Source organism: Rattus norvegicus, chromosome 19 (assembly GCF_021556685.1).
Source record: "Rattus norvegicus strain SHRSP/BbbUtx chromosome 19, alternate assembly SHRSP_T2T, whole genome shotgun sequence".
Lineage (NCBI taxonomy): Eukaryota > Metazoa > Chordata > Mammalia > Rodentia > Muridae > Rattus > Rattus norvegicus.
Window position 1 is genome coordinate 36,406,762 of NC_141552.1, and position 71,520 is coordinate 36,478,281.

At 43.3% G+C, this 71,520-nt stretch overlaps 2 protein-coding genes, 1 long non-coding RNA gene and 2 pseudogenes across 4 annotated transcripts; 3 read left to right on the forward strand and 2 right to left on the reverse strand.

Moving 5' to 3' along the window:
• Positions 1-5,103: 5,103 nt before the first annotated feature.
• On the forward strand, positions 5,104-11,745 carry LOC134478873 (serine/threonine-protein phosphatase PP1-beta catalytic subunit-like; annotated as a pseudogene). The gene is made up of 5 exons (XR_015643986.1): positions 5,104-6,291; positions 8,205-8,364; positions 9,593-9,736; positions 10,373-10,554; positions 11,230-11,745. The product of XR_015643986.1 is annotated as a serine/threonine-protein phosphatase PP1-beta catalytic subunit-like (transcript).
• Positions 11,746-24,377: 12,632 nt separating this feature from the next.
• Positions 24,378-48,658, reverse strand: LOC147999376 (uncharacterized). Its single transcript, XR_015643987.1, has 4 exons — positions 48,023-48,658; positions 29,694-29,823; positions 28,504-28,617; positions 24,378-27,330 (listed from the first exon to the last, which is right to left on the reverse strand). It is a non-coding gene; the product is annotated as an uncharacterized LOC147999376 (long non-coding RNA).
• LOC134483312 (uncharacterized) lies at positions 24,751-29,472 on the forward strand. The gene is made up of 6 exons (XM_087596618.1): positions 24,751-24,907; positions 25,952-26,111; positions 27,297-27,440; positions 28,076-28,242; positions 28,965-29,070; positions 29,194-29,472. The coding sequence occupies exons 1-5, from the start codon at positions 24,781-24,783 to the stop codon at positions 29,027-29,029; spliced, it is 663 nt and encodes a 220-aa protein (XP_087452744.1). The 5' UTR covers positions 24,751-24,780; the 3' UTR covers positions 29,030-29,070; positions 29,194-29,472.
• On the reverse strand, positions 35,176-36,459 carry LOC134483304 (zinc finger CCCH-type antiviral protein 1-like; annotated as a pseudogene).
• Positions 48,659-55,098: 6,440 nt separating the features above from the next.
• LOC134483308 (disks large homolog 5-like) lies at positions 55,099-59,772 on the forward strand. Its single transcript, XM_087596619.1, has 6 exons — positions 55,099-55,255; positions 56,287-56,446; positions 57,605-57,748; positions 58,383-58,549; positions 59,268-59,373; positions 59,496-59,772. Exons 1-5 carry the CDS (start codon positions 55,129-55,131, stop codon positions 59,330-59,332), a joined length of 663 nt encoding a protein of 220 aa, XP_087452745.1. The 5' UTR covers positions 55,099-55,128; the 3' UTR covers positions 59,333-59,373; positions 59,496-59,772.
• The last annotated feature ends 11,748 nt before the right edge of the window (positions 59,773-71,520 follow it).

Below are 71,520 nucleotides of genomic sequence, written 5' to 3' on the forward strand. Positions count from 1 at the left end.
CCAATTTCCCTTATGAATATCGACGCAAAAATACTCAATAAAATTCTGGCAAACCGAATCCAAGAGCACATCAAAACAATCATCCACCATGATCAAGTAGGCTTCATCCCAGGCATACAGGGATGGTTTAATATACGGAAAACCATCAACGTGATCCATTATATAAACAAACTGAAAGAACAAAACCACATGATCATTTCATTAGATGCTGAGAAAGCATTTGACAAAATTCAACACCCCTTCATGATAAAAGTCCTGGAAAGAATAGGAATTCAAGGCCCATACCTAAACATAGGAAAAGCCACATACGGCAAACCACTTGCTAACATTAAACTGAATGGAGAGAAACTTGAAGCAATCCCACTAAAATCAGGGACTAGACAAGGCTGCCCACTCTCTCCCTACTTATTCAATATAGTTCTTGAAGTTCTAGCCAGAGCAATCAGACAACAAAAGGAGGTCAAGGGGATACAGATCGGAAAAAAAGAAGTCAAAATACCACTATTTGCAGATGATATGATAGTATATTTAAGTGATCCCAAAAGTTCCACCAGAGAACTACTAAAGCTGATGAACAACTTCAGCAACGTGGCTGGGTATAAAATTAACTCAAATAAATCAGTAGCCTTCCTCTACACAAAAGAGAAACAAGCCGAGAAAGAAATTAGGGAAACGACACCCTTCATAATAGACCCAAATAATATAAAGTACTTTGGTGTGACTTTAACCAAGCAAGTAAAAGATGTGTACAATAAGAACTTCAAGACTCTGAAGAAAGAAATTGAAGAAGACCTCAGAAGATGGAAAGATCTCCCATGCTCATGGATTGGCAGGATTAATATAATAAAAATGGCCATTTTACCAAAAGCGATCTACAGATTCAATGCAATCCCCATCAAAATACCAATCCAATTCTTCAAAGAGTTAGACAGAATAATTTGGAAATTTATCTGGAATAACAAAAAATCCAGGACAGCTAAAACTATCCTCAACAATAAAAGGACTTCAGGGGGAATCAGTATCCCTGAACTCAAGCAGTATTACAGAGCAATAGTGATAAAAACTGCATGGTATTGGTACAGAGACAGACAGATAGACCAATGGAACAGAATTGAAGACCCAGAAATGAAGCCACATACCTATGGGCACTTGATTTTTGACAAAGGATCCAAAACCATCCAATGGAAAAAAGATAGCATTTTCAGCAAATGGTGCTGGTTCAGCTGGAGGTCAACATGTAGAAGAATGCAGATCGATCCATGCTTATCACCCTGTACAAAGCTTAAGTCCAAGTGGATCAAGGACCTCCACATCAAACCAGATACACTCAAACTAATAGAAGAAAAACTAGGGAAGCATCTGGAACACATGGGCACTGGAAAAAATTTCCTGAACAAAACACCAATGGCTTATGCTCTAAGATCAAGAATCGACAAATGGGATCTCATAAAACTGCAAAGCTTCTGTAAGGCAAAGGACACTGTGGTTAGGACAAAACGGCAACCAACAGATTGGGAAAAGATCTTTACCAATCCTACAACAGATAGAGGCCTTATATCCAAAATATACAAAGAACTCAAGAAGTTAGACCGCAGGGAGACAAATAACCCTATTAAAAAATGGGGTTCAGAGCTAACAGAGAATTCACAGCTGAGGAATGCCGAATGGCTGAGAAACACCTAAAGAAATGTTCAACATCTTTAGTCATAAGGGCAATGCAAATCAAAACAACCCTGAGATTTCACCTCACACCAGTGCGAATGGTTAAGATCAAAAACTCAGGTGACAGCAGATGCTGGTGAGGATGTGGAGAAAGAGGAACACTCCTCCATTGTTGGTGGGATTGCAGACTGGTACAACCATTCTGAAAATCAGTCTGGAGGTTCCTCAGAAAATTGGACATTGAACTGCCTGAGGATCCAGCTATACCTCTCTTGGGCATATACCCAAAAGATGCCCCAACATATAACAGAGACACATGCTCCACTATGTTCATCGCAGCCTTATTTATAATAGCCAGAAGCTGGAAAGAACCCAAATGCCCTTCAACAGAGGAATGCCCTTCAACAGTGGTACATCTACACAATGGAATATTACTCAGCTATCAAAAACAATGACTTTATGAAATTCATAGGCAAATGGTTGGAACTGGAAAATATCATCCTGAGTGAGGTAACCCAATCACAGAAAAACACACATGGTATGCACTCATTGATAAGTGGCTATTAGCCCAAATGCTTGAATTACCCTAGATGCCTAGAACAAATGAAACTCAAGACAGATGATCAAAATGTGAAGGCTTCAATCCTTCTTTAAATGGGGAATAAGAATACCCTTGGCAGGGAATAGAGAGGCAAAGATTAAAACAGACACAGAAGGAACGCCCATTCAGAGCCTGCCCCACATGTGGCCCATACATATACAGCCACCCAATTAGACAAGATGGAGGAAGCAAAGAAGTGCAGGCCGACAGGAGCCGGATGTAGATCACTCCTGAGAGACACAGCCAGAATACAGGAAATGCAGAGGCGAATGCCAGCAGCAAACCACTGAACTGAGAATAGGACCCCCGTTGAAGGAATCAGAGAAAGAACTGGAAGAGCTTGAAGGGGCTCGAGACCCCAAAAGTACAACAATGTCAAGCAACCAGAGCTTCCAGGGACTAAGCCACTACCCAAAGACTATACATGGACTGACCCTGGACTCTGACCTCATAGGTAGCAATGAATATCCTAGTAAGAGCACCAGTGGAAGGGGAAGCCCTGGGTCCTGCTAAGACTGAACCCCCAGTGAACTAGATTGTTGGGGGGAGGGCGGCAATGGGGGGAGGATGGGGAGGGGAACACGCATAAAGAAGGGGAGGGGGGAGGGTGATGTTTGCCCGGAATCCGGGAAAGGGAATAACACTCGAAATGTATATAAGAAATACTCAAGTTAATAAAAAAAAAAAAGGTTTTCTCCCTATGATTTCTCTGCACTCTGTTCTCAAAAAAATCTCTTAAGACTGTGCTGTAAAGTCTATCTCAGAATTTGTAAGTTCACTGGGTATAGTTTAAAAAAATCTATAATAAAATGTGGTTTTAAATTTATAATTAAAAATCTATACATAGGTAATCTAATCTTCTGTAGAATATTACATATAATTCAACTCTTGTTCAGAAAGTGTGTTTGTGTAACTTTGATTCAACTTTATATGTGTATATATATATATGTATAGATAGCATGGATTCAACTCTCTGTGTCTATGTGTATGTAACTTGGATTTGACTCTCATTTTTAAAAGCTGAGCTCTTCTAGGAAAAGAAATGTAAATAGCAACCCCGTGACTCTCCTCCATCTTGGCCGGTCATCTCATCAGGATGGAAGCAAGCACATGACTGGCAGCCGTCTTTACTAAGAGTACATGTCATGTGATTTAACCAGCATCGTAAGATAACCACATGGCAGCTAGGTATAGTGACAGACGCCTTTAATCCCAGCACTCAGGAGGCAGAAGAAGGTGGATATCTGAGTTTGAGACCAGCCAGGTCTACAGAACAAGTTCCAGGACAGCCAGGGCTTCATAGAGAAACACTATCTTAAAAGAACAAAAACCACGTGGCATAGAACAAGTCATAAAACTCAGTCCTCTGTTTAACATAGAATCTATTTTTAGAATAAGGAACAGCAAGTCTCCAAAACACTTTGGATTGGTATGGATGTCTGCATGATAATATTAATTTAGGGTTATGTTTGCCACAATATACTATGTGTGCTTCCCTATGCTGTATATGATGATAAAAATTTGAGGTTATAAAGGTCTACTCAGATAAACAAAAGCCAATTTAGAGATTTACACAGAACTACCTAAGTCTTTGCTAACTGCTCAACATCAGACTTCTAAAAAGTTTACATAAGTAACATGTTTAATAAATAAGTTATATTTGACAAATACCATTTTTAAATTCCTAAGGGCTACTGAGATTCACAGTAATATTTGTCTGTCTCCTTTGTCTTTTCTTACTTCATTAAGCTTTATTTATTAGGATAAACTAAGTCATACCAGACGGAAACTAATATTCTACAATGATGCACTATGACTAAAACTTTTATTTTGGCACTAAAAGAGCTTCAATTAAATGATTATTATTTCTTAAGGCTCAAACTTAAAAAAGAGAAAGCTGTAAAAGTCCTAATCTTATAAAAGCTACTAATTTATTGTATGACTCTGGTTCATCCAGTCTTTCAGATGGTTCCAGTCAGGACTTCAGTTGAGGCTTGAACTTTCTCAGCTTGCAGATACTGGACAACAAATGCTACAGCTAGCTTTAAGAGTAACCATTTCTCTAAGTTTCTTGTGTTCCCCAAAAGGAAATTCTTTGCCCCAATTCAGCAGGAAGCAATTATAATAACACCATGATCACTGTTTCTTAAGATGGTTGAGGTGGATGGTTTTGGTCATTTCATAAATTATACATATGTTGTCATTTTAAGGGGTACTTTACAAATAATTATAATTTTGGACAGGGAGAAACTAAATATGGTACTTCAAAATTTCCATGATTACATATTATCTATTTAATTCCCTCCACAATAGCAAGAAATGGACATTATTATTTATGCGATATTACAGATACATAAACAGAGAAAATAATTGGCTGGCCTGCTTTTCTGAGCTTCCTTAAAGATATAGTTAATTGACAGAGCTGTGCTTTAAAATTAGGGTCCATATTCTTCTGTTTTAAATGTGTGACACTTTTTTCTTTTTTTCTCCATCTTTATTAAATGGGTATTTCTTATTTACTTTTCAATTGTTATTAGCTTTCAGTGTTTCCATGCAAACATCCCCCTAGCCCCTCCCCCTCCCCTTCTCTATCGGTGTTCCCCTCCCCATCCTCCTCCCATTACCACCCTCCCCCCAAAAATCCCCTTCACTGGGGGTTCAGTCTTGGCAGGACCAAGGGCTTCCCCTTTTATTTCTAGTGGGTGCAGCTGGCGGCTGGCGGCTGGCATGTGCACATGCTCTCCCTGCTCGGCAAGAGTGGTTGGGGGGAGGGCCCGCGCCTGGGGTGAGTTGGAACTGGGGTAGAAAGGCATAGGGACTCCTAGGTGAGAATGCCAAGCTGCCTGCTGCTGCCTTGCAGTTCACTCAGAAAAGTCCTTGTTCCTGCTGCAGGGAGGAGAGTCTGGTGCCCACAAGATGGCTGAAGGGGAGCTGAACGCAGACAGTTTCACCACCTGCCTGCTGGAGGTACTAGGATATCATCCGGGAAAAATTGTGCAGATGACTGAAACAGAAGTCTCAGGACTGTGTATCACGTCTCCTGAAGTCTTGCTTAGACAGCCTATTCTTGGAATTGGAAGCTTCACCGAAGATTTGTGGAGATATTCATGGACAGTATACAGATTTACTGAGATTATTTGAATATGGAGGTTTTCCACCAGAAGTCAACTATCTTTTCGAAGCAGATTATGTGGACAGAGGAAAGCAGTCTTTGGAAACCATCTGTTTGCCATTGGCTTACAAAATCAAATACCTGGACATCTTCTTTCTTCCAAGAGGAAACCATGAGTGTGCTAGCATCAGCGGCATTTATGGATTCTATGATGAGTGCAAACGAAGTTTTAATATTAAATTGTGGAAGACATTCACTGATTGTTTTAACTGTCTGCATATAGCTGCCATTGTTGATGAGAAAATCCTCTGTTGTCGTGGAGGACTGTCACCAGACCCACAGTCTATGGAACAGATTCGGAGAATTATGAGACCCACTGGTGTACCTGATACAGGTTTGCTGTGTGATTTACTGTGCTCCGACCCAGATAAGGATGTACAAGGCTGGGGAGAAAATGACCGTGGTGTTTCTTTTACTTTTGGAGCTGATGTAGTCAGTAAATTTCTGAATCGTCATGATTTAGACTTGATTTGTCGAGCCCATCAGGTGGTAGGAGACGGATATGAATTTTTTGCTAAAAGACAATTGGTAACTTTATTTTCTACCCCAAATTCCTGTGGCGAGTTTGACAATGCTGGTGGTATGATGAGTGTGGATGAAACTTTGATGTGTTCATTCCAGATATTGAAACCATCTGAAAAGAAAGCTAAGTACCAGGATGGTGGGCTGGATTCTGGACGTCCTGTCACTCTACCTCGAACAGCTAAACCACCGAAGAAAAGGTGAAGACAGGAATTCCGGAAAGAGAAACCATCAGATTTGTTAAGGACATACTTCATAATATATGTGTGCACTGTAAAAACATCCAGCCATTGGACACCCTTTATGATGTCACACCTTTAACTTAAGGAGACAGGTAAAGGCTCTAAATTTTTTTTTCTAAAAGAAAGACGTGCTACACTGTATTGTAATAAGTATACTCTGTTACAATATTCAACAAAGTAAAATTCAAATTCAAAAGTATCCATTAACGTTCTATCTTCTCATATCACAGTTTTTAAAGTTGAAAGCATCCCAGTTAAACTAGCTGCGTTAGTTACCCAGATGAGAGCATGAAGATCCATCTGTGTCAAGTGGCTTTAGTGTTGCTTGGTTGTTTCTTTATTTTGGGCTTGTTTTGTTTAGTTGTTTTTGCTAGAATAATGGCATCTACTTTTCCTGTTCTTCCCTAATCATTTTAAAGAGTGAAAATGGGAAGAGCTTTAAAGACGTTCACTGACTATTACTTTCCTTCACTCATCTACTTAAGTAACTGTTGGATCTTACTAAGAAAACTGACGCCTCATAATAAAAAGGATATTTAGAGGTCGATAGGTTTTAAAAAGATACAAACTATTTGATCCAGTGATTTTAATCAAACAGTTTGACTGGGCAAACTTTGCAGCTGATAATGACGATTTTGCTTTTTACAAATTGCCAATGATTTGAATTTGTGCACTCTAACCTTTAATTTATTGATGCTCTATTGTGCAGTAGATTTCATTTAAGATAAGGCTCATATAGTACTATCCAAAACTAGTTGGTGATGTGATTATGTGGTACCTTGGCTTTAGGTTTTAATTCAAAGGAGACCCCTTTTGGCATGCTTAACTTTCTGGTATTACCCTCTCCTGCATTGGTTTTGTTTTTTTTTTGGGTTTTTGTTGTTGTTTGTTTTTTTTTTTGTTTGTTTGTTTTTAGATCCACAGAACATGAGAATTCTTTGTGAGGAGCCTTGGAAAGCTGGCTCTTCTTTCTCTCTCTCTGTGAAGGATGTGTTTAAATGAACGCTGGTCAGTGGGGCATTTTCAGCTCGGAGCACTGGGTGCGTCACTGGCTAATAATTGCCATGTGAATGTTGTTTTTGTCTGTAAGGCTATGTCACTAAGGATTTTTACTCTGAGCTTTCATAATCAAAGCTCATGTGTATAGACATGATTTGTAGTGAAGTACAGTAGAAATAATTTCTGCACATTAAAAAAATAAAGTGGATTTGTTATGTTACATTGGTATAATAAATCCATCAGGAGTCATGGAGAGTCCAACTTTTCTGAATTTAGACAGGGCAGCAATGTATTTCACTCTCATTGCTTCTTTAAATACAGTGGATATCTGACAGTAGTAACAGGGAGAGAATTGTGCTCCCTGGCAATGACCTTAGGTTCTTAGACCTCCTCTGATTTCTTCTAACTGTCAGTGTCATCCTTAGCTTTATACATTAGAGGTTGTGTGTTACAAACATTTTTCTACAATACCAAAACTGTTTGGAGCACGTAGACCAAGATTCAGCCTGTAACCTAATGGCACTTCTGGGGCGTTTGGTATTTCAGTTAGGGGAATTGATAAGTCTGTTGAACATGTCCTTCCTGGAAATGCGTTTTAAATCCAAAGTTGTTGGCCTAGAGTATCAGGGTAGGACATCTGAGTGTCTCCAATCACTCAAGTCTTGTGGATGGTGAATTTATCATCTGAGTTCTGAAACCACAGCGGTGAGGGGCCTGAAACCAAGCTGTACCCTGTTCAGCTGATAATAATCCTGGAGAAGCCATCTCCATGGTACATGTAAGCATGTGATGTCAGGCATAGGGAACACCTGGCTGCTTACATCTCTTGGTCTCTATAGAGTAGTGGGAGAACTGAGATCCCCTGAGGAGGCCTCTTAAGCATAGATCAAACTCCTTGCAGTGACACTGGGTTCCAGGCTTGTTCCCCTGTGCAGTCCTCACTGTGGTCTATGTATACTCTATGCATTCTCCCCATGCAGGTTCACTTGTATTCTTCTACCTACAGAGGCTGGTAGAGAAACATCATCCCCTGGAACTGACCTAAGCAAGAAGCAGGCCAAGAAGGAAAAGGAGAGGCTGATTAAAGAGCTGCAGCTCATTACCGAGAAGAGAAATGACCTCAGAGATCGCCTGAGGTTTCTGACAGAGAGATCCAAGAACAACAGGTATGAATTGCTCCAAATGCTCTTGTTTCATTCCTGGATCTGCAAGGTCACCTTCATCTTATCCTATTAAGGTTTTGGGTTCTAGAAAGCTGTGCCTCCCTAACCACTCTGTGCTAAACCTCACCTCCCATATAGAGGAGATTCAGAACCTGACCCTTCCTGAGGAGGGAGATGGAAAATGGACTCATCTGCTTCCATTTATTGAAAAGCAGAACTTGTGGTCTGAATGAAGAATTCAGGGATAAAGGCAGAGGAGAGTGAGTTCTCAGTGTGCATTTGGAAAGCCCTTGACAGCTGGTGGCTGTGCAAGATTGTAATTGCAGTGAGTTTATGGTGAGTCTCTGTACTTGCTAGGCAGGTGACTGAGTGCTGGAAGATCCAGGCAGCAGCCTGAGGGGCCTGGTCCCAAACTGTTCATCTCAAGCTTGTCTAGAAGTTCTCAGGCTCAGGCCTGTTTGTTATTGACTGTGTGTCTTACCCTCTGATACAGTAATGGTGCATGCATTTCTCCTGATTTTCACAGTGTTCTCTGTTTCCATATTTCTCTTTCTCTTTCTCTGACTCTGTTTACTTTTCTCTTTTTTTGTGGGTGTGTCTCAGTCTGTGTGTGGGCATCTGCATATATCCAAATGCATATGCCCATTTACATGTTTATATTTCCCTCCAAATTTGAGTCTAGGGGGTCTATGTCTTGGCCTAAGTATTTACCTGTGTAACACTTTCATGGTCATGTGAGTGCTTTTTTTGGGAGCCACACTGTCAACAGCACAATTCTTTGACTGTGTGGTCACATTTGTCTGTACAGTTGTATCCATTGGGCAGTTTATTGTTTTGTGGCCAGATCTGATCTCAACTCCATAATTATGTGTAGTGTCTGTCTCTACACTATGTTATTCAGAATGAAGAATTCCTGTTGTCAAAACAGGAAAAATCAAATCACATTTTCTGGGTGTGTAGGGGGGTGCCCGGAAGAGCTGTGGCTGAGGCTTTTGATAGGATAACTGACTTGACTCCAGGTCCAGTCCTCTGTATTGAACAAAGGGAGCCAGGGAGCCATCCATCTGGATGCTGAGCTTCCGGTGTCCTGGCCCCAGAAAAACAAGTTTCTGAAGCTGAAGAAGATCCCAATATATAGAATTCAGAAAGTGTCCTTCCAGTGCTGGGACCCACCCTGAGTTCATATATTCCTAAAAGCCGATGTTCATTGGATTCTATCATTTGGGGTCAGGCCCTACTTCAGGCCAAATCCATTATATGAAACACTGGAGAGAAAGGAGAAGGAGGTCATGTCAATTCTGCACAACATAGAGATGGAGAACACTGAGGTCCATGACAACATCCAGGAGCTGAAGAAGAAGATTACCTTCTCTAGGTAAGTACTAGTCAGAAAGGCTATCACTTGTGGAATGGCCATTTCTGACTTTCTTTGTTCTGGATTGGACGGTCTTCAGCTATGATTCTATCTCTTGTGCTGTTTACACATCAGTGTGCCAGGGCCATTAGGATTCAGTTTTCAGTTCCATAAAAGAGTGTTACTCATCCCAGGATTGTCTAGGCATCTTCAGAAGGCTCTAGATAGAACAGCAGTGATTGAAGTCAGCAGAAGGTTATTAGGCTGACCTGGACCTATGGTGTCACACCAGGTTTTACAACACTCAGTGCGTGGACCACATAGTTAGTTAGCATGACCTTCCCTTGGTTCTACTGACCTCCTTTGAGGGTGTTTCCCTTCTAATAATTGATGTTACTCCCATGCTTTGGGATTACATGGATAGTTGTAGAACCCTTGTTCTTTTTGAGAGATTTGGACCCTATTTGATACTTGGGTCACAGAAAAAATTTCTTCTTCCCTGAATTGGCTGTTTCCTGTTTCTGCAGAAGCCTTATATGTATCAAGATGTATTCTACGTCTTCATGGGTATCTGGGTTCTAGGGTTGTTAGTGGGACTTGGAAGTAGGAATGGGAGAAAGGGGCAGCATGATCTTACTATGCAGAATGTATTTCCAGTATCCTGCTCAGCCAGCTCCTGACGCAGAACACATGTATGAAGAACTTTGTCACATCTATGCAGGAGAGCAAGGTGGTACAGACTGATTGTGCACTGATACAGAAATATTTGATTGAATTGAACAAGAACGATAAATATTAACAGGAGAAGACCAGCAACTGCCAGACCCCAACAATATCTGGTAGGAATAAGCAGCTGTGTGAGCTTAACAATATCTGATACCATTTTCCAATTTCATACTTCTTTGCTTTCCCCTATAATCTTTCTAATTTACACTCCCAACCATCCAACCATGTCCTGTAATGGAATTGTTCATTGCTCTGCCTATGCACAAATATTCTGGGAAGTTAACCACTTTTCAGAAACTGAACTATTGGCAAGTATATTTTGCTTCTGTTTTTGAAGCTGCAGTCCACATGGCATGTCTGTGCGATATGCTATGTAGAGTTTTGAACAAGTTCTTGGTCCTGTGACAAATGACATTTTGTGGTCATGTGACCTCCTAGGTAGGAAGCACCTTTGTGGGATAAGAACCAATTGCAAATGGCAAATTCATCCTTGTCATTGACTTTTATCTTGGTGACGTATGGACATCTCCTTTCTTCCTGCAACCCAATGAGGTCTCTTCCCATTGCCTTGTTCTTGCTTTGGTATAAGTCTGAGCCCAGATTGGCAGCCCACATTACTGTGAGGCTTGCTGGAGATTTTGCCCTGCCCACACAGTTAGCAACAATGATAGCAGTTAAAAGGTCCATGTACTGTCCAATAGAACTGAGGTGGTAGAAGGCAGCATTCTGACAGCTGACTTGCATTTCCCCACCAAATCAGTGTCTGAATAACTGCCTTCCTCTCCCAGGTCTCAGAAAGTGCAAGAGAGCTGGAATTGGACACACACCAGTAAGAGAGCTTCCTGAAGAATAAGTTGCTTTCTCAGGAGTCCCCGGTTGACTGCCATCCTGACTATTAACATTTTTTGGATGAGTATTCTTCCTCATAGTTAATTTGTCATTGCTTAGAGACACTAAATTTATATATCACAAAGCCAGCCTGACTGATTGAGGTCTTACTCACTTTCTTCTTTAGAAAACACCACTTGAGAGACAACTTGTGGGACTGCCTTTCATTATGTGTGCTAGAGGAGAAACAGCAATGCATCTGTGCTTCTAAATGTTCATTAAGAATATGCTGTTTAGAAATATTTTGTTATGATTTTCATTGAAGTTTTCTGTTTGTTGTTTCATATTTATATGTTCTTGTTACTATTTTCATTTTTAAAATACTTTTAAATAATTATATTACTTCATTTTAATCCTTTTTTGTTGTAAATTGTATTTCTTATCAATAAAAATTGATTTTAATCTCTTGACTCTTAAAACTATCATTCTTATTCAAGGGTTCTTTCCCCTCCTGTGGACTTAGAACTGACAGCTAGAGATGGATCTCTGCATGTTCCAGGGAGCCTGGGCTAAATAGTGAATTCAAAGCCAGCAATGGGTACCCAGTGTGATAGTGTCATTTGTGTGGAAGGTGTGGCTTTTTCTCATATGCACACTTTACTATGTAATCACTGCCATACTTTACCCATGCTGTCATGTGTTCTGCTTATCTTAACATATAACAGTCTACAGCTCACATTCATTTTTGACCCTGTGCCCCACATATTGAGTAATATACACTCATAGCTGTACAGCTGCAGAAAAATTGACAACATTCTCAAAGGAATACAGAAGTAATCCTAATGGAGAACCATTTGCTTCAGCTTTTCTTACAATACAGCATCGATATTAACCCCAGAGATTATGACCTTCAATGTCATGCTGGGAAACAGGTTTTGACAGATGCTCTTGTCCTTGACCATAAGTATGCTGTGTTTTTATTGGTGTAGATTAGACTTAGTTTTATCATTTATGTCAATGGGTCTTTTTTTCTACTGTCTGTCTGTGGCCTGTCCTGGGTGAATTTCCCTCATAGTCCAAAGGAAGGAATCCCATTCCCCGTTGTATATTATTGTTAGGGACCATGTGGTTCCTCTGAGAGAACAGCCGATGCTCTAACCTGTGAGTCGTCACCACAGCTTCTTCAGGTGGCTTTTGTCTTTCCAGGGCAGGTGCTGTATTAGGTAGACACGATCACCTCCAATTAAATAGAGAGATCTCAGGAGATGTGTATTCACAGGGAACTTACTGAGCTGTGCATGCTCAATGTGTTAGGTTGTGTTACAGGGCTCTGGTGTCCCCACTGCTCATTGTGGGTCAGGGTCATCCTCCAGCATCACTTAGTTTCCATATTAGAGCAGATCTTTCAGCTGTTGTCAATGATGACAATATGTATTATGCACATCTGACAAAATACAGAATAGAAACTAGCTTCCTGTAGCCCAGCTTGGCATAAGGAGTTCTTTTGATTGTTAGCAAGAAAATTATCTTAATCTAAGCAGTTTAGGGAGGAACCTCAAGGGCACCCATAGTGAATGTAGCCAGCAGCTGTGAACACAGGTTTCTTTTGGAGAGCAGGCCTTTGCAAGCCCAGAACCTAGGTGGGACAGTTCAAGCTACCCTTTTCCACGGCCAATCTGGGATCATATGGAGAATGTATTTTTTCCAGGTGACAGATTTCCAATTTATGGAATTGAACTAACTTACTGAGAGTGGAGGTGACTCAGAGAGTTAAAGTACAGAAGGAATAATCCAGATGTCCACAAAAGCTTGCTGTCACCCCAGGGCTTTTAAAAGCTCAGCAGCTAGAGAATCAATGTAGTCTTTGGTTATTCTCAAGCTTAGGTCTTCTAGCCATTATAAGCTGACCATGACACAAGAAGAGTCATCCGTATCAGAATAGAAAATAGTAGCTAGATTTACTCCACACTATCACATTACTACTGTATTTGAGGTTCTCAGTTACTATGGAAGAACCTGGAAGAGGCCTGGGTCTTACTACACATAATTTATGTCCACATTGTCAGCTGAGAGTCTTCATACAGCCTGCTCAGCAATTTTGTAGAAGATCAATAGTGTTCCAGCAAGCACAATGTGATTAGGAAATCGGGGGATCCCAGGAGCCTCTCTGACTTTTAGCCCTCCATGCACTGTCAGATGCAGCCAAAGGACAAGGGGCTATTGGTTCCAGGACTCTCCACATCCCTGTTGGGGTGCCATGCCCAGCCTGGAGAATGAGGGTCGGCTCTGCTGCCCCCAGTCCCTCATGCCCAGAGCCTATCCACTGGCTGGCTGGGCTTGGCTTTCCTCTGCCTGGCTCTCCTTTGCCCTACCCTGCCCTGCCTTGGCTTACCCTGTTGGCTCTCACTACTTAGTACAAAGAATTTGAGATTTGGGCTCCATGGCCCTGCACTCATAGCCTCTGGGAAGCAAGGGGAACCAAAGGGACAGACCCCAGGCCTGGCCCTGGAGACTTGTGTCTCCCCCTACCCAGAGGTGGATTCCACAGTTCTCCACTCCAAGTTTAGTTTTCAGGGACCCCAGCAGGTGGCACTCTTTGCTGAGCCTCACATGTGAGCCTGGGATAGTGGTGGGATGTAAAGTTGCTGGAAGTCTTTCAGAAAGATTCAGGCCTTTCTCAAACTCTCTGACCATCCAGTGCCCTCCCTGGTTCACCCGCCCTGGGGAAGGTGGGAATCCACTTTTCCCTGTCCTGTGTGACTTTCCCTGCAGACTGGGCTCTCCTGCAGGAGATACTTTCACATGCTTCTTTAAAAGCACCTGTTCCTCAGATCTAGATCAGCTGTGAAAACAGGCTTCTTCAAGTCAGTCAAGAGCTCCCCCTCCCAGCTCAGAGCTGCAACAACATAGGTTCCTCCAGCCCCAGTGCTGGGTGGGTCCCCCAAAGGACTTAGAGCAAAGCGCCCCTTCTGAGAAGTGGCTTAGAACAGAAGGTTTAGAAGTGAGAGCCAACCCCAAGTGCTTCTTCCAGGAGAAAGCAACTAGCTCTCCCTTTGAAACAGTGGTGGCTCCCACATGATCCAGTTGTGTGACTAAAGAAGATTTTCTGGTACTTAGTTGCCCAGTCAGAGTGGGGCTACATTCTTGATCCATGCTCATTCCTACAAGGAAAGTTCCTCCTCCCCACCCAGGCTTTGAGTTGAACCCAGGTACTTAAAGGATCAACAGACCAGAGAGAACAGAATGCATCCCAGGGGAGAGGAGAGGCCAGAATGATTTTAAACTGGAGAAAACCCCCATATCCGCCATCTAACAACTTTAGGGTTTGTGCATGTGTGGACTTCAGAATCTTAAGGTCACATTTTCTGATAACACTGTTAGGAGAAGCAGAAGTCTACTGTGGGTGGGATTGTCCCAGGCAGGGAGGGCATCTGAGTCTTCAGGCCTGGCCACCCTCTGTGTTCTCCTGAAAATAATTGTTGGTCTGCTGTAAATATGAAGTGAGAATTGTTTTTTGTCAACTCAAACGGATGACATTTCAAGTCTCACACACTATGTGACTTTACACACAGGGGACTTGAACTTACTTCTAGAGAAGTGACTGTGGGACATCAGAGGGAAACCATTCTTGACTTTAGCATTCTGTCTGTATCAGAGACTACAGGGACTGGCTTCCTGGACAGACATGTCCAAGCAGACTCACATTGTTATGGGGAAAACCTAAGGCAAGAAATGTCCTGGGGACAGTGATTTCAGATTGTCCCTTAAGCCAGGAATATCTCTTGTCATTAAGGCTGCTAAAAGATGTAACTAGTTCAGGGCATCTCTACTCTGACAACTGTTCCAGGTTCTCCTGAGAAGGCCTTACTTTAAAAGTATTTCACAGAGCAATGTTTCTCAACCTGTGCGTCTCGACCCCTTCCCAGGCCCTTTTTTTCTGATACTTTGCCTATCAGATACCTTGCATATTATGTCTTATAAGAACAGCAATATTAGTTACAAAGTCGAAAAGAAATAATTTTATGGTGGGGGTCACCTCAGCATGAAGAGCTGTATTAAAGTTTTGCTGATCTACCAGTGTTGAGAACCACTGCCATAGGAGCTCACACATGGGAGCAGACTCCTCAGAGGAGTAGAGACCCATGGCAAGGGATCCTGTGTCCCACCCTAGGACCAAGAGGCAGAATCTATCCCAGGAGTCTGTGGGTTCACCTTGTCTTAAATTCTCCCAGGTTGAAGAATAGCATTGATCATCTCAGCAGAGTCAGCTTGCACATCCCACATCAGGCCCATTGATTCCCTGTACAGAGAAGGATGTGGGTCTAAGTGACAGCCAGTGAGACTGAGGGGACCCTGATACTCATTTGCTTTGAGCTGTGGTTTCTTCACCTGTAAAATGGAGGTGTTTCTGCTGAATTGGGTTGTTGTGGAGATTAACAGAACATACAACCTGCTCAGTGTCTGCCTGGCATGGACACCTGTTGGTTAGATGGAAGATGTCGATGGTGACGAAGTTAAAAGTAGAATCTCTAGCCCGATAGTGTTAGACGCCGGGCGCCATACAGGTGTAAGCATTTTGTGAATCTAAGACCACCTCAAATTAAATCGAAGACTCTTGTTTTAAATTAAAAAAAAAAGAATCAAGTATAAATTACTAATATGAAATAATCATAATCAGAATTGAGCTAATTCCTGTGAAGACATTTAGTTTTTTCATTCCTCTCTCCTTGAGGACTTCTTATGTATCTTTCCAAAATGTATTGGTCACACAAATGGTTCCCAGCGGGTGTGATCTCTCTCTGTCCATGGGCCTTCCCAAAAGCAGCAGAGCTGATGTGTTCTTTTACAAAACAAAATTCCAGACATTAAGTTTACCAGTGAAGTCTCAGGAGTCAGATGCTGAATTCAAGTAAAGCTTCCAACTGTCCTTCCTAATTCACTGTTCCCCCAGAAGAAGACCATTGTAGCTCCCTCTGCACACTTTCTTAAAAATCCTTCAACTCAAAGACTTTCCATTGCCTTAGTCATCTTCATTGCCTTTCAAGATATGCCTTGATCTCCTCTGGACCTAAGTGCACTTTTTACCTTTGCAATGAAGGTGTGTGGTAGGTGAGTCGTACGGTAATAAAGTCCATGTTTGCAGTAAACAAACAACTTTTGCTTTAAATGTCTGTGCCTTGGCGATGCTATACCACACACTAGTTTTTCATTAAATAATACATTCATAGAGATCACTGTGTGATCTAATATTTTGTGACATAACTTAGGAATGTTCTCTTTATTATAGAAATCAAGTTCTCTCATGTGTATTCAGGTCTTTTTCTGTCATGTCTGAGTACATCATCATGGGAATCCCAAGGGACATCAAACCTGGGCTTTTGAAACTGTTGCATGTGGCCAACCAGGAACACAAAAACACCCAGGAGACTACTGATAATTGACACATGTAAATTAACCTACCTATTTTCATATAGTTTATGGGAAGAGGTCACCATTTCTGAACAAGTCTCATTACCAATGGTATAATAAATGGAAAAGTTGGGGTCAAGGAGGTCACCCCACTAAGCACAAAACACCCATCTCAGATAAACATGTATGGTTTACTGAAGCCAAAACATCCATGAATTTCAGGACACAATTAAATGTTGAAACCTAAGGATAATAGATATAGAAGAGAATTAAGATTTCCAGTTCATAAACACCAGTAAACACCTTCAAAAAATCATAGCAGAAAACTTCCATAAGGTAAACAAAGAAAAGGCCATAAAGGTACAACAAGCCTACAGAACACCAACCTAATTGTACCAGAAAAAATTCCTCCATTCGCACAATAACTAGAACACTAAATGCACAGATCAAGGAAAGAATATTAAAAGGGTAAGGTATAAACATCCAGTAACAAAAAAAATTCAGACCTATCTGAATTACACCAGAGTTCTCAACAGAGACTCTAAAGGTCAGAAAATCTTGGGCAGATGTAATGCAGACCCAGGCTCCTATATCCAGCATAATCCTCAATCACCATAAATGGAGAAACCAAGATATTTCTTGTCAAAACCAAATTTAATGAATAAATCTTTTTTCTTTTTTCCGGAGCTGAGGACCGAGCCTAGGGCCTTGAGCTTGCCAGGCAAGCGCTCTACCACTGAGCTAAATCCCCAACCCTACAAAACCAAATTTAAACAATACTTTTCTCTAAGAAAGCACAACAGAGGATAATAGGAGTAAAACCCCGAGACAATGAGCTAAACTATACCCAAGAAAAACCAAGAAATTAATCTTCTCTCAATAATTTCAAAAAAGAGAAGCACACAAACATAACTTCACCTATAACCAGAAAAAGAAGAGAAAGCAGCAATCATTGGCTTTAATATCTGACCAGATCCTCTTTCTCTAATCCGCAAGCTCCTAGGGACCAAACTGCCAGCCAAAGTGTATGCAAGGATGGCTCTATGGTTCTAGGTGAGGCCTGTTGCCCCACCAAAGGGAGATCCTAGAGGTGTGAGGTGGGAATGGATATGTGTGGGTGGGGAGCACTGTCATATAGGCAAAGCTGAGCAGGAATGGGATGTAAGGTTTGATGAGGGGAGTGTGGAAAGCAGGACAATACTTGAAATGTAAATAAATAAAACAACCAATTAATAAAAAATAGCCAAAAATAAAATAGCCAAAGTAAAAAGGTAAATGGAAATTAAACCAAACCAACCAACCAACCAAACAAACAAAAAATCCCTGTGGTGGATTGGCCTAATTTTGCTTGTATTTTAATGCTAATTTGTTGAACTCAAGACTGGTTAACCCTGAAAAACTGACCCTGCTCCCAGTTAACTGTGTTTATAAAGAAGCCAACAGCCAACAGCTGCACAGCAGAGAGATGGGGGAAGGGAGTTTCTGAGGGCTTTGCTAGAGAGGATCATGAGGAGGGAAGAAGGAAGAAGAAGCTGCCAAAGAATAAAGGAAGAACATGTGTGATGGAGAGGAGAGAGGAAGAGGACAGCAGCCATGGTTAAGGGAGAGGAGAGCCTGGTCCTGAGGGCTGTCCAAGTGCAACAAAGAGCAGCCAAGATGCTACACAGTCAGTAAGAGCAGCTCTTAGGGGAGCAGAGATCAGCAGAGACCCCAGACCAACAAGCTACGCAAGCCAAGCTCAGCCTCCACCCAAACTCCCTCTCAATATCCCGTGTCCTCCATGGGCCTGGCCTCAGCGTGTGTCCTGCGTCAGCACATGTGTCTGTCTCAGCTGACATCACTCTGCCCATCAGCCCGAGCCCAAGGAAACATCGAGAAACTACACAGCCCACCAAAAGGGTTTTTGCTGTGGTTCTATGAAGTCCCAACAAATGCAGCTCAACTACAGAATGCAAGGCAGACCAATGCATGTGTGTCCTTAGTGCAGAACCCTTTATCACGTGTCCTTTCACATGCGTGCTTTAGCAGAACATCCTTTTACCTGTGTCTGCTTCAGTGAAACGTTCCTTCACACATCTGCCTTAGCCTTTCACCTGTGTCCACTTCAGGGAACCACTCCTTCAGGTGTAGAATTTCACAAGATTAGCAAACCGCATACAGAACATTGAGAACAAAACGGTGTGTGGTCAGCATGTCCTTGAGCCAAGTCCCTTCTCCTCGTCAGTGACAGCAGGCGTGTTACAGCAACAATATGAAATGGCTGGCAGACATGGAATAAAATGGCAAAGGTATTCTGGGGGATGTCCCACCGTACCAGTCACCCGCTCAGCTGAATTTTTAAGTTGTGATGTTACAAGTGAAAATACTCGACCTTCAAACGCTGAGAGAGCCCATTATAATATGAACTATATAAACTAGGCCAAGACCGCCTCTAGGGCAAAGGCCCTCAGCCTGGGGGTCGTGACCCACACAGGGTCTCCTATCAGATAGTTTACACTACAATAAAGATTCATTACAGTAGCAAATTTACAGTTGAGAAGTAGCAACAAAATAATTTTGTAGTTGGGGTCACCACAGCATGAGGAACTGTTCTAAAGGGTGGAAGCGATAGGAAGGTTGAGAAACACTGCTCTAGGAATTTATGTTTTCTTTCTCTTTCATATTTTTCAGACAGAATCTCAAACTGTATCCGAGATTGGCTTGGCTTGGAACACGTGTGTAGTTCATGCTGGTATCAGACTTATGGCAATTCTCCTGCTTCAGCCTCCTACTCAGGAGCCTACCAGGGTGAGATCACAACCAGGGATAATGTGATTGCTATTCTTGGCTGTCAACTTGACTGTACCTGGAATTAACTAATGCCAAATGGCTTGATGCGCTGTGAGGGGGATCTCTATCTCTCTCTCTCTCTCTGTCTCCTTCCTTCTTTCTTTTTTCCTCTCTTCAACCCCCGCCTCTTGGTCCTCCTCCTCTTCTTTGTTTTTTTTGAGACAGGGTTTCCCTGTGTAGCTCTGGTTGTCCTGGAATTCATTTTGTAGACCAGGCTGGCCTTGAACTCAGAGATCCACCTGCCTCTGCCTCCTGGGTGCTGAAGCTAAAGGCATGAGCACCATTGGATATTTTTCTTAATTAAATTATTTGAAGCAAGAAGACCTACTTCTGATCCAAATCTTTGAGATGAGAAGATAAATCTTTAATTCAGATCTTTTGAGATGGAAAGGCCCACCTCTAATCTGGACCACACCTTCTTTTTAAATTTTTTTCATCTTTATTAACTTGAGTATTTCTTATTTACATTTCGATTGTTATTCCCTTTTCCGGTTTCCAGGCCAACATCCTCCAACCCCTTCCCCTCCCCTTCTATATGGGTGTTCCCCTCTCCATCCTCCCCCCATTACCGCCCTCCCCCCAACAATCATGTTCACTGGGGGTTCAGTCTTGGCGGGACCAAGGGCTTCCCCTTCCACTGGTGCCCTTACTAGGATATTCATTGCTACCTATGAGGTTAGAGTCCAGGGTCAGTCCATGTATAGTCTTTAGGTAGTGGCTTAGTCCCTGGAAGCTCTGGTTGGTTTGCATTGTTGTTCATATGGGGTCTTGAGCCCCTTCAAGCTCTTTCAGTCCTTTCTCTGATTCCTTCAACGGGGGTCCTGTTCTCAGTTCAGTGGTTTGCTGCTGGCATTTGCCTATGTATTTGCTGTATTCTGACTGTGTCTCTCAGGAGAGATCTACATCTGGTTCCTGTTGGCCTGCACTTCTTTGCTTCATCCATCTTATCTAGTTTGGTGGCTGTATATGTATGGGCCAAATGTGGTACAGGCTATGAATGGGTGTTCCTTCTGCCTCTGTTCTAAACTTTGCCTCCCTATTCCCTCCCAAGGGTATTCTTGTTCCCCTTTTAAAGAAGGATTGAAGCATCTGCATTTTGGTCATTCTTCTTGATTTTCATGTGTTCTGTGCATCTAGGGTAATTTGAGCATTTGGGCTAATATCCACTTATCAATGAGTGCATACCATGTGTGTTTTTCTGTGATTGGGTTACCTCACTCAGGATGATATTTTCCAGTTCCATCCATTTGCCTATGAATTTCATAAAGTCATTGTTTTTGATAGCTGAGTAATATTCCATTGTGTAGATGTACCACATTTTCTGTACCCATTCCTCTGTTGAAGGGCATCTGGGTTCTTTCCAGCTTTTGGCTATTATAAATAAGGCTGCTATGAACATAGTGGAGCATGTGTCTTTGTTATATGTTGGGGCATCTTTTGGGTATATGCCCAAGAGAGGTATAGCTGGATCCTCAGGTAGTTCAATGTCCAATTTTCTGAGGAACCTCCAGACTGATTTCCAGAATGGTTGTACTAGTCTGCAATCCCACCAACAATGGAGGAGTGTTCCTCTTTCTCCACATCCTCGCCAGCATTTGCTGTCACCTGAGTGTTTGATCTTAGCCATTCTGACTGGTGTGAGGTGAAATCTCAGGGTTGGTTTGATTTGCATTTCCCTTATGACTAAAGATGTTGAACATTTCTTTAGGTGTTTCTCAGCCATTCGGCATTCCTCAGCTGTGAATTCTTTGTTTAGCTCTAAGCCCCATTTTTTTTAATAGGGTTATTTGTCTCCCTGTGGTCTAACTTCTTGAGTTCTGTGTATATTTTGGATATAAGCCCTCTATCTGTGGTAGGATTGGTAAAGATCTTTACCTAATCTGTTGGTTGTTGTTTGCACCACACTTTCTGCTGGCAGCTCATATCAAGGACATGGAAGAAGGAAGTTTGCTTTATTAATTTGCCTACTTCTTCAGGATTCCTGCATGTACTGAAGACCAGCTGAAATATCCAGCCTTATGGACAAAACCGTTGGGGTCCAGGAGTTGCCCCATAAACCATACAATCTCTGACCTCACTTACACAGGGATGGTTTATTGAATGCCCACCCTAAGACTGATCATCAGAGTCCTAGCTGAGAATTTGTCAGGCTATGACCCTGGACATTTTTCTATGTCAGTTTATAAAGACGAGAACTGTGAGCTCATAGGCAGGTGCTGGAAGGGCTGTCTGGTTGTCAGCCCTGACTCAAGCCATTTTAGACAACAAAGGTTCATACTGACTTTTTATCTGTTTAAAGATTTATTTATTTATATATAAATACACTGTAGCTGTCTTCAGACACACCAGAAGAGGGCATCAGGTCTCATTACAAATGGTTGTGAGCCACCATGTGGTTGCTGGGATTTGAACTCAGGACCTCTGGAAGAGCAGTCAGTGCTCTTAACCATGGAGCCATCTCTGCAGCCCTCATATTGACCTTTAATTTTATGAGTCCTACATGAAGCTTATACTTAAGAAATTTAAGATTAAGAAACCTCACAACATAAAGAACTTCCTCCCGGTGGTTCGGGAATGGGTGGGTGGGGGAGCACCCTCGAGGAGGCTGGGGAAGGGGGTGGAATGCAGGGTTTTTGGAGGGGAAACTGGAAAGGGGGTTAACATTTGAAATGTAAATAAACAAAATAACCAATAAAAAAAACATACACAAGTTATGTGATCATGCCTGACCCTGCTCTGAGTTAAATTATTTTCAGACAACAATGACAGGCGGACATATTACAGCAACAATATGAACTATCTGGCAGGCATGGAACAAAATGGCTACAGCTATGCGAGGGGTATTGGCTTCAACAGGGGCAACTACTGCGTTTTGGACCTTCCATTCCTTGTTGAATTAGCTGTACCACAGCCTATAAGCCATTCTAATACATTTTCTTTCTCTATATACAGAGTCATTCTAGGAGGGATGATTGGTTATGCATTGTTAAATGCAATGCTGATCATGAAACCCCATCACTTCCACAGCAATATGCCAGTGTAAGTAAGTTACTGAACAACTGAACAAAAATTAAAATTTACTGCATTTATTGCGTGTGTCAGCAGGCATAGGGAACACCTGGCTGCTTACATCTCTTGGTCTCTATAGAGTAGTGGGAGAACTGAGACCCACTGAGGAGGTCTCTTAAGCGAAGACCAAACTCCTTGCAGTGACACTGGATTCCAGGCATGTTTTCCTGTTTAGGCCTCACTGTGGTCTATGTACACTCTATACATTCTCCCCATGCAGGTTCCCATGGACTGAACTCAGAAAGGTGGGGTTGGGAGAAAGATGTATGGTTAAATAGCCCACCAGGTTCACATTGTGTCAGCTTGATTTAATCTAAGGACAAAGAAGTGGAGTATCTCTGATGGTTTTCTTCTAAACCCTTGAAAGGATCACTGGGATTTGACCTCAGTACTTCATACTTCTTGCTGGGTCAGTGAAACTCAAGGAAGCTTGAGATTGTCATAGGCACAGTATTAGGCTAGATATACTGAGTAGATGATACTAAGTTGTTCAGATGGTCATACCTATTTGCATGCGTTCTTAATGTGGACCTAAGGAAAGAGAGATTAATGTCCTGAGAATAGAAAAATCATTTCTACCTTTCCAGACTGAAAGACTTGTAGGGAGAGAATGGTAAATAATCAAGAATTCATAGATGATGCTTTGAATGAAGGGTGGGTTTCTGTGCTGGTTTTAGACAGGGTCTCAAGTATCACATGTTGCCCTCTCCCTGGCTGGCCAGGTTCACTTTGAGCTCAGATAAATCTGCTTCCACTTTCCAATAGATAGGCTTACAAGAGTGGCCTCCAATGTGAGGACAGCATTAGCCTTTGACAGTTGAGGTGTGTAACCCACAACTATAGTTTTAGCCACTTTTTTCCATGTCTAGCAGCTATTTCAGATTGTTGCCGTTCTATGCCTGACAATCAAGGACGCAGAAAAATAACCTGATAGAGAGCAAGGACATGGTGATCACATCCTTTCCTCTGCGGTATGTTCTGGATGAGGCTTGTTAAAATTCCAATATTTCAGAAAGCTTTATATAGGACTCATCACATTAAGGGTCACTGTGCACTGTTCTATCTAAAATGGCCTAATCAGAACTGACTACCATATAACACTTCCTGTAATCCTCATATGAGAAGCTTGAGCTTTGTGTTTTGACTTTTTCTTTTCTCTTTCTTTCTTATTTTTTGCTATATAAGTTGATAGAAAGATAGTTAGGGCCATGAATTTGCCCCCAGAATTTGAACTATGGATGTGATCAATCAGTTTAGTGTGTGCATTCTATACAGTGTCCATTTTTTACTGTGACAGATGCTTTTGTGTTTGGTGGGGAAGCCTATGACCCAGAGCACAAGTGCAGGGTCCTTGCTCTATCCACGTAGTGATGTTTATAGCCTTGTCCTACACCTTTATCTGCACCCCCTATATCTCTTGACTATCTCTTGATTATTTTATTTTTCTGATAGAAGCTCATTTATATCTCACTCAGGCCTGTCAGCAGTCCTCCTTTGGCGACATTGGTGCAGAGAGGAGAACCCCACCACCAGCATGAGGTTCCCTTCATTGGTGGCTCCAATATTGCACTTTCCTCTGCCAACTGGTCTCCACACTGCTCCTAGCACCATAAAGACATCAACTCTTCCTCCTAAGGAATTTTCTGGCAATTATCCATTGCTAAGCACATGACTTCATGAGTGTTCCCCTAACACACACCCATGTTGTAACCTACCATGCAGACTATTTCTTGATGTGATTTAAAGCACCCGTACATAATGAGACAGGAGAACTTTTGACTGCATAATCAAGCTGGTGTGAAATCTCAGGAAGTTTTAATGGCTAACATTGGTGAATGAGGACAATTTGAGTTAGGATGAGACATTTTTAGGGCAAGATATGGAAGGAAACATTCATTTAGATGCATAGGAATTACTAAGGTTTTATAATCAAGCCTTGAGGAAAATTTGGCTTTGGAAGCAGGAGATGCTCAGTGGCTCTGCCCCAGGAAAGTCTCCTGGAAAGGGCACCTCTGCTTATGCTCAGTACAGGGAGATTATTAGCAGGGAGGCAAAGTCTGCTCCCCATGACATCTGCTGTCCCTTCTTGGACATTCTATTATCTCCTAGAGAGTTCTGGCATCCTCTGTGCTGTCACCAGTGTTGTAGTGACAACCAGTGCCCTAGTTTCTCTCAGTCTGAGTCTGGCAGTTACAAGCTAAGACATGTTTTCCCGTCTTCGCAAGCATTTTGGGAGGGGGAACGTCGATTGTGGAGAGACTAAAGTGAAGGAATCTAGCCTTTCGTCTCTAAGTAATGATGGACAAAGACGGCACTTCTGGGGAATGTGGAGTAAGTTCTGGGCAGTATATTTTGAGCTTCCTTTCAGGGGGGCTGCAGGCTTAAGCTGACCTTTCTAGCAATGGGCCACAACAACTGGAGCATCTGAAAAGGAATTGAATTTCCATGAATATCACAATTCCTGAAAGTCAAGGATTTCAGAACTTTAGTTTCCCCATCCCCACAGGGAGGATATGGTAAGGCCAATGCTATTATACTGTGAACTTCTGGCCTTTACTTTCACAGTGCATTTGTTATGTTACATTGATATAGTAACACCATCAGGAGTCATGGAGGGTCCACCTTTTCTGAGTTTAGACAGGGCAGCAATGTATTTCACTATCATTGCTTCTTTAAATACAGCTGACAGTAAGAACACCTGACAGTAAGAACAGGGAGAGAATTGTGCTCCAGGCAATAACCTTATGTTCTTAGACCTCCTCTGATTTCTTCTAACTGGCAGGGTCATCGTTAGCCTTATATATTAGAGGTTGTGTGTTACACACATTTTTCTAAAATACCAAAACTGTTTGGAACATGTGGACCAAGATTCAGCCTGTAACCTCTTGAAACTTCTGGGGCATTTGTTATTTCATATAGGGGAATTGATAAGTCTGTTGAACATGTCCTTCCTGGAAATGTGTTTTAAATCCAAAGTTGTTGGCCTAGAGTATCAGGGTAGGACATCTGAGTGTCTCCAATCACTCAAATTTTGTGGATGGTGAATTTATCATCTGAGTTCTGAAACCACAGCGGTGAGGGTCCTGAAATAAAGCTGTACCCTGTTCAGCTGATAATAATCCTGGAGAAGCCATCTCTGTGGTACATGTAAGCATGTGATGTCCGGCATAGGGAACACCTGGCTGCTTACATCTCTTGGTCTCTATAGAGTAGTGGGAGAACTGAGATCCCCTGAGGAGGTCTCTTAAGCATAGGCCAATCACCTAGCAATGACACTGGATTCTAGGCTTGTTCTCTTGTTTAGGCCTCACTGTGGTCTATGTACACTCTATGCATTCTCCCCATGCATGTTCACTTGTGCTCTTCTACCTACAGACGCTGGGAGAGAAACATCATCCCCTGAAACTGCCCTAAGCGAGAAGCAGGCCAAGAAGGAAAAGGAGAGGCTGATTAAAGAGCTGCAGCTCATTACCGAGGAGAGAAATGACCTGAGAGATCGCCTGAGGTTTCTGACAGAGAGATCTATGAACAACAGGTATGAATTGCTCCAAATGCTCTTGTTTCATTCCTAGATCTGTAAGGTCACCTTCATCTCATCCTATTAAGGTTTTGGGTTCTAGAAAGCTGTGCCTCCCTAACCACTCTGTGCTAAACCTCACCTCCCATATAGAGGAGATTCAGAACCTGACCCTTCCTGAGGAGTGAGATGGACAATGGACTCATCTGCTTCCATTTATTGAAAAGCAGGATTTGTGGTCTGAATGAAGAATTCAGGGATAAAGTCAGGGAGAGTGAGTTCCCAGTGTGCATTTGCAAAGCCCTTGACAGCTGGTGGCTGTGCAAGATTGTAATTGCAGTGAGTTTATGGTGAGTCTCTGTACTTGCTTGGCAGGGGACTGAGTGCTGGAAGATCCAGGCAGCAAGAAGCCTCAGGGTCTTGGTCCCAAACTGTTCATCTCAATGCTTGACTAGAAGTTCTCAGGCTCAGGCCTGTTTGTTATTGTCTGTGTGTCTTACACTCTGAGACAGCAATGGTGCATGCATTTCTCCTGGTTCTCACTGTGCTCTCTGTTTCCATATTTCTCTTTCTCTTTCTCTGACTCTGTTTACTTTTCTCTTTTTTTTTGTGGGTGTGTCTCAGTCTGTGAGTCTGTGTGTGCATACATCCAAATGCATATGCACAACTTTTATATGTTTATATTTCCCTCCACTCCTGGAATCTAGGAGTCTATGTCTTGGCCTGAGTATTTACCTGTAACACTTTCATGGTCATGTGAATGCTTTGTTCTGGGAGCCCCACTGTCAACAGCTCAGTTCTTTGCCTATGTGGCCACGTTTGTCTGTATATTTGTATTCGTTGTGCAGATTATAATTTTGGGTTGATATATGGTCTGTTATCAGGACAGGAAAAAAGAAATCACAGGATTCTGGGTGTGTTGGGGTTGGGGGAGCATGGAGAGGTGTGGCCTAGGCTCTTGATAGCTCAACTGGATTGACTGCAGATTTCCTCCTGATTGAACAAAGGGAGCCAGGGAACCCTCCATCTGGATGCTGAGATTCTGGTGTGCTGGATGCAGAAAAACATGTTTCTGAAGCTGAAGAAGATCCAATATGTAGAATTCAGAAGTTGTCCTTCCAGGACTGGTGTAGTTCAGGACCCACCCTGAGTTCATATATTCCTAAATGCTGATGTTCGTTGTATTCTATCATTTGGGGCCAGGCCACACTGCAGGCAAAATCCATATTATGAAGACCTGGAGAGAATGGAGGAGGCGGTCATGTCAATTCTGCACAACTTAGAGATGGAGAACACTGAGATCCATGAGAATAACCATAAGCTGAAGAAGGAGACTACCTTCTCTAGGTAAGTCCTGGTCAGAAAGGCTATCACTTGTGGAATGGCCATTTCTGACTTTCTTTGTTCTGGATTGGACAGTCTTCAGCTCTGGTTCTATCTCTTGTGCTGTTTACACATCAGTGTGCCAGGGTCATTAGGACTCAGTTTTCAGTTCCATAAAAGACTGTTCCTCATCCCAGGATTGTCTAGGCATCTTCAGAAGGCTCTAGATAGAACAGTACTGATTGAAGTCAGCAGAAGGTTATTAGGCTGACCTGGGCCTCTGGGGTCATACCAGGTTTTACAATGCTCAGTGCGTGGACCACATGGTTAGCATGACCTTCTCTTGGTTCTACTGACTTCCTTTCAGGGTGTTTGCCCACTACTAATTGATGTAGCCCCCATGCATTGGGCTTTTATGGACAGTTGTAGATCCATGTTCTTTTTGAGAGATGTGGACACTAATTGGTGCTCGGGCCAAACAAACAATTTATTCTTCTCTGAATTAACTCTTTGTGGTTTGTGCAGCAGCATTATATGTATCGAGATGTATTTTTTTTAAGTCTTCATGCATATCTGGGACCTGGTAGAGTTAGTGGGACTTGGGAGTAGGAATGGGAGAAAGGGGCAGCATGATCTTACTATGCAGACTGTATTTCCAGAAACCTGCTCAGCCAGCTCCTGATGGAGAACACATGTAGGAAGAAGTTGGTCCCACTGAAGCAGGAGAGCAAGGAGGGACATCTTGAGTGTGCACTGAACCAGAAATATTTGGTTGACTTCAATAAGAAAGATAAAGACCAGCAACGTCCAGACCCAGCATCATCAGGTAGGGACGAGTAGCTGTGTTAGCTTAAAAATATCTGATAAAATTTGCCAATTTGATACATCTTTGCTTCCTCCTACCACCTTTCTAATTTACACTCCCAACCAGCCAACCACCTCATGCAATGGGATTGTTCATTGCTCTGCCTATGCACAAGTATTCTGGGAAGTCAACCACTTTTCAGAAACTGAATTATTTTGCAAGTATATATTGCTGCCCTTTTTGAAGCTGCAGTATAGAAATGGTGACAGATTAATAACATACCTCATTACTGCATATCCACGTGATAGATTGGATGCTATGTAGAGTTTTGAACAAGTTCTTGGTTCTTTGACAAATAATACTCTGTGGTCATGTGACTTCTTGTGTAGGAAGCACCTTTGCGGGATAAGAACAAAGTGCAAATGTCAAATTAGAACTTGTCATTGGTTTTAACCTTGGTGACATATGGACGTCTCCTTTCTTTCTGCAACCCAATGAGGTGTCTTCCCATTGCCCTGTACTTGGTTTGCTCTGGAACAAGTCTCGGTCCCATATTGGCAGCCCACATTACTTTGAGGCTCTCTGGAGATTTTGCCCTTCCCAAAGAGTTAGCAACAATGATATCAGTTAAAAGGTCCATGCCCACTGTCCAATAGAACTGAGGCGGTAGAAGGCAGCATTCTGATAGCTGGCTTGCGTTTCTCCACCAAATCAGTGTCTGAAAAACTGCCTTCCTCTCCCAGGTCTCAGAAAGTGCAAGAGAGCTGGAATTGGACACACACCAGTAAGAGAGCTTCCTGAAGAATAAGTTGCTTTCTCAGGAGTCCCTGATGACAAACATCCTGAACGGTAACAACATTTTTTGGATGAGTATTCTTCCTCATAGTTAATTTGTCATTTCTTAGAGACCCTAAATTTATATAACACTAAGCCAGCCTGTCTGATTGAGCTCTTACTCACTTTCTTCTTCAGAAAACACCACTTGAGAGTCAACTTGGGAGACTGCCTTTCATTATGTGTGCAAGAGGAGAAACAGCAATACATCTGTGCTTCTAAATGTTCGTTAAGAATGTGCTGTTTAGAAATATTTTTGTTATGATTTTAATTGAAGTTTTCTTTTTGTTGTTTCATATTTATATGTTCTTGTTACTATTTTTCACTTTTCAAATATTTTTAAATATTTTAATTTATTCATTTTAATCCTGTTTTGTTGTAAAAAATGAATTCCTTATGAATAAAAATTGAATTCTATCTCTTGACTCTTAAGACCATCATTCTTACTCAAGGGTTCTGTCCCCTCCTGTGGGCTTAGAACTGACAGCTGGAGATGGATCTCTGCATGTTCCATGGAGCTTGGGCTAATAAGTGAATTCAAAGTCACCAAGGGGTACCCAGTGTGACAGTGTCTTTTGTGAGGATAATGTGGCTGTTTCTCCAACACACTTTATGATGTAATCACTGACATACTTTACCCAATTGTTAGGGTCCATGTGGTTCTTCTGAGAGAGCAGCAGATCCTCTAACCTGTGAGTCATCACCACAGCTCCTGCAGGTGGCTTTTGTTATTCCACATGATGTGCTGTATTAGGTGGACAGGATCACCTACAATTAAATAGAGAGATCTCAGGAGATGTGTGTTCACAGGGAACTTACTGAGCTGTGCATGCTCAATGTGTTAGGTTGCCAGGCATCCCTACAGGGCTCTGGTGTTCCCACTGCTCATTGTGGGTCAGGATCATCTTCCAGGATCACTTAGTTTCCATATTAGAGCAGATCTTTCAGCTGTTATCAATGATGACCATATGAATTATGCACATCTGACAAAATACAGAATAGAAACTAGCTTCCTGTTGGCCAGATTGGCATAATGAGTTTTTTGATTGTTAGCATGAAAATAATTTTAATCTAAGCAGTTTAGAAAGGAACCTCAAGAGCATCCATAGTGAATGCAGTCTGCAGCTATAAACACAGGTTTCTGTTGGAGAGCAGGCCTTTGCAAGCCCAGAACCTAGGTGGGACAGTTCAAGCTACCCTTTTCCATGGCCAATCTGGGATCATATGGAGAATGTATTTTTTCCAGGTGACTGATTTCCAATTTATGGAATTGAACTAACTGACTGAGAGTGGACGTGACTCAGAGAGTTAAAGTACAGAAGGACCAATCCAGAATGTCCACAAAAGCTTGCTGTCACCCCAGGGCTTTTAAAAGCTCAGCAGCTAGAGAAGCAATGTAGTATTTGGTTATTCTCATGCTTAGGTCTAGTCTTTCATTATAAGCTGAACCTGACACAAAAAGAGTCATTTGTGTCACAATAGAAGCTAGTTGTAACTAGATTCACACCACACTATCACATTACTACCGTATTTGAGGTTCTCAGTTACTATCTAAGAACCTGGAAGAGGCCTGGGTCTTGCTACACAAACTCATGATTTATGTCTTCATGACACTGTGTGCTTTGTTCTGTTAATGCTACCATTGGCATATAATACCTTGGATACTTTGTACTGACATCTGTGACATGAGACAACAGTTCATGTCATCCTAACCTGAATAAACTGTCCTTAGAGTACGGTGTAGTCAGAGGGGCCTTTTTTTTCTCTCTGAATTTGCAAAATATTTCCAGTCTTCAGACAAGTCTTCAGCCATTGTCCAGTGCCTGTCTTGAGATGTCCACATTGTCTCCTGGGAGTATTCATCCAGCCTGCTCTGTAATTTTGTAGAAGATTAATAGGGTTCCAGCCCTAGGATTTAATTCGGTGTGATTGTACTTTCCAAACATGCTCAAAGCCCTACATTCCAACATAGCCTTGTGTGCTTTAGAGAAAGAAAATAAAGAACCACATTGCACTTGAAATTTCTCCTCCAATAAAAGGAGAGCCTGCATAGGGCCTTTAAGTAACTCTAAGTCCCAGCTTCTGCATAACTCCCTCCATCGACTCCATTATTGGTGTGTTTTCATTACTGCTCACTTTCTTTTTGGTGTGTAAAGAATGTGTACCATGTCAGTAAAGTGTGTGTGTGTGTGTGTGTGTGTGTGTGTGTGTGTGTGTGTGTGTGAGAGAGAGAGAGAGAGAGAGAGAGAGAGAGAGTTTGTTTGTGTTTCTGTGCAGGTGTTTGTGTATGTTCATCCATGAACTATCAATTTTCATAAAATGACTTAGAAGATCGTAATGAAAACTGTCGAGGTGCATGCAGACATGTGTTACTAGTGTCCCACGGCACCTGGCAGGTAACACTGAAATGGTGGTCTACTATAATACAGCCTAAAAACAGGCTGTGGATGGTTTACACAGAGATTGTGACGTCATCAACACTAGAGAGAGCAGCAAAAGCTTCATTTATCACATGCTGCTGTTAACAAGATGAGGCAAAGCCTTATCCTATAGAGAGTCTGGTAGGATTTGATGGCAGGAAATAAACTTAGTACTAAAATCATTCAATTACAAACGAAGAGGATAATACAAAGAGTCATAGGAAGCAAGAGCTGTTTTTTGAGGAGATCCATAAGAGAAACAACCCCTTTCTGAAAGTAAGTACACACCACAGTGTCAATACCTAAATTATCAAATCAGAAATGAAAAGGGGGATGAAGCAATAGACATGTGAGTGAATTCAACAATCATTAGGGCTTCTTCAGAGTCCTTTACTACAGAAAAGTGAAAAATCTATTTGATATTGATAATTTTTCTACACAGATAACAAATACCAAGTTAAATCCAAATGTGGGATTTAACTCATAAGATTATTCTCATAAGAAAATAGATAGTATTTAAACGATGCCACTACAAAAATTAAAAAAATTATATATGAGGGCCACTAGGCTTTAATGCAGCCTTTCTACCAGACGTTTAATGACGACCTAATAACAATAGTGCTTCAATTAGTCCTCTGATTTGAAAGAGAAGGAACATTTCCAAACCCCTTCTCTGAGTTTCTCTTTTTACCTAGAATTCCTGAGTCTGTTTCTTCTTCCATTGTCACCCCATCAATAGAGCTGCAGGGCAAGTCTGTCCTGCCCCAGAGCCTTTCTGCCAGCTGACAGGGCTGGGTTTTGCTCTGCTTGCCCCTGCCCCCGCCCCTGCTCTTGCCCCCGCCCACGCCCACGCCCCCGCCTCACACCCGCACTGGCCATCGACTCCGACCCATCCCCGCCTCCCAGTCCCACCACCGCCCTCGACTCAGACCCGTCCCAACTCCCCGCCCCCAGCCTGCCCTCGCCCCTACCCTGCCCCCACACCTGTCCTCTCCTTCGCCCCCCGCCCCCCGCCCCCCGCCTCCGCCCTCGCCGCCGCTGCTTGCGTTGCTACCATTCCGTCTTCGACTCCCCTGTCGACCCCACCGCCACTGCTGCTACCTTCTCCCACTTCTTCAGCCCAAGACTTTTGAGATCCCGGCTTGCAGCGCTCTGCACTAGGAGGCTAACGGAGGTGAGGAGAGCCTAAGGGACAGACCCCAGGCCTGGCCCCAGAGACTTGTGTCTCCTCCTCCCCGAAGTGCTTTTCCCGCAGTTCTCCATTCTGGGTTCAGTTTGTGGGGACCCCAGCAGGTGGCAGGCTTTGCTGATCCTCAGGTGTGAGTCTGGGACAGTGGTGGGACTTATGGTTGAGGGAAATGCAGGCTTTTCTCAAACTCTTGGACCATCTGGTGCCCTCCCTGGGTCACAGGACCTGTGGAAGTTGGGAAGCCACTTTTCACTGTCCTGTGTGACTTTCCCTGCAGAGTGAGCTCTCCTGCAGGAGATACTCTCACATGCTTCTTTAAAAGCACCTGTTCCTCAGATCCAGATCAGCTGTGAAAACAGGCTTCTCCATGTCAGTGTGCTAGCTCCCCCTCCCAGCTCAGAGCTGCAACACCCAAGGATCCTCCAGCCCCAGTACTGGTTGGGTCTCATGGAGGAGTTAGAGCAAAGTGCCCCTTCTGAGAAGTGACTCAGAACAGAAGGTTCCTGCAACCCAATGAGGTCTCTTCCAGTTGCCCTGTTCTTGGTTTGCACTGGTATAATTCTGAGTCCCAGATTGGCAGCCCACATTGCTGTGAGGGTTGCTGGAGATTTTGCCCTGCCCACAGAACAGAAGGTTCAGAAGAAAGGCCAGCTTGGCATAATGAATTCTTTTGATAGATGGCAAAAAAATTATCTTAATCTAAGCAGTTTAGGGAGGAACCTCAAGAGCATCCATAGTGAATGCAGCCTGCAGCTGTGAACACACTTTTCTTTTGGAGAGCAGGCCTGTGCAAGCCCAGGACCTAGGTGGGACAGTTCAAGTTGCCCCTTTTCCATGGCAAATCTGTGTTTGTATTGAGAAAGTATTTTTTTCCAGTTGACTGATTTCCAACTTATGGAACGGAACTGACTTACTCAGAGTGGGGTTGACTTAGAGAGTTAAAGTACAGAAGGAATAATCCAGAATGTCCACAAAAGCTTGCTGTCACACCAGGGCTTTTAAAAGCTCAGCATCTAGAGAAGCAATGTAGTCTTTGGTTATTCTCAAGCTTAGGTCTTCTAGTCATTCATTATAAACTGACCATGACACAAAAAGAGTTATCCGTATCACAATAAAACCTAGTTGTAACTAGACTTACACCACATTATCACATTATTACTATATTTGAGGTTCTCAGGTATGATCTTAGAAACTGGAAGAGGCCTGGGTCTTGCTACACATAGTCATATTCTATGTCTTCACAACACAGTGTGATTCGTCCTGTTAATGCTACCTACAGCCTACAACACCTTGGATAATTTCTACTGACATCTGTGACATGAGACAATAGTTCATGTCATCCTAACCTGAATAAACTGTCCTTAGAGTACAGTGTGGTATGAGGGGCCTTCTTTTCCTCTGAGATAGCAAAACATTTCCAGTCTTCAGACAAGTCTGTCAGCCATTGTCCAGTGCCTGTCTTGAGATGTCCACATTGTCAGCTGAGAGTCTTCATCCAGCCTGCCCTGTAATTTTGTAGAACATTAATAGGGTTCCAGCCCTAGGATTTAATTCAGTGTTCCAGTACTTGCCAAATATGCTCAAAACCTAGTTTCCACCCTAGCTCTGTGTGCTATACAGAAAGAAAATAACCCCACTGCACTTGAAGTTTAGCCTCCAACAGAAGGAGAGCCTGCACAGGGCCTTTAAGTAACTCTAAGCCCCAGCTTCCCCACAACTCCGTCCATCGATTCCTTTATTGGTGTGTTTTCATTACTGCTCACTTTATCCTTTGTGTGCAAAGAATGTGCACCATGTCAGTAAAGTGTGTGTGCGCGTGTGTGTTTGTGCATGTTCATCCATGAACTCAGTATAAATTTACATAAAATCACTCAGATGTCCCTAGTGAAAACTGTCGAGGTGCATGCAGACTCACGTTACTACTGTCTCATGGCACCTTGCAGGGAACAATGAAATGGTGGCCTATTTTAATACAACCTGAAACCAGGCTGTGCATGTTTTGCAGTGAAATTGTGACGTCATCCCCACTACAGAGAGCAGCAAAAGCTTCATGTATCACATGCTGCTGTTACCAACATGAGGCAAAGCCTCATCCCATAGAGAATGATACAAAGAGCCAAGCAAAGCAAGAGCTGGCTTTTTTTTTTTTTTTTGAAAAGATCCACAAGACAGACAAACCACAGAGCCTATATCTAAATTACCAAATCAGAAATGAAAAGGGGGACGTAACAACGGACACTGAATGAATTCAACAATCATTAGGGCTTACTTTCAGAGGCCTTTACTACAGAAAAGTGAAAAACCTATTTGATACTAGTGATTTTTCTAACAGATAACAAATACCAAGTTAAATACAGATCTGGGAAGGTAATGAATAATTCCCATAAGAAAATAGATACAGTCATTAAAGGCTGCCACTCCAAAAATTAAAAATAATAATAATCAGGGCCACATGGCTTTAATGCATCCTTTCTACCAGACTTTTAATGAAGACCCAATAACAATAGTGCTTCAATTATTCCACTGAATTGAAAGAGAAGGAACATTGCCAAACTCCTTCCCTGAGTTTCTCCTTTTACCTAAAATTCCTGAGTCTGTTGCTTCTTCCATTGTCACCCCATCAATAGAACCATTTAAAATGGGATGTAATCGATGTCTGGAGCCTCATTCTTTCTCTTGACCTCCATGCGGTGTCCAGAAGGCACGCCTGTTCTCATGGACATGGCTTCATCTCTTTTTGCTGCAGCAAGAGGAAAGCCAGCAGAGGAGGCAGGAGCTTACAAAGAATCAGTAGGATTCCTAGAAAAGAAGCCATCCAGATCTCCATTCTCAGAAAACCCCTGGCTTGCTCTCATGTGACTGGGTCCTCAGACTCCAGCAGCCTTAGATGAGACCAAGGAAAGCTGTGCAGAGTCCTGGGTCCCCAGGTTCTTGACCTCCTGAGTGACAGCTGTAGACACCTCCTCCAGGGAATCCTTACAGCTGGTGACATCTGGACAAGGTGGACCAGATACCAAAATGAGACATAGGAGAGAAATTCTAGACTGTTTGGAAGGAATCAGTCTTTGCTTTTGCTTCTGTCTCTGTGTGCCCTGCTGCTATGATGTTCATGGGGAGCTCTCATGCCAGTGGGTCTCCTCCTAATGTATTTGTTGTTGCAGATGTCCTGGATGTTCTGGACCCCATCAGAACTCAGCCGGTGCTCAGTCACGGAGGTCAACACCTTCCTGTCCATCAGGTCATGAGACCTGAGACAGTTGAGGTAACGGCAGTTGGCCTGGGTGAAGTGCTCACAGACTTGGACTCTCTTGCATGGCTGTGGCTTCAAGCAGATCTGTTTGTGGCTGTCTCCTTTGTAGTAACTTTTGCAGGAGAAAAGCATCCCTTTGTACCAGGAAGATGGCCGGCTCCTTTTGGTGAAGCCCAGATAGCTCATGATTCTTCAGGACCTGGAAGCTCTGTTCCTAAAAACTTGGTGTGGATATTTGCAGAGGTTTCTCTGGGATTTTGCATAATGACTCTGTCCCTGTTTGAGCTTGCAGAGGCTTGGGCAATCTGTAGCATGGTCCCTGGATGCACTTGAGATTGAAGCCACAGGCTTCAGTAGTAGCCACCACCTACAGCGTGATCCCTGCCTGATCTCCAGTCCCCAATAGGAATAAGCAGTCTTGCCCAGCAGCTCATAGAGCTCTGCCTCTGGAGCCTGATCCTACTCTGCAGTTCCTTTAAGGTCATGCAGCCCCTGTGGGTCCACAGGATCTTGGTGATGAAACAGTCTGCCCCAGGATCCCCCATGGTGCACTATGGCTGCAGCTGCTCAGGCTTGTGAGCTGGACTCTGCTTCGTGGAGAAAGGAAACTGGAAAAGGAATGAAATGAAATGAAGAAAATAACCAGTAAAAATTGAAAGAATTAAAGTCATCATCTCAGGAGAATGAGTGGGAAGCCAGGTCCTTAAGGAGGCAGGTTCTCCACAACAGTGCATGCTGGGTTCCAGCCTGGACATGAGGTGCCCTGAGCTTGGGACTGCCAGGCTCCTACTGGGAAGAGAGCTTTCTCCTTCATTTCCGTAAGTCTCTCTAGTTTTCTTTTAAGGCTTTCATCTCATCATTGACTTTCCCAATGACCTTTTATGACAAGCCATTATGGTTAAGAAGAATTAAGTAAGGGCTCATTGAGCTGTTGGTAGTTGCAGGTCTGGGGGAAGCTCTGGACAGAGAGATCTTGCCTGCCAGGGGTGGGATGTGCATGGTGTGAGGGACTAGTGGAGTGTCATTGGCCTCAGTATGCACAGGCTTGGGGCTGGTGCCTGGCTGCCTGGTGCGCCTCTGTTGCCACTTGGCCTGGGTCCCACCGCGGATGCCCATGGTGGTTGCTGGCCAGTTGTGCTTGCTCTACCTGTCCTCGGGGCTTCTGGTGGGGCTGACCAAAGCCTTGAACAGGGACAACTGCTGACAAAGTGGGCCAGAAATCGGAGGATCATGGGAGCATCTTCAACTTCCCCCTCCCCAAGCACTGGCAGTTGCAGCTGGAGGACAAGCCACTGTGAGTTTCCCCACATCCAGGCAGGGGTTCTGCACCACCAGGAGAGCAAGGGCAAGCACTGCTGCCACCAGTCCCACATGCGCAAGGCCTATTTGCTGGCTGGCAGGGCTTCACTTTGCTCTGCCTGGCTCTGCTTTGCCTTGCTCTGCCCTGTGGGCTCTCACTTCTTTGGCCAAAGACTGTTGAGATCCCGGCTTGCCTCACCTTTCAATAGGCGCCTCTGTGAAGTGAGGAGAACCAAAGGGACAGAAGGCTGACCTGGCCCTGGAGACTTGTGTCTCCCCCTCCACCAAAGTGCTTCCCTCAGTTCTCCACTCCAGTTTTAGTTTGCAGGGATCCCAGCAGGTGGCAGGCTCCCCTGTGAGAATGGGACAGTGGTGGGACTTATGGTTGTGGGAAGTCTTTCAGGGAGATGCAGGCTTTCTCAAACTCTCCGACCATCCATCCAGTGCCCTCCCTGGTTCCCATGCCCTGTGTTTGTTGCGAAGTCACTTTTCGCTGTCCTGTGTGACTTTCCCTGCAGGGTAGGCTCTCCTGCAGGAGATACTCTCACATGCTTCTTTAAAAGCACCTGCTCCTCAGATCTAGATCAGCTGTGAAAACAGGCTTCTCCATGCCAGGGTGAGAGCTACCCCTCCCAGCTCAGAGCTGCAACACCATAGGATCCTCAGGCTCCAGTGCTGGGTGGGTCCCATGGAAGAGTTAGAGGAAAGCTTCCCTTCTGAGAAGTGACTTAACACAGAAGGTTCACAAGTGACAGTCAACCCCCAAGTATTTCTTCCAGGAGAAAGCACTCAGCTCTCCCCTTTAAACAGTTTAGGCTCCCACATGGCCCAGTTTTGTGATTGGGGAAGATTTTCTGGAGCTTAGTTGGCCAGTCAGAGTAGGGCTACATTCTTTTTTTTTTTTTTTTTCTTTATTAACTTGAGTATTTCTTATTTACATTTTGATTGTATTCTCTTTCCCGGTTTCCGGGCCAACATCCTCCTAACCCTCCCTCTTCTATATGGCTGTTCCCCTCCCCATCCTCCCCCCATTACCACCCTCCCCCCAACAATCACGTTCTCTGGGGGTTCAGTCTTGGCAGGACCAAGGGCTTCCCCTTCCACTGGTGCTCTTACTAGGCTATTCATTGCTACCTATGCGGTTGGAGCCCAGGGTCAGTCCATGTACAGTCTTTGGGTAGTGGCTTAGTCCCTGGAAGCTCTGGTTGGTTGGCATTGTTGTTCATATGGGGTCTCGGGCCCCTTCAAGCTCTTCCAGTCCTTTCTCTGATTCCTGCAACGGGGGTTCCATTCTCAGTTCAGTGATTTGCTGCTGGCATTTGCCTATGTATTTGCTGTATTCTGGCTGTGTCTCTCAGGAGAGATCTATATCTAGTTCCTGTCAGCCTGCACTTCTTTGCTTCATCCATCTTATCTAATTGGGTGGCTGTATATGTATGGGCCACATGTGGGGCAGGCTCTGAATGGGTGTTCCTTCTGCCTCTGTTTTAATCTTTTCCTCTCTATTCCCTGCCAAGGGTATTCTTGTTCCTCTTTTAAAGAAGGAGTGAAGCATTCGCTTTTTGGTCATCCTTCTTGATTTTCATGTGTTCTGTGCATCTAGGGTAATTCAAGCATTTGGGCTAATATCCACTTATCAATGAGTGCATACCATGTGTGTTTTTCTGTGATTGGGTTACCTCACTCTGGATGATATTTTCCAGTTGCATCCATTTGCCTATGAATTTCATAAAATCATTGTTTTTGATAGCCAAGTAATATTCCATTGTGTAGATGTACCACATTTTCTGTATCCATTCCTCTGTTGGGTTCTTTCCAGCTTCTGGCTATTATAAATAAGGCTGCTATGAACATAGTGGAGCACGTGTCTTTTTTATATGTTGGGGCATCTTTTGGGTATATGCCCAAGAGAGGTATAGCTCGGTCCTCAGGTAGTGCAATGTCCAATTTTCTGAGAAACCTCCAACTGATTTCCAGAATGGTTGTACCAGTCTGCCTCCCACCAACAATGGAGGAGTGTTCCTCTTTCTCCACATCCTGGCCAGCATTTGCTGTCACCTGAGTTTTTGATCTTAGCCATTCTGACTGGTGTGAGGTGAAATCTCAGGGTTGTTTTGATTTGCATTTCCCTTATGACTAAAGATGTTGAACATTTCTTTAGGTGTTTCTCAGCCATTCGGCATTCCTCAGCTGTGAATTCTTTGTTTACCTCTGAACTCCATTTTTTAATAGGGTTATTTGACTCCCTGCGGTCTAACTTCTTGAGTTCTTTGTATATTTTGGATATAAGCCCTCTATCTGTTGTAGAATTGGTAAAGATCTTTTCCCAATTTGTTGGTGGGGCTACATTCTTAATCCATACTTATTCACACAACAGAACATCTTCCTCCCCACCCACGAGGCCTTGACTTGAACCCAGGTCCTTCCAGGACCAACAGACCTGAGAGAACAGATTGCAGCACAAGAGAGAAAAGAAGCCAGAATAGTTTAAACTGGAGAAAACCCCCATATAGGCCGTTTACCAACTTTAGGGGTTGTGCATATTGTAGACTTCAGAATCTTAAGGTCAGATTTTTCTGATTACACCTTATAGGTGAAGCTGAAGTCTACTGAGGGTGGGATCATCCCAGGCAGGGAGGGGATCTGACTCTGCAGGCCTGGCCACCCTCTGCATTCTCCCAAAAATAATTTTTAGTCAGCTGTAAATCGGAAGTGAAATTTGTTTTTTGTCAACTCAAACGGTTGACATTTCAAGTCTCACACACCATGTGAGACACACACATTTATCCACAGGGGATTTGAACTTACTTCTATAGAAATGACTGTGGGCCAACAGAGGGAAAACATTCTTGCCTTTAGCATTCTGTCTGTATCAGAGACTACATGGACTGGCTTCCTGGACAGACATGTCCAAGCAGACAGACATTGTAATGAGGGAAAACTTAGGCAAGAAATGACCTGGGGACAGTGATTTCAGATTGTGCCTTTAGCCAGGAATCTCTGTTGTCATTAAGGCAAGCAGTCTTGGGCCTGCCAAAACTTGTCAGTATTTCAGGGCTCTTACAACTGCTCCAGGTACTTCTGAGGTGAAAGCCTTTAATTTAAAAAAAAGTTTATAGAGCAATATTTCTCAACCTGTGGGTGGCAACTGCTTCACAGAGATTGCATATCAGATACCTTGTACATTATGACTCATAAGAGTAGCAATATTATTTATGAAGTAGCAATGAAATAATTTTATGGAGGGGATCATCACAGTATGAAGAGCTGTATTAAAGGGTTCCAGCACTAGTAATGTTGAGACCACTGCCATATAAGCTGACACATGGGATCAGACTCCTCAGATGAGTAGAGACACACAGCAAGGGATACTCTGTCACACCCTAGAACCCAGAGGCAGAATCTATCCCAGAAGTCTGTGGGGTCACCTTGTCTTAAATTCTCCCAAGGTCAAGAATAGCATTGATCATCTCAGTAGAGTCAGCTTGCACAGCCCACATCAGGCCCATGGCTTCCCTTTTCAGAGAAGGATGTGGGTCTAAGTGAAAGCCAGTGAGACTGATGGGACCCTGATACTCATTTGCTTTGAGCTGTGGTTTCTTCACCTGTAAAACGGAGGTGTTTCTGCTGAATTGGGTTGTTGTGGAGATTAACAGAACATACAACCTGCTCAGTGTCTGCCTGGCATGGATACCTGCTGATTAAATGGAAGCTGTGGATGGTGATGCATTTAAAAGTAGAATTTCTAGCCAGATAGTGTTAGTTGCGGGGCGCCATACAAGTGTTCTAAGCATTTTCTGATTCTAAGACCGCCTCGCATTACAACCTAAGGCTCTTGATTTAAATTTTAAAAAAAGAATAAATATAAAATACCAATATGAAAAAATCATAATCAGAAATGAGCTAATTCCTGTGAAGTCATTTAGCTTTACATTTTCTGCTTCTATATTCCAGGCATCTAGAGTAGCACTATCCGAGATCCTAAAGCCTTCTATTATGGTGCTACCCATTCATTCCTCTCTCCTTGAGGACTTCTCAGGTGACTTACCAGAATCAGATGGCTTTTAAGATTGTTCCCATCAGGTGTGACCTCTTTGTCCATGGGCCTTGCCCAAAGTTGCAGGGCCAACCTGTTGTTTTACAACCCAAAATTCCAGACATTAATTTTACCAATGAAGTTTCAGGGGTCAGATGCTGAAGTCAAGTAAAGCTCCCAACTGTCTTTCCTGATTCACTGACCTCCCAGAAGAAGAGCATTCCTGTTCCCTCTGAACACTTTCTTAAAAATCCTTTAACTCAAAAACTTTCCATTGGTTTAGTTATCTAGATTTCCTTTCACGTTGTGTCTTGATCTGCTGGACCTAAGTGCACTTTTTACCTTTGCCATAAATGTGTGTGGTAGGTCAGCCATACCGTAATTAAGTCCATGTTTACATGAATAAACAACTCTTGCTTTAAATGTCTGTGCCATGGCCCTGCTATACCACACACTAGTTTTTTCAGTAAATAATACATTCTTGGACATCACAGTGTGATCAAATATTTTGTAACATGACTTAGTAATGTTCCCTCGATTTTATAAATCAATTTCTTTGACGAGGATTCTGGGTGTTGTCTGTCAGGTCTGAGTGCATCATCTTGGGAATCCCAAGGAACATCAAACTTGGGCTTTTGAAACTGTTGCATATGGCCAACCCGGAGCAAAAACCACCCAGGAATCTACTGATACTTGACACACATTAATTCACCTGCCTTTTTCATATAGTTTATGGCAAGAGGTCACCATTCTTGACCTTGTTTCATTATAAAACGTGGTACTAAATGTAAGAGTTGGGGTCAAGGAGATCACCCCACAAATCACAAAATACCCATCTCAGATAACCATGTATGGTTTATTGAATACAAAACATCCATGAATTTCAGGACAGAATTAAAAGTCCAAACCTAAGGATAATAGAATAGAAGAGAATTTAGATTTCCAGTTCACAGGTCCAGTAAGCATATTCAGTAAATCATAGCAGAAAACATCCATAAGGTAAAGGAAGAAAAGGCCATGAAGGTACAACAAGCCTACAGAATGCCAATTTAATCATACCAGAAACAATTCCTCCATTAACATAATAATTAAAACACTGAATGCACAGATCAAAGAAAGATCATTAAAAGGGGTAACCAGTAACAAATAAGTTCAGACCTATCTGAATTACACCAGACTTCTCAACAGAGACTCCAAAAGCCAGAAAATCTTGGGCAGAGGTAATGCGGACCAAGGATCCTATACCCAGCATAATTCTCAATCACCATAAATGGAGAAACCAAAATATTTCATGTCAAAACCAAATTTAAACAATGTTTTTCTCTAAGAAAGCACAACAGAGGATTATAGTAGGGAAACTCCGAGACAATGAGCTAAACTATACCCAAGAAAAACCTAGAAATAAATCATCTCTCAATAATTTCAAAAAATGAAGCACACAATCACCATTTCACCCATAACCAGAAAAAGAAGAGAAAGCAGCAACTATTGGTTTTTAATATCTAACCAGACCCTCTGTCACCAACCCCCCAGCTCCTAGGGAATAAACTGCCAGCCAAAGTGTATACAGGGTCTATGGTTCTAGGTATAGAAGAAGACTGATTTAAGTGGCATCCATGTGGCGGGAGGCCATTGACTACGCTGAGGCCTGTTGCCCACCAAAAGTAGATGCTGGGGTTGTGAGGTGGGAATGAATATGTGTGGGTGGGGGAGCACTGTCATATAGGCAAAGCTGAGCAGAAATGGGATGTAAGATATGATGAGGGGAGTCTGGAAAGTGGGACAACACTTGGAATATAAATAAATAAAATAACCAATTAATAAAAAAATAGCCAAAAATAAAATAAAAAGTGAAAAGGTAAAAGAAAACTTACACCAAAACAAAACAAAAGAAATCCTTGTAGTGGATTGGCCTAATTCTGCTTGTATTTTAATGCTAATTTGTGGAACTCAAGACTGGTTACCTCTAAAACCTGACCCTGCTCCCAGTTAACTGTGATTATAAAGAAGCCACCAGCTAACAGCTGCACAGCAGAGAGATGGGGGAGGTGAGTTTCTGAGGGCTTTGCTAGAGAGGATCATGAGGAGGGAAGAAGGAAGAAGAAGCTGCCAGAGAATAAAGGAAGAACATGTGTGATGGAGAAGAGAGAGGAAGAGGACAGCAGCCATGGTTAAGGGAGAGGAGAGCCTGGTCCTGAGGGCTGTCCAAGTGCAACAAAGAGCAGCCAAGATGCTACATAGTCAGTAAGAGTTGAGCGTTATTGTTTGGAAAGTAGATCTGATACCATGGAGGGCAGGCAGCTGCCCAGCCACTGTGCTGATTAAGGCATATGATGAATAAATTTACAAAATATGTATAACCAGTAAGGAGCTCTATAGAGGATCCTAAAAGGAATACTTTAGTTTGAAGAGAAGGATAAAATACCAGAGGAAACAGGAAATAATTTAACAAAACTAGAACAGTCAATCAAAAGAAGCCAATAAAACCCACAAAAATTAACAAAATTTAATACATAGGTTTAAATAATATTTGCATATCACTAAACTCAATTCCCCAGTGAACAGACATTATTTAGCCAGAAACAGGATCACCATCATGAGAGATGTAGAGGATATATTAGGGAAACAGACCTAAGACACAGGTCCCTGTAGCAATTCTATGCAGTTTCTCTATGCAGCTGACAGAATAGATTTCAAACCAATCCTGTCCAGAAGATGTAAGGAAATTCATTTCATACTTTGCAATTACCAAAAGATACTACAATCTAAATCTATACATATTAAACACAGCAGTCACAAATTTAAATATATAATTATCAGATAGATCTGAAATTACCCATTAGCTATAATAGTGGTTGTGATTGTTTTTAATAGTCTATTCTGACCACTTGGCAGATCACATGCAAATAAACAAAAGAGGAGGAGCAGAATTCAGTGACATCATCAGTCAAATGGACCTAACAAACTACACTGAACTATACATATATTTTCTATCAGCCTGTGGATCTGTCTCCAAAATTGACCACGGATTAGGACACAGAACAGCCCTCAGGAAAGATAAGAAAGCAGAAGTAGTGTCACGCATTCTATCTAGGCACACAGGAATCAAACTGGTATCACACAATAGAAAGTGCAGTCAGTACACACTCTCGTGGAAGGTCAGCAACACAAACAACACACTACTGAAAGGGCCAAGGGAGAAACACATAAGTAAATTAAAATTCCTAGAAATGAGTGACAATGAAAACACAACCACCACAGATCTATGCGATACAACATAGTTTTAGGAATTATGTTGCAGTCAGCAAAGCCAGAGCAGTGGACCCATCTAATCCCTTTGTCACGCATCAGAAGTAGAGAATGTGGAGTGTGCCCTGTTGGGTTAATGCCTTGAACTGGCTCACCACATTCCCAACTTCCCTTTGCAATGATAACATATTTTTGGCATTACACATTGGATATATGCAATTTGCCTTTTGATTTCATAGGGGAATAATTAAGGGACTTCCTGGAGTGTCGAAAAGCACTGTGGATAAACTGTGTAGAGACTGAAAGACTACAGGGGTTTTGGAAGCTGAGCTAATGTATTTTTATTATGATATGTTTAAGAACCTATGGGGAATTGGGAGTGGAATATGGTGATTTGAATGATAATGGCCCCCATAAACTCACATATATGAATGTTTGTTGCTGGTTAGTGGAAATATTCGGGAAGAATTATAAGATACGGATTTGTTGGAGGAGTGTATGGGATTGGGCTTTGAGGTTTCCAAATTCAACACCATCTATAGTTAACACTTTCTCTGTCTCCGACTTGCACATAAGATGTAAGCTCTCAGCCAGTTCTCTAGAAACATGGTGTCCTACCTGCTGCCATGTACCCCAGCATAATATTCATAGACTCATGATCCTTGAAACTGTAAGCTGAAATAAACTCTTTCTTCTACAAGTTCCCTTGCTCATGGTGTCTCTTCACAGCATAGAAAAGAAACTAAGATTGGAAGGAATAGTTAAATGAAAAATTTCTCAATAATATCCTGGAAAATAAAATTCAGACATTTACCAAAAGTGTCAGGTACCGTGATCAAGCTGGCTTGACTGCAGAGGTGCAAGAATGTTTCAACAAATACAAATGAATAAACAATCCACCACAGAAAACCAAGAACAGGAAACAGATGATCACTGCAGTAGAGGCAGACAATCTCTTTGGCAAAATCCCACAGTGATTAATGCAAAAGTCCTGGAGAATCTGGGATATGGAGAAGACATACCTTAACATTATGAAGGCAATATGCAAGGCCAACAGCATCCTAACTGGAGGAAATCATAATGGATTTCCACTAAAATCAGGAATAAGTCACAGATGTTCATTCTTTTCATCTAATTCAACTAGTATGTGAAGTCTTATCCAAACAATATGACAATAGAGAGATGGAAAGGCATGTTAATATGAAAGAAAGCAGTCAGAGCATTTTCATTTGCAGGCGATATGATCCATATATAAAGACCACTATGAAACCACTGGCAAACTCCTATGGCTCATGGACACATTCACTAAAATCACAGTAAAATCAATAGAACTCCTGTATACCAACAATAAATATGACGAAAGAAGCCAAGAAAACAAACCCATTCAGAATAAAAATCTTGTAATATCTAAGGAAGTAAAGACTTGTTAAAATGAAATCATTAGGAAAAATAAAAAAACTGAAGAAACCAGAAAATGAAGAGACCTCTCATTTTCATGTATCAGTATGATTTATATTATTATATCGAATCCTACCAGAGTCATCTACAGGTTTAAATCCATCCCATTATAGTCCCAATACAGAGCTTCATGGGAATGAAAAAAAAATCTCAGAACTCACATGAAAGCACAACTGAGCAGGGCAGTCAGACACTGCTAACTAATAAGACAGTAAAGCACTGCGGGAGGCATCACCTTTAATGATTTCACCTTCATTTTGGGGAATAGTAAAAAAGAAAAACCAGCGTGTTAATATCATGAGGACAGACCCAATGCCTGATGGAATAAAATTGAAGAGCCTGATATTGGCCTATGTTCTTATCAGCATTTGGGTTTTGAGAAAAAGGAAAACAAACAAAACAAAAAACTCACAACCACCCCTCCCACCACCACACACAAGTGCAGTTTTCAACCTGTGGGTTGCAAGCCCTTCAGGGAACAACCACATATGAGACATACTTTATACATGATATTTACATTACAATTCAAAACAGTAGCCACCTTACATTTATGACTTAACAATGAAATAATTTGGTAGTTGGGGGTTGCTTACCACAATGTGAAGAACTGTATTCCTTGAGTTGTTCTTGGTCATAGTATTTTTCTGCAGTAACAGAAATGTGACTAATATATAAACTGGTACCGAAGTGAGTGGAGATGTTTTGTGAGGAATCTCTTGTTTTTTTGGAGGAGGGTGGGAGACTTTGGATTGGGAAAACTGTTGAATTATTTAAGGAGATCTTAACAGTTCTTTTAGTTTGCCACATAGGAGGCATAAGTATTGTGAGTCTGTGCAAAATAGAGCCTCTCTGATGAAACTTCAAAGGATGGCAGGATCTCTATTGGTGACTGGCTTAGAAGCAATTGATATAATTTTGGCAAACAATCTGTCTCTTTTCTGCCTGTTTACTAAGAAGTGACCTGAAGATAAATAAAAAGCTAATTGACTAATTGTTTTGAGCAAACTTCAAGGGGTAGATATCCGGTGACCTTCCTCAAATGGTAGGAATGTGTGTTTGTATTTTCCATTGTTAATGTAGCCAGGACTTCAGTTAATCCCTCCACATTCAGGGTCTGGACGCATAGGAAACTCTAAGATCTCCCAGGATTTGGAAAATATCCCAACTGTTGTAAGGTCCCCAAAACTTGTTGTCACCCCACACACATTGGGAAGCAACTTAAAGGAACATGACCCCCTCATTCTCAAGAGGAAGGGTGGGTGGGTGGTTATTTGTCTGCCGTGGGTTGTAGATGTTTATTGTCAGTTAGGGGGTTGGTTGCAAGTTCTTACTGGCCATGGTCAGGGAGGAAACAGTAAAGGAAATTCGAATCAGGGATGTCTTTCTTCCTTTCTCTTTCTCTCCTCAATTCTCTGTCTAATGTTGTGGGAAATCAGGAGAAGGGACTAAAATGACAAAATCATAGATCACTGTATCTCTATTCATACTAGAAAGCAATACCAAGTCTCAAATATTTTAGGATGGCATGGAGTTTTGAATGATGATAGAATTTAAAATTGTACTTGCATAAATGATTCAATTCATTTTTAAGATATAAGCATATGCAACTTATTCACAATGTGGTGTAAAATTCTAATTTTATAAAATTTCTACTGTACACTGCCATGGATAATTAAGGAATTCAAGCTAGTACTTTCCAACTATAAATAATCAGTCTTCCAGTCATGTTAGGTACTGCTTTAGTTAGGTACAGAAATAAGCTTTATTTAACTTCCTGTGTATGTTTTTAAAGTTAAGTAGGAAGTAAATCCCTTGGGAAAAAAAGCCACATTTGTCCACTGAGATAGACATTACATACAAAGGTGGTTCTCAAATCCTTTAGAGATCTGAAGAATCTGCCATTTCAGATGTCCTAATAGTTAAAGGCTTTTCACAGTGGGAGAGACCTCAACTCCTGGTAGTGTCCCCAATCTATTCTGAAAAAGATTATGGGCTCTAAAGAACCCTACCTGGAGTTTCCTTCAAATGTGACAAAGTGGCCATTGGGTGAAATACTACCCACTTACCTCTACTGCTGCCAGAAAGCTGTCCAGACTGTGCAGAAGTTGATCATGGGGAAGTCTGTTGTCCCAGTTTTTGGAAAAAAAAAATAGGATAGTCCTTCAAGTGACCTGCTTCAAAGGATTATTGTTAGAGCTCCTGGCCCAGTGTGTTGAAGGTGGATGCCACAGTGACACAGGAATATTTGCTGACTGACTCCCAGGTTAGCCAACAATTTCTGTCATTTCTTTAGATTTGGAAGCTGTTTACTCTGATTTTCCTTTTATTCAGGCAACGTTTCTCCTCCTCAGATCTTGGATGGGGTTGAAGATTAGATAGTTTAGTCTTAACCTTTTCTTGTTATGAGAATCAGAAAAACAAACTTGTTCACCATCGTGCAGAAATGTGACAGCCAGGAACCTGGACAGGAACAGGGTGGACATGGGAGGCTCAGAAAGCAGGGCTCGATGGACAGTCCACAGCAGCATCAAAACTCCTGCGATAACCGCTCTGGCACCATAAGTCCTGAGAGAGGATGGGGATGCCAGGAGAGTGTGCGTGGTCTGACCACTGCCTGGGACTTTTAAAAGCTTGTACCACCCCCAAGCACATAGAAGAGCTTGAGCAGAAAGAGGCCAATGCCCAGAAGCCGCTGCTGTGGTAGGAGGCAGTTATGGCGGTTGGAGGTGGGGGTAGAGGCAGAGGAGGGATGGGAGAAGACTGAGGAGTTTCCCTAAAAGACAAGAACAGACACCATCCTTACTAGTCCAGAACCCACGCCAATCCCACCCCACCCCTGAAATGCCCAGTCCACTGCCAAACCTCCCCACACCAAGTATTCACAGCTTCATCCCCACTGTGCTTATTTCTTATTTTTTTTAACTTCTTATTTATTCTCTGTGAACCTCACATCCTGCAGCTCAACTCCATTCATCTGCCCTCCCCTCAGGTCTGCACTTCACCCTTGCATCCTGCTCTAAATCAGAGCAAAAATAATCTTCGTGTGGAAGCTGAATAAAGAAAAAGAAAAAAAAAGAAAATTTGTACGCAAAAACTGTGTCAAATTTTAAGATGAAAGACATAAACGCTTAAATTGTTTGGAATTAATGAAAGTACATTTGGTCTCAGAAGACTTATTATGGTTAATAAATGCAAGTTATGATAGATAAGGGATACAAAGCTTAAAAAGTGATAGAAAATGATTTAGGTACAAAATTTTAGACTAATATAAATTAGATAATGAAGTACCTTCTCCAATTTTGCAAAATATGAACAGACAGAATATTGTGACAGTAATTCTTACCTGATGCATCTCATTAGTTTTCTTATTTTTAACAAGCTTATTAATGTTAAATTAAAGGTATTTCTTGGAGTAAAAGGGGAAATGCTGAGGTACTCTCTTTGTACTAAGGTGTGTCAACTTTCAATTGTTAGTTCTGTACTGGCAGTGAGCTAAGTGCTGGCAGGATTTCTCTTGTCATTTCTATGTCCCATCATCAGCTTTGCTATTTTGTGGATGTTTGTCCTTCTCCGTCGCGCCCACCTCGACCGGCAAGGAAGACGCAACACCGTTGGATCCTTCTCAATCAGCCTTTATTGTAGGAACACCTTATTGATGATACGGGGACCCCGGGGAACAAAGGCACTCGCCTTAAATACAAGACAGGCCGTGGCTGTAAATTTGTCCACTGGGGATTGGTGGAGCATGAAATACCTATTTAGCATGAATATCACCCTGGCCTTGTAGGTGTTGGGGATCTGCCAACACATGCGCTGTAGGTGTTTACCACAAACGACCACCGGATGTTGGCGCCATCTTTAGCCGCTCCCTCACCAGCTCAACACAAGCTAAGAGATGTATCAGGTGTTGTCTCACTGCCGATTAGATGTAATAAAGATCTGATGGCCAAGAGCTGCGTCAGGAAGTATGTGGGCAGAACTTCCGGGCATAGAGAGGGACATAGGCAGAGGCAAGCTGAAGCAGGAGATTCAGAATAGACATGGGCAGGAAGAGATATGGAACAGACTACAGCAGAGGGGTAAAGAGCTAAGCAGCAGGTGGGTCTCAATGGTAGAAGAATAGGGTTAAATTTTAGAGAAGATGAGGGACTGCCCAGTGAAAGGCCTAAGATTCAAACTATGTTCGAATTTTCCATGTCCCATTTACATCTCAGGCAGCTCTGTGAAAATAGTACACAATACAGTATTAACATGGCTTTGAGTCTGTGGTTTGGTTACTTTTGGTCACTGTTCCTCAAGACTGCAGGAGAAGGAACAACACACAGGGCAAATACATGAAAACCATGTGCAGCTTAGAGTGGAAAAGATCACTAAGAAGTTTAATGTCACAGCAAAGTCATGTGCTGAAGAGGAGGGTGACATAGTTAAGGAGATGAATGTTATTAACGATAAGCCTCCTGCCTCTGTACTGTAGAGATGTGGAAGGTGTCCTCAAGGCAAGACTCTTACCAATTAAAGTTCCAACTTGGAAAAGGGAGCTCAATAGATTTCGTGCTCCTACAAAGCAAGTGCATAGGGAAGCTGCTGCAGTTGTCATCCAAGCAGGCAGCTGACAGGTCAGTGCACCTCATGTGGCACGGAATTTGGAGGAAAAAAGATTTTAAGATTCAGGATGACATGAACAGGACCAGGCGACTCTCGCATTTATGTTTTTATTATTTGAGGCTTGAATTAGAATGATACTCATAGTCTGATGTTTTTTAGTTTTCTTTCATTATTTTATCTACATTTCCAATTTATCTCCCACTCCATGTTTCTCTACATGACCCCCTCTTCTGTCCCCCACACCCTCTCCCTATGAGATTGCTCCTCCACCCGCCAATTCACTCCCGCCTCAGTGGCCTAAGTTCCAATATCATGGTTCATGAAGCTTCCTCAGAAACAAGGTTCTCCCGTCCCAGTGATCCCAGATAAGCTGGTCCTCTGCTACATATCTACCTGGAGCCATGGGCACACCCTGATTCTTTTATTAGTTACCTTAGTTAAGGTGTCTCTTCACAGCAATAGAGCAGTGACTGACAGGCTTAAATTCACTTTGCATCCCAATTGCTGTCCTTTCTCTTGTTACTTCTCTCCCACAGTTCCTCCCCAATGTCCTCACACCATCTCCTCTGAGAGTAGAGGAATATCCCTCAGAGTGTGCCTCCACCAAGACACATCAAGTTTTTGTAGGGCTGGTGCATCTTCTCCCACTGAGGCCAGGGAAGACACCTGAGTTAGGGTATCAGATTTCACAGACAGGCAAACCTTTGGGGATAGCCTCGGCTCCAGTTACAACAGTGTATGTAATACTGTATTAAACTTAGTAAGGTTTACTTACCTTCACCTAGCAACTCATCCTGAGAAACAGTGTTCTGGCCTGATGCTTTTGTTTTCAGCCCTATCTTCCTCTTTCTTCTGTGCTTACCACTGTAACACAGGAGAAGCTTCTAATATTAATGTTGCCAGATCTTTCCAGTCTTGGGGGATAATTCTATTCTGAGTTGTATATGGATTTAATATCTTCTTTACGTATGATGAATATATACTTCAGGAAAGGACTGCTTCCTTGTTTCTATTAATATCTAATATGACGAAAGTATTCTGATTAATATTCCAGAATCTTAGGCCACCAGGTTGGTATGTCATCACTCACTGAAGTGAGGTGAATTTTATAACACCTTTTGGCCACCCACTTTCAATGTCATTATGTGGTATTGCCTTAGGCTCTTTTCTACATTCCCCTGGCTTTGGCTGAGTATATGTTTGAGGTCTCTCTGTGACTGTGCAAAGAAGTAAGAGCTAGGGCTGGGCCACAAAATAAGAAAGTACTTGTTCATCCAAAAACAAAAAACAAAAAACAAACAAACAACCAAAAAAAGCTCTAGGGTTAAATATCGGTGCTAGTGCTGAACTGCACTGCCAGAAGGTATTTTTTATTAAGTAAATAACACTATCTTGGGGCTGATAATATGATAAAATATCCTGCAACATAAGTTTGCAATGTTACCTGCATTTTATAAATCAAGTCTGACCACCGTTTTGGTTCTTTCCAATCATGTCTGAGTGCATCATCCCGGGAACCCCAAAGAAAATCAGAAATGGGTTCTTGAAGCTGTTGCACAGGGCCAGTATAGACATGAATATTACAGAGGACACCTTGATTCTTAACACAAGGGATCATTTCTCCATCCCTCTTGTCACATAATTTATGACAAGATGTCACCTTTCCTAACCTTAGCTTCTTTTCCTAAGTGCTGCTGAAGGGAAGATTTGGTGTCAAGAGGTCTGGACTCAAACCACAGGAACACTGAATTCATTTAAATAGGTGTAGTTTATTGAATGCACACACCAATACAGTTCAACCAGAGCAACAGCTCACAACTGTGTACTGGACATTGCTAGGCCCAGCTCATTGCAAAATCCACATGGGCTAAAGCACAAGTGCTGGAAATGCTGCTGTCTCTGGGCCCTGACTCGGGTCATTTTACACATAATTGTTCCTATTTTCCTTGAATCTAATGGGTCCTATGCGAAGCTCATAGTTGGGGAACTTGTTAAGATTAACAAACCTCATGACATACAGAACATAACAGGGTTTGTGACCAGCACCACACAGTTCAATGTCAGGTTTTTTTTTTTTTTCTTTTGTTAGTTTGTTTGTTGGCATCCATGATGTGGAGGCGTATTACAGAACAATAGAAAAGAGCTGGCTGCTGTGTAACAAATTTGCTGCTATTAAGGTAGGTATGGGGGCAAGACTTCAGCAGTAGCCCTTAAGATGGGAAGGAGATGATGTGTTTGATACCTGAAAGGAGCTGCCTCAGTGTGTTTCTCTGCCTGCTCAGTGCCCATTCACCATCACTCTGTCCCTGAAGAGGAACTCAAGGTCTGCCCCCTGCTGCCTGTGAGCCAGGACAAGGCACAGAAAGGCAAGGCCACAGCACTTGTTTCCAATTCCACAGTAATGCTGGATTTCCAATAATGTACTTGTATACACAAATACAGTGTGGTAAGTTACAATAGATACTAATCATTTCTCACATACGGCAGCAGCTGATTGACTATAACTAATTCTATTTAAAAAAACAAAAGAAACCTGGCTCTTGTGGAAATATACAAAGAAATATCCACGATGGTGGGCAATGAATTCTGCCATGGACTGAACTCAGAAAGGTGGGGTTGTGAGAAAGATGCATGGTCAAATAGCCCACCAGGTTCACATTGTGTCAACTTGATTTAATCCAAGGACAAAGAAGTGGAGTGTCTCTGATGGCTTCCTTCTAACCCCTTGAAAGGATCCCTGTGTATTGGCCTCAGTACATCACACTTCTTGATGGGGCAACAACACTAAAGGAAGCTTGAGATTGTCATAGGCACAGTGTTATGCTACATATACAGAGTAGATAATACTACGATGTTCAGATGATGATATCCATTTGTATGCACTCTTAAGGTGAACCTAAGGAAAGAGAGTTCAAGGTCCTTAGAATAGAAAGATCAGTCCCAGTTTTATTTCTACCATTCCAAACTGAACGACTGGTAGGGAGAGAATGGTAGATAATCGAGAATTGGTGGATGATGCTTTGAATGAAGGGTGGGTTTCTGTGCTGGTATTAGACAGGGTCTCAAGTATCACAAGTTGCCCTCTCCCTGGCTGGCCAGGTTCACTTTGAGCTCAGATAAACCTGCTTCCACTTTCCAATAGATAGTCTTACAAGAGTGGCCTCCAAGGACTGTGAGGACAGCATTAGCCTTTGACAGTTGAGGTATGTAACCCACAACTATAGTTTTAGCCACGATTTCCCATGTCTACCAGCTATTTCAGATTGTTGCTGTTCTATGCCTGACAATCAAGGACACAGAAAAATAACCTGATAGAGAGCAAGGACATGGTAATCACATCCTTACCTCTTCTGTACGTTCTGGATGAGGTTTGTTAAAATTCCAATATTGCAAAAAGCTTTATATAAGGCCCATCACATCAAGGGTCACTGTGCACTGTTCTATCTAAAATGTCTAATCAGAACTGACCACCAGATAACACTTCCTGCAGTCCTCATATGAGAAGCTTGAGATTTTGTTTTGACTTTTTCTTTTCTCTGTCTTTCTTATTTTTTGCTATATAAATTGAGAGAAAGATAGGGCCATGAATTTGCCCCCAAAATTTGAACTATGGATGTGATCAATCAGTGTTAGTGTGTGCATTCTATAAAGTATTCATTTTTCACTATGATAGATGCTTTTGTGTTTGGTGTGGTGGCCATTTCCCAGAGTTCAGGTGCTGGGACCTTGCTCTATCCACTTAATGATGTTTATAGCCTCATTTTAGACGTTTATCTGCACCCCCTATATCTCTTGACTATTTTATTTTTCTGGTAGAAGCTCATGGTATATCTTACTCAGGCCTGTGAGCAGTGCTCCTTTGGCGACATTGGTGCAGAGAGGAGAACCCCACAAGCAGCATGAGGTTCCCTTCATTGGTGGCTCCAATATTGCACTTTCCTCTGCCAACTGGTCTCCACATTTTGTTAGCACCTTAAAGATGTCAACTCTTTCTCCTAAGGAATATTCTGGCAATTATCCATTGCTAAGCACATGACTTCATGAGTGTTCCCCTAACACACACGCATGTTGTAACCTACCATGCAGACTATTTCTTGATGTGATATAAAGCACCTGTACATAATGAGACAGGAGAACTTTTGACTGCATATTCAAGCTGGTGTGAAATCTCAGGAAGTTTTAATGGCTAACATTGGTGAATGAGGACAATTTGAGTTAGGATGAGACATTTTTGGGGCAAGATATGGAAGGAAACATTCATTTAGATGCATAGGAATTACTAAGGTTTTTATAATCAAGCCTTGAGGAAAATTTGGCTTTGGAAGCAGGAGATGCTCAGTGGCTCTCCCCAGGAAAGTCTCCTGGAAAGGGCACCTCTGCTTTTGCTCAGTACAGGGAGAACATTAGCAGGGAGGCAAAGTCTGCTCCCCATGACATTAGCTGTCCCTTCTTGGACATTCTATTGTCTCCTAGAGAGTTCTGGCATCCTCTGTGATGTCACCAGACATCAGTGACAACCAGTGCCCTAGTTTCTCTCAGTCTGAGTCTGGCAGTTACAAGCTAAGACATGTTTTCCCATCTTCGCAAGCGTTTTGGGAGGGGGAACGTCGATTCTGGAGAGACTAGAGTGAAGGAGTCTGGCCTTTCGTCTCAAAGTAATGATGGACAAAGACAGCGCTTCTGGGGAATGTGGAGTAAGTTCTGGGCAGTGTCTGTTGAGCTTCCTGTCAGGGGGGCTGCAGGCTTAAGCTCACCTTTCTAGCAATGGGCCACAACAACTGGAGCATCTAAAAAGGAATTGAATTTCCATGAATATCACAATTCCTGAAAGTCAAGGATTTCAGAACTTTAGTTTCCCTATCCCCACAGGGAGGATATGGTAAGGCCAATGCTATTGTACTGTGAACTTCTGGTCTTTACTTTTACAGTTCATGTGTTATGTTACATTGACATAATAGCACCATCAGGAGTCATGGAGGGTCCACCTTTTCTGAGATTAGACAGGGCAGCAATGTATTTCACTATCATTGCTTCTTTAAATACAGTGGATATCTGACAGAGTAACAGGGAGAGAATTGTGCTCCAGGCAATAACCTTATGTTCTTAGACCTCCTCTGATTTCTTCTAACTGGCAGGGTCATCATTAGCTTTATATATTAGAGGTTGTGTGTTACACACATTTTTCTAAAATATCAAAACTGTTTGGAACATGTGGACCAAGATTCAGCCTGTAACCTATTGGAACTTCTGGGGCATTTTTATTTCATATGGGGGATTTGATAAATCTGTTGAACATGTCCTTCCTGGAAATGTGTTTTAAATCCAAAGTTGTTGGCCTAGAGTATCAGGGTAGGACATCTGAGTGTCTCCAATCACTCAAGGTTTGTGGATGGTGAATTTATGGTGAGTTCTGAAACCACAGCGGTGAGGGTCCTGAAATAAAGCTGTACCCTGTTCAGCTGATAATAATCATGGAGAAGCCATCTCCATGGTACATGTAAGCACGTGATGTCCGGCATAGGGAACACCTGGCTGCTTACATCTCTTGGTCTCTATAGAGTAGTGGGAGAACTGAGATCCCCTGAGGAGGTCTCTTAAGCATAGGCCAATCGAGTAGCAATGACACTGGGTTCTAGGCTTGTTCTCATGTTTAGGAATCAGTGTGGTCTATGTACACTCTATGCATTCTCCCCATGGATGTTCACTTGTGCTCTTCTACCTACAGACGCTGGGAGAGAAACATCATCCCCTGAAACTGCCCTAAGCGAGAAGCAGGCCAAGAAGGAAAAGGAAAGGCTGATTAAAGAGCTGCAGCTCATTACCGAGGAGAGAAATGACCTGAGAGATCGCCTGAGGTTTCTGACAGAGAGATCTATGAAAAACAAGTATGAATTGCTCCAAACGTTCTTGTTTCAATCCTGGGTCTGCAAGGTCACCTTCATCTCATCCTATTAAGGTTTTGGGTTCTAGAAAGCTGTGCCTCCCTAACCACCATGTGCTAAACCTCACCTCCCATATAGAGGAGATTCAGAACCTGACCCCTCCTGAGGAGCGAGATGGACAATGGACTCATCTGCCTCCATTTATTGAAAAGCAGGATTTTCAGGGATAAAGTGAGGGAGAGTGAGTTCCCAGTGTGCATTTGCAAAACCCTTGACAGCTGGTGGCTTTGCAAGATTGTAATTGAAGTGAGTTTATGGTGAGTCTCTGTAAGTGCTAGGCAGGTGACTCAGTACTGGAAGATCCAGGCAGCAGCCTGAGGGTCCTGGTCCCAACTGTTCATCTCAATGCTTGACTAGAAGGTCTCAGGCTCAGGCCTGTTTGTTATTGTCTGTGTGTCTTGCCCTCTGAGACAGCAATGGTGCATGCATTTCTCCTGGTTCTCACAGTGCTCTCTGTTTCCATAATTATCTTTCTCTTTCTCTGACTCTGTTTGCTTTTCTCTTTTTTGTGGGTGTGTCTCAGTCTGTGAGTCTGTGTGTGCATACATCTCAATGCATATGCACAACTTTTATATGTTTATATTTCCCTCCACACTTGGAATCTAGGAGTCTATGTCTTGGCTTGAGTATTTACCTGTAACACTTTCATGGTGATGTGAATGCTTTGTTCTGGGAGCCCCACTGTCAACAGCACAGTTCTTTGTCTATGTGGCCACGTTTGTCTGTACATTTGTATTCCTTGTGCAGATTATAATTTTGGGTTGATATATGGTCTGTTATCAGGACAGGAAAAAAGAAATCACAGGATTCTGGGTGTGTTGGGGGTGGGGGAGCATGGAGAGGTGTGGCCTAGGCTCTTGATAGCTCAACTGGCTTGACTGCAGATTTCCTCTTGATTGAACAAAGGGAGCCAGGGAAGCCTCCATCTGGATGCTGAGATTCTGGTGTGGTGGATGCAGAAAAACACGTTTCTGAAGCTGAAGAAGATCCAATATGTAGAATTCAGAAGGTGTCCTTCCAGAACTGGTGTAGTACAGGACCCACCCTGAGTTCATATATTCCTAAATGCAGATGTTCATTGTATTCTATCATTGGGGCCAGGCCACACTTCAGGCCAAATCCATACTATGAAGACCTGGAGAGAATGGAGGAGGAGATCATACCAATTCTGCACAACTTAGAGATGGAGAACACTGAGATCCATGAGAACAACCATAAGCTGCAGAAGGAGATTACCTTCTCTAGGTAAGTCCTGGTCAGAAAGGCTATCACCTGTGGAATGGCCATTTCTGACTTTCTTTGTTCTGGATTGGACGGTCTTCAGCTATGATTCTATCTCTTGTGCTGTTTACACATCAGTGTGCCAGGGTCATTAGGACTCAGTTTTCAGTTCCATAAAAGACTGTTACTCATCCCAGGATTGCCTAGGCATTTTCAGAAGGCTCCAGATAGAATAGTACTGATTGAATTCAGCAGAATTTTATTAGGCTGACCTGGGCCTCTGGGGTCATACCAGGTTTTACAACGCTCAGTGTGTGGACCACATGGTTAGCATGACCTTCCCTTGGTTCTACTGACCTCCTTTCAGGGTGTTTGCCAACTACTAATTGATGTTGCCCCCATGCATTGGGCTTTCATGGATAGTTGTAGATCCATGTTCTTTTTGAGAGATGTGGACACTAATTGGTGCTCGGGCCAAGCAAAGAATTTATTCTTCCCTGAATTAACTCTTTGTGGTTTGTGCAGCAGCATTATATGTGTCGAGATGTATTTTATTAAGTCTTCATGGGTATCTGGGACCTGGTAGTGTTAGTGGCACTCGGGAGTAGGAATGGGAGAAAGGGGCAGCATGATCTTACTATGCAGGCTGTATTTCCAGAAACCTGCTCAGCCAGCTCCTGATGGAGAACACATGTAGGAAGAAGTTGGTCCCACTGAAGCAGGAGAGCAAGGAGGTACATCTTGATTGTGCACTGAACCAGAAATATTTGGTTGACTTCAACAAGAAAGATAAAGACCAGCAACGTCCAGACCCACCATCATCAGGTACAGACGAGCAGCTGTTAGCTTAACAATATCTGATAAAATTTGCCAATTTGATACATCTTTGCTTTCTACTACCACCTTTCTAATTTACAATCCCAACCAGCAATCACCTCATGTAATGGAATTGTTCATTGCTCTGCCTATGCACAAGTATTCTCGGAAGTTAACCCCTTTTCAGAGACTGAATAATTTTGCAAGTATATTTGTCTGCTCTTTTTGAAGCTGCAGTATAGAAATGGTGACAGATTAATAACATACCTCATTATTGCATATCCATGTGATAGATTGGATGCTATGTAGAGTTTTGAACAAGTTCTTGGTTCTTTGACAAATGACACTCTGTGGTCATGCGACTTCTTGTGTAGGAAGCACCTTTCCGGGATAAGAACCAAGTGCAAATGTCAAATTAGTACTTGTCATTGGCTTTAACCTTGGTGACATATGGACATCTCCTTTCTTCCTGCAACCCAATGAGGTTCCTTCCATTGCCCTGTTCTTGGTTTGTACTGGTATAAGTCTGGGTCCCATATTGGCAGCCCACATTACTGTGAGGCTCTCTGGAGATTTTGCCCTGCCCACAGATTTAGCAACAATGATATCAGTTAAAAGGTCCATGTTGACTGTCCAATAGAATTGAGGTGGTAGAAGGCTGCATTCTGACAGCTGGCTTGCATTTCCCCACCAAATCAGTGTCTGAAAAACTGCCTTCCTCTCCCAGGTCTCAGAAAGTACAAGAGAGCTGGAATTGGACACACACCAGTAAGAGAGCTTCCTGAGGAATAAGTTGCTTTCTCAGGAGTCCCTGATGACAAACATCCTGAACGGTAACAACATTTTTTGGATGAGTATTCTTCCTCAGAGTTAATTTGTCATTTCTTAGAGACCCTAAATTTATATAACACTAAGCCAGTCTGACTGAATGAGGTCTTACTAATTTCTTCTTCAGAAAACACCACTTGAGAGACAACTTGGGGGACTGCCTTTCATTATGTGTGCTAGAGGAGAAACAGCAATACATCTGTGCTTCTAAATGTTTGTTAAGAATATGCTGTTTAGAAATATTTTTGTTATGATTTTAATTGAAGTTTTCTTTTTGTTGTTTCATATTTATATGTTCTTGTTACTATTTTTCACTTTCAAATATTTTTACATATTTTTATTTATTCATTTTAATCCTGTTTTGTTGTAAAAATGTATTTGTTATGAATAAAAATTGAATTCTATCTCTTGACTCTTAAGACCATCATTCTTACTCAAGGATTCTGTCCTGTGGGCTTAGAACTGACAGCTGGAGATGGATCTCTGCATGTTCCATGGAGCCTGGGCTAATAAGTGAATTCAAAGTCACCAAGGGGTACCCAGTGTGATAGTGTCTTTTGTGTGGATAATGTGGCTGTTTCTCTGATACACACTTTATGATGTAATCACTGACATACTTTACCTAATTGTTAGGGTCTATGTGGTTCTTCTGAGAGAGCACAGATGCTCTAACTGTGAGTCATCACCACAGCTCCTGCAGGTGGCTTTTGTTATTCCACATGAGGTGCTGTATTAGGTGGACAGGATCACCTCCAAATAAATAGAGAGATCTCAGGAGATGTGTATTCACAGGGAACTTACTGAACCATGCACGCTCAATGTGTTAGGTTGCCAGGCATCCCTACAGGGCTCTGGTGTTTCCACTGCTCATTGTGGGTCAGGATCATCCTCCAGCATCACTTAGTTTCCTTATTAGAGCAGATCTTTCACCTATTATCAATGATGACCACATGTATTATGCACATGATAAAATACAGAATAGAAACTAGCTTCCTTTAGGCCAGATTGGCATAATGGGTTTTTTGATTGTTAGCAAGAAAATTATTTTAACCTGAGAAGTTTAGGGAAGAACCTCAAGAGCATCCATAGTGAATGTAGCCTGCAACTGTGAACACAGGTTTCTTTTGGAGAGCAGGCCTGTGCAAGCCCAGAACCTAGGTGGGACAGTTCAAGCTACAGTTTTTCCATGGCTAATCTGTGATCGTATTGAGAATGTATTTTTTCCAGGTGACTGATTTCCAATTTATGGAATTGAACTAACTTACTGAGAGTGGAGGTGACTCCGAGAGTTAAAGTACAGAAGGACCAATCCACAATGTCCACAAAAGCTTACTGTCACCCCAGGGATTTTAAAAGCTCAGCAGCTAGAGAAGCAATGTAGTATTTGGTTATTCTCATGCTTAGGTCTAGTCATTCATTATAAGCTGACCATGACACAAAAAGTGTCATCTGTGTCAAAATAGAAGCTAGCTGTAACTAGATTCACACCACACTATCACATTACTACCGTATTTGAGGTTCTCAGTTACTATCTAAGACCCTGGAAGAGGCCTGGGTCTTGCTACACAAACTCATAATTTATGTCTTCATGACACTGTGTGCTTTGTTCTGTTAATGCTACCATTGTCATACAACACCTTGGATACTTTGTGCTGACATCTGTGACATGAGACAATAGTTCATGCCATGCCTAACCTGCATAAACTGTCCTTAGAGTACAGTGTGGTATGAGGGGCCTTCTTTTCCTATGAGATAGCAAAACAGTTCCAGTCTTCAGTCAAGTCTGTCAGCCATTGTCCAGTGCCTGTCTTGAGATGTCCACCTTTTCAGCTGAGAGTCTTCATCCAGGCTGCTCTGTAATTTTGTAGAAGATTAATAGGGTTCCTGTCCTAGGATTTAATTCAGTGTGACTGCACTTGCCGAACATGCTCAAAGCCCTATGTTCCACCCTAGCCCTCTGTGCTTTAGAGAAAGAAAATAAAGAACCACATTGCACGTGAAGTTTCTCCTCCAACAAAATGGGAGCCTGCATAGGGCCTTTAAGTAACTCTAAGCCCCAGCTTCCCCACAACTCCCTCCATCAATTCCATTATTGGTGTGTTTTCATTACTGCTCACTTTCTTCTTTGTGTGCAAAGAATGTGCACCATGTCTGTACAGTGTGTGTGTGTGTGTGTGTGTGTGTGTGTGTGTGTGTGTGTGTGTAGTCCCTAGTGAAAACTGTCGAGGTGTATGCAGACTCATGCTACTACTGTCCCATGGCACCTTTTAGGGAGCACTGAAATGGTGGGCTACTTTAATCCAGCCTTAACCGGGCTGTGCATGGTTTGCAGTGAGATTGTGATGTCATCCCCACTACAGAGAGCAGCATAAGCTTCATTTATTCCATGCTGCTGTTACCATGCCTCATCTTATACAGTGTCACGTCGGATTTGATGGCAGGAAATTAATTCAAGGCTCAAATCAAATCAATCAATTACAAACAAAGAGAAAAATACAAAGAGTGAAGGGAACCAAGAGCTGTGTGTTGGTTTTTTTGTTTGTTTGTTTGCTTGCTTGTTTTGTTTTTGTTTCTTTCTTTTCTTTTCTTTTTTTTTTGAGGAGATCCACCAGACAGATAACTCCTTCTCAAACAAACTGCACACCAGAGAGACAATACCTAAATTGACAAAACTAGAAATGAAAAGGGGGATATAACAATAGACAATGAACAAATTCAACAATCCTCCCTGGTTTTAACTGCCTGGGGAAGTTGGGAAGCCAATATTCCCTGTCCTGTGTGACTTTCCCTGCAGAGTGAGCTGTACTGCAGGAGATGCTTTCACATGCTTCTCTAAAAGCACCTGTTCCTCAGATCTAGATCAGCTGTGAAAACAGGCTTCTCCATGTCAGGGTGAGAGCTCCCCCTCCCAGTTCAGAGCTGCAACACCAGAGGATCCTCCAGCCCCAGTGCTGGGTGGGTCCCATGGAGGAGTTACAGCAAAGTGCCCCTTCTGAGAAGTCACTTAGAACAGAAGGTTCAGAAGTGACAGTCAACCCCCAAGTGCTTCTTCCAGGAGAAAGCAACCTGCTCTCCTTTTGAAACAGTGTAGGCTCCCACATGACCCAGTTCTGTGAATTGGCAAGATTTTCTGGAGCTTAGTTCCCCAGAAACACTGGGGCTACATTCTTGATCCATGCTCATTCCCACAACAAAAGGTTCTCCTCCCCACCCCACCCTCCAGGCCTTGAGTTGATCCCAGGTTCTGGACTTCCTTCCCTCAGGAGGCTTCTCTACTTTGGCTGCTACAGAAACCTGTTATGAGGACAGGAACAGAGAGTTAAGAGGTCAAAGTCATCTTTCCACTGATGTTCTTCCTCAGAGGTCAGTGGGACACTTAAAGAGTTTTGTGTATACATTTTATTAAGCAAGGGACAATCATGCATCAGACACAGGAAACTAACAGCACATCTACTGGACCTCCTTCTGGCCTGTGCTTCTGTGTGCTGAAACCTGGGGACCAACTTCCTGTGGTGTTCCCCAGGATGACTATGCATATTACTACACTGGCATAAATCCTCAAAACTCACAAACAGCAACAGGACCACCACAGGAATGGTTCTATGTCGACAGATACCACAGATCAGCAAGCAGAAGCATGGGCGGGTGGTGCTGTGGTTCACACACTTCTCTTTCATCACTAGGGCAGGTGACCTGCTGAAGAAAATAAGGAGGCAGCAGGATGGAAGAGGAAAACTAAAACCCAGTCCTTGCATTAGACACTCAAGCATATTCGGACTAGAAGAGAGAAGTTTGCCAAGAATGAGGGCCACTTTGGGCATCCATCATCAATAGCCCTGGATGTCTAGGCCAGCATCAGATCCAGCCGTCTCCAGGCAGGTGTCCGCCAGGCCCTCAAGGGCACTAAGAGCATTAATCATGAAGAATAGAACAAGATCTCTGCCTCTTGCCTGCCTGACAGCCAAGCATGTGTCTGCTCTGGCAATGCTCACGCTGGGACTCCTGCTAGATATTAAGGTATAGAGAGCTGATAGTTGATTAAGACCCAGTTCCAAAAGGAAGATACCTGATATTTCATTCTGGCATCCATATGTGCATGCATGGTTGTACAGGCTGTTAGAATCTCTCTCTGTCTCTCTCTCTGTCTCTGTCTCTCTCTCTCTGTCTCTCTCTCTGTCTCTCTCCCTCTCTCCCTCTCCCCCCCACTGTGTGTGTGTGTCATACACACACACACAGACACACACACACACACACACACACACACACACACACACACACACACTCACATTCAACGTTTTGAAGCACAGCAGCAGAACAATCTCTGGGACTCTAAGCCTGAGCAGCCTCATCTGTGAGGCACAGCTTCTGTGTGAGAGCTTGTTTGTGTGAGAGGCATAGCGTGACTGAGGAAGGTTGCTGGTGTCCATCCCTGGCCTGCATGTGCATGCATACAGACACATGGACACATGCACACACTGAGTACCTCTCATCCAATTCTGAAGTCTGAAAACACTGAATTTCAAATCCAGGCGTTCTCCTACCCTACACCTTCACTCAGGAATTGGAGATGAGGCTTTGCAAGAATTCTCAACCAGTGAGACTGGCCCAGACCTTCTGAGATCCATTCTGCCCCAGGAGAACACAGCAGGTGTTATCAGGACAACACAGAAACTCAAAACTCCAGCCTGATGCAGGGACCGCCTGCTGGGTTAGGAGAAGACTCAGCATCAGGTTCCAGAATGAAAACATCACCTCTGAACACGAGGGGTCGCTGTGGCTATGCCTTCTAGGCATCTTCAGCAGCAGCTTAAATGGACTAGGGATAACAATGGGAATCTGCCTGCAGGGTGATGTGGGAATCCCTTCATTAAGGCTTGGTCACCAAGTGATGCCCCAGAAACCCTTGGACCCCCGCTACTCTTCTTGGGGTACAGTCCAGGCAGAGGCTGAAAATAAAACATTCTGATTATAAACTGAGTTTAACAGATAATCTGGAACCTGAAGGCCACAGGAACAAAGGCCTGCACTGCAGGGGTGAGGTGTCACTGCAGGGATGACCACACACTGCAGGGGTGAGGTGTCACAGCAGGGATGACTACACACTGCAGGGGTGGATGACCACACATTGCAGGGGTGAGGTATCACTGCAGGGATGACCACACACTGCAGGGGTGAGGCATCACTGCAGGGGTGACCACACACTGCAGGGGTGAGGTGTCACTGCAGGGATGACCACACACTGCAGGGGTGAGGTGTCACTGCAGGGATGACCACACACTGCAGGGGTGAGGTGTCACTGCAGGGATGACCACACACTGCAGGGGTGAGGCATCACTGCGCGGATGACCACACACTGCAAGGGTGAGGCATCACTGTGGGGATGACCACACACTGCAGGGGTGAGGTGTCACTGCAGGGATGACCAGGAAGCTGACTGAGCTCCTCAGGGCTCTCCCTGTCCTGAATGTGCTTCCCTTCTAGGTGAGCACTGCAGCTTTCAGGGTGCTGGAGGCCTGTGTGGGCAGCAGTAGAAACTGCTAGCCTTGTTATTCACAGCTGAAACTATCACACAGGACATTCCAGAAGTGAACACCACCAAAGTGGGGCCTTTCACAGCATTCTGGGTAGGATGGCAAAAGCCCCATGACAATTTCGCCTGCGATCCATACCAAATGTCTGCTGTCAGTGCCTGTCTCTTAGGAGCCACCTGGATGATTCAGGGGATGGTCCTGAAGAAAAGGCTTGGCAAAATTGAGGTCTCCAAAGCAAGAGGAGCAGTGAGGAGGTGCAGGGGCCGTAGACCATGGAGACTGACATATGCTGATGCTACACTACCCAGACTCATCCCTGTGTCCAAGCCTGGATGTCACAGAGGCACCTGGCAAAGGTCCCAACAGTGTCCTTCAGGATTCAGCTGTCTCCCTACTTGCCCTCCACCTCACCCACTTCCTGTGGTTCTGGGAGTAAAGGACTTCATCACCTTTTTCATATTGCAGGCACCATGACTCGACCACTCTTCCTCCTGCACCAGCCACATTGTTTGTCATAGGATACAACTGCTGCACCAGGAAGACCCATAGCATAACCAGGACCCTGCAATGAAAAGCAGGCCTGGCCCTTCATGCTGAATGACAGGAAAAGCACCTGGCCTTCTATTTGCTGCAGACTGGATTCCTCAGCCTTCCTGCTAGGCACAGGGTGATAGTAACCTTCACAGGATACTTAGTGTTTATAAGACATTTATAGAATTCATCTGGTATGTAGGCCCTTGGACTAGGAGCTAGTATCAAGGCATCAAGTAGGAGGAAATACAGAAACATTCTAAAAAGGGACAGCCAGGGGCCAGTGGGATGGCTCAGTGATTGAGGACCAGAGTTCAGATCCCAGCACCCACATGGATATTCACAGTCATCTGCAGAATCAGATCTAGGGGGTCCTATGGCCTCTCCAGCTCCCAAGCAGCTACATGTGTGCGTATTAGTCACTTCTCACTCACCGTGAAACAACCTAAGCCACAAAACATCCCACACCTTCTAAGATGGGCCCATCCCTGGGGAAGTCTTGTGTGTTCTGGGCTTCAGCTCTAGGAAGGCTTGGCGCTGTTTATAGGATGTCTTATTCCTTATATCAGCAGAGAAAGAAAAAAAAAAGATCCAGTCCTGGAACCCTACAGGATACTGCCATGATGTCACTGCTGTGCTGGCATAGGTTTAGAGATCTGTCCATGATTCATCCGATTCACCTAGAGCTCAGGGAATGATGGAAAAGTCCACGTGAGTCTGCCCAGAGCTTGCAACCATGAGAAAGCTCGGAAAACATAGGCCACTTGTGGTATTCTGATCCTGGGTCAATTCAAGCCTCTTGAGCCTGGAGCTAAGACAAACAAGCACACTGGCCTGAGTGCACAGGCCAGATCTCAGAGCCTGTTTGCCAACCACGGAACACTCTAGATCCCTCCTCTCAGCTGGACCTTGTTCCTCTACACCTCATATGCCCAAGCTTCTCAAGAAATGAAGCTACCAGGTTAATAGGACAACAAACCGAAGGCAGCAAGACCCTTCAGCCGCCCAGTGGCAGTGACGTCTTTCTTCCTTCCTTCCTTCCTTCCTTCCTTTCTTTCTTTCTTTCTTTCTTTCTTTCTTTCTTTCTTTCTTTCTTCCTTCCTTCCTTCCTTCCTTCCTTCCTTCCTTCCTTTCTTTCTTTCTTTCTCTTTCTCTGTTTTAATCTTGGAGACAGGGTTTCTTTTGTGTAGCTGATCTGGAACTGGCTCTGTAGAGGAAGCTGGCCTAGAATTCACAGAGATCTGTCTGCCTCTGCCACCAAAGTGTTAGGATCAAAGGTATGTGCCACCACCACCGCATATCCTTCTGTTTTAAAGGAAGAATGTAGCCCTACATGGCAGCGTGAGTTTAGTCCCAGGATGGACATTCTTTATCACCAGGTCTCAGGGTGGAACTGGATATGTGATCCTGTGCTATAGCACTGTCCAGAGTGGGCAATGCAGCTTCTGAAAGGAATGCAGGCCTGGCTTCCAGACCTCCACCTTCAAGGCCTCTCTTGAGAGCATGATGCCCTGGCAAAAGAGACTCCATCTCTCTAGAGGACCTGTGCAGTCAAATGACACCTCAGTGATGAAAACTATCAGTCCCCAAAGGCATGCCACTGAGCAGAGATAGCCTCAGTCATGCACCTCTGCCCATCTCCAGTTCCTCGTGTCAATAACTCAACCCTTTCATGAACTAGATGGCAATGCTTGAGGCAGGATGATCAGTAGTTTACTGGCCAGTCTGGGCTCTATGAGATCCTCTCCCTGAAATCAGAGCCAGCAGGAAACTCAGCTTGAAAGCTCTTTGTAGCTGAGCTCAACGACCTGGTTCAGAGCCTGGGACCCCACACGGTAGGATAAAGTGACTCCCATGCTTTTTCCTCTACCTTCAACACTCATGCTTTGGAATGCACACCCCTACAATGAGATCAATACACATGGAATAAAAAATTAAACAGAAACATTAATGAAGACAATGCAGACATTTTTTAAAAAGGATCCTGGGAACCCTCACTTTGCACTTTCCTTTCTTTTGTCTTGGGAACAGCACCGGCACCAGAGACTGGAGACTTCCTGCAATAGAGAGAGGAGAGATGCACTGTTCATTCAGCTGGAGAGCTGTGCGAAGACCAGAGCCACCCGCCTTTTTCTGACAGTGGGAGCTGGGCCCAAGTGTGGGCTGCTCCTACTAGAGGCACCACAAGAAGCGGAACACCTTCCTCGAACCTTCCTGGAAGTCAGAGCACTGGCTATGGACTTCCCTCAATCCTCAGAGGACTCTTTCAGCGATGGCTCAGAGCCTCTTAGGACAGAGAGGGACCAGAGCTTCCCCCCAAAGCAAGATCCCTGTCTTATCTGACAGGTATGAGGGCTTAGGGATGGGACAGAGGATTTGACAAGGTTACATGTAGCACAGGGGCTAGGTTAATAAGGCAATCAAAGAGGAAAGAGACCTGGAACATTCCTCATCTGTTCTTTTTGCTCTATTGGTAGGGATGAGGGGCAGTGTGGGTAGAGGACTAGGACGCAGCACAGCATTCTCTGCACATGGTTAGCTTTCTAGGCTGCCTGGTCACTGTGACCAGCAACTCTTCAACTGTGCCATTCTACTACCAAGGCTAACACAACTGGTGGACCATGTAGCAATAGGACTTTACTGACTTAGCGACATCTGGAATCACACGATGATCGTGTGTCACAGAAGAGTTTTTTTTTTTTAAGAAAAGGATTAAAAAAACTATTTATTTAATCCATATGAGTACACTGTCCCTGTTTTCAGACAGTAGAAGGTAGTAGATGAGATTAGAAATGATTTTGAGACACAGCGTGTTTTTGGGAATTGAACTCAGATCCTCTGGGATAGCTGTCAGTGGTCTTAACCACTGAGCCATCCCTCCAGCCCCAGTATATTGTATTTTCAATGTTGTTTGTTTTATTTCTTTTCTCACCTATGTCTGTATGGCGTTTCTGTGAGTAGAGGTGCTCATGTGCGTGTGTAAAGGTCAGGGACAACCTGAGCACAGGTCCTCACCTTCTACCTCTCGTCCATGGCTGTGTATGCTAGGCTAGCCCTTCCCCTAACCCTAGAGACTGTCCACTTTAGGCTCCTGTCTCCCTGTGGGAAGTTCTGGATGACAGACTCTACTGCATCCAGGTTCATGTGGCTTCTAGGGACCTAAACTGTTGTTGGGCTTGTTCAGATGAAAATAAACACCATTTCACAGCCCTGGCTGGGCCAGGCAGCGCACGGGTCTTTGCTGCTCTTGCAGAAGACTTGAGTTCAGTCTCCAGCACCCGGGTCAGGTGGCTCACAACCACCTGAGACTCCAGGTCCAGGGACTTCCAACCTCTTCTGGATAAAGCTACATGGCAAAAGCAGGGCTGGGAGCTGGAGGCTTCTGGTGTTGGCTTCTCCCTGCAGCAGGGGGCAAAACGTGGGCATGTGAGATAACATGGAACCCTGTGATTCTACAAAGTGCAGAAGCTCCTGATGTCCCTCATGGTGCCCCAGAGCCTGCCCACCACTCATGGAGGCTTCAGTCACATGGCCTTGTCCTGACCTGTGTGCACTGTGCATCCCCTCTCTCTACCCCCTGCTTTTCGGGGTTGCAAGTCTCAGGTGTAGGAGGCACCTACCATAGGCCTCTTCTCTTAGCATTTCAGCATTTTACATTTTATGTAGTCTGTGGTCTTCCTGTGCCATGATGTGCACATGGAGAGCAGAGGACACAATGTGGACTCAGTTCTCTGCTTTCACCCATGATCAAACTGAGGCCATGAGGCTTGGTGGCAGAGCCTTTACCTGCCGAGCTGTTATACCCACTTGACCTTCACCAGGCATCCTTTGCTCTACACAGTTACATAAGCCTGTGACCCTCATCCTCCAGACTCTTGTGAAGCAAACACCCATGGGTGTGCAGCTCTCATAGTTAGCCAGGGCTAAAGGGGAATGCGGCAAGCCCTTCATGGACTCTAGAGTGCCTGAGGCCTAGGAAAATGTCTATACTGGGACTAAACTCGTGCTGCCATGTAGGGCTACATTTTTTCTTTAAAACAGAAGGATGTGTGGTGGTGGTGGCACATGCCTATGATCCTAACACTTGGGAGGCAGAGGCAGACAGAGCTCTGTGAATTCCAGGCCAGCTTCCTACACAGAGCTAGTTCCAGGTCAGCTACACAAAAAACAACACTGTCTCCAAGAGTAAAACAAAGAAAGAAATTAAGAAATTAAGAAATTAAGAAAGAAAGAAAGAAAGAAAGAAAGAAAGGACTTATATTTTGTATACAATGAGATGCCTGCCTGTCTATGCCTGAACCATCATGTTAACTATAACTCTTGTCACATCTGTATTAATTCAAATACTGAAGGCTAAATGGGTAAATCTTAATGACTATACAATTGGGGGGTGGTGCTGAAGAGATGGTTGGTTTAGTGGCCAAGAGCAGAAGACCAAGGTTCAGTTCCCAGTGCCCACATGGTGGCTCCTATTAGGCTGTAATTGCAGTTCTAGGGAATCAGTCTGGACTTCACGGGCACTACACATACCACATGGTGCACAAGCATTTATTAGGTGAAACACTGAGGCACATAAAATAAGTAAATAAAATATATGGTTAACAGACACTGTGATTCAGGAAGTTCTTAGTGGCTTTGGTTATCATTTCTCTCTCCTGGAGACCTGTCCTCATCATGGCTCAGCCTCCCTGGCTTCTAGGACATTCCCTAGCTCTGTGGAGCATGAAGTACTCCACACCATAAGCCAAGCATTGCAAAGCCATCTGCACCTTCACTACTACACCTTCACCATGGCTGTGTGTAAAGGTAGAGACTTGGAATCTCACAGATGCAAGGCCAAACCTGTTGGGCTATGATAGCCTAGCCACCCAATAGTCAGATCAATTCCTGTCCTTGGCTATGGCATGAGGCTCTTAAGACAAATTAATCTGAAGGATATCAACAGCTATGCTGTTAGACCTCTCATTGCTCTGCCCGACCCACAAGCTCCTTTACTGGCTCAAATTCACACCCGAACTCCTCTCCTGCCTCAGCCACCATCAGCTCTTCTATTCCTCTCCACCTGTGCTCTGAATAATCCACACTAAGGTGATCGTTAACCTCTCCATGGACATATGCTTATGATCACCCTTCATTAGCTGTTTTGTATTGGAATGCGGGCCCTTCTGGTCTCATGCACAACACTTTTCACACATTTTGGATCTTACAACATCCTCTTGATTGAGAATCCTGACTAATGACTGACTGAGCCTTCCATCCCTGAAGCCACCCTCTGTCTACCAGTCCAAGATGAGAATTCCCACCCTAACCCCATGGTGTCCAGTTTCATCTCAGAAGCTAGACTCTGAAGTGCCCAATACCTTTTGAATCTCTGCCTCTAATTCTCTGATAAATCGTTCTTCTTTTCTTTAAAAACATACATTTTGTTGTTTATTTTTTGAGACAGGGTTTCTCTGTTTGACCCTGGCTGTTCTGATATGCTCTCTGTAGATCAGACTTGTCAGGAAACCAGATATCTGCCTGCCTCGGCCTCTTAAGCACTGGGATTACTGGATTGTGCCAGCATGTTTAGTTAAAAATTACCTAGTGGCAGTGCATGTTGGCACATGCCTTTAATTCCATGGATTGGGAGGCAGAGGCAATGTGTGGTCCAGGAAAGCCAGGGCTATAAATTAACACCTTGTCTCCAAGAAAACAAGCCAAAAATGAAACAAAAATGTTGCAATATGGTTTTAGGTATGTAGCTGAGTCTGTTCTTGAACTCTGAATCCTCCCACTTTCACTCAGGTGCTAATCAGCAGACTTCTGTCTTGACTTTCACTGAGCACTCAGGGCTGCCAGGACTGTTACCTCTCCCAGTGTAACTCCTGACTCTCTCATCAGCATCATCACAAAACTCCTGCCAAGAATTAAGGAAACCTGAATTCTAAGGAACAGTCGGAGCTCCAGTATTTCCAAAGCTCACTCTAATACAGATGGATCCTATGCTGCAGTAAAATGGTCACAGCTGGAGGTCTTAATTCCAGGACTTGGGACAGAGGGGTTGGAGGATCTTGAATTCAAGGTTATTTTTATGTTCCATTGTTGCTC

Coding starts and splice junctions, on each gene's coding strand:
- LOC134483312 (XM_087596618.1), top strand. CDS start 24,781: ATGTTTTCCCGTCTTCGCAAGCATTTTGGGAGGGGGAACGTCGATTGT. Junction 24,908..25,951: donor GCACTTCTGGGGAATGTGGA/GTAAGTTCTGGG, acceptor TTCTACCTACAG/ACGCTGGGAGAGAAACATCA. Junction 28,243..28,964: donor TCCAGACCCAGCATCATCAG/GTAGGGACGAGT, acceptor TTCCTCTCCCAG/GTCTCAGAAAGTGCAAGAGA.
- LOC134483308 (XM_087596619.1), top strand. CDS start 55,129: ATGTTTTCCCATCTTCGCAAGCGTTTTGGGAGGGGGAACGTCGATTCT. Junction 57,749..58,382: donor AAGGAGATTACCTTCTCTAG/GTAAGTCCTGGT, acceptor CTGTATTTCCAG/AAACCTGCTCAGCCAGCTCC. Junction 58,550..59,267: donor TCCAGACCCACCATCATCAG/GTACAGACGAGC, acceptor TTCCTCTCCCAG/GTCTCAGAAAGTACAAGAGA.